The sequence below is a fragment of the Pholcus phalangioides genome, unplaced genomic scaffold (assembly GCF_987345545.1).
Source record: "Pholcus phalangioides strain wild (caught in Gottingen) unplaced genomic scaffold, Ppha-v1.0 ptg000015l_1, whole genome shotgun sequence".
In the NCBI taxonomy this organism is placed as follows: Eukaryota; Metazoa; Arthropoda; class Arachnida; order Araneae; family Pholcidae; genus Pholcus; species Pholcus phalangioides.
Genome location: NW_028301608.1, coordinates 15861471 through 15923088, shown reverse-complemented (window position 1 = coordinate 15923088; position 61618 = coordinate 15861471). Strand labels below are relative to the sequence as shown.

At 38.8% G+C, this 61618-nt stretch overlaps 1 protein-coding gene across 4 annotated transcripts; it reads right to left on the bottom strand.

Moving 5' to 3' along the window:
* Positions 1 to 1437: 1437 nt before the first annotated feature.
* Positions 1438 to 55829, bottom strand: LOC149075538 (solute carrier family 41 member 1-like). 4 transcript variants are annotated; one of them, XM_089242933.1, is made up of 11 exons: positions 55464 to 55829; positions 33712 to 33972; positions 32634 to 33007; positions 31296 to 31403; positions 30979 to 31195; positions 22953 to 23099; positions 13305 to 13449; positions 12139 to 12212; positions 9234 to 9368; positions 3608 to 3756; positions 1438 to 2791 (listed from the first exon to the last, which is right to left on the bottom strand). In XM_089242933.1, exons 2-11 carry the CDS (start codon positions 33935 to 33937, stop codon positions 2630 to 2632), a joined length of 1737 nt encoding a protein of 578 aa, XP_089099059.1. In that variant the 5' UTR covers positions 33938 to 33972; positions 55464 to 55829; the 3' UTR covers positions 1438 to 2629. The 4 variants fall into 4 exon arrangements, with proteins under 4 accessions (XP_089099059.1, XP_089099058.1, XP_089099057.1 ...); XM_089242932.1 differs by lacking the exon at positions 55464 to 55829 and adding an exon at positions 47250 to 47605; XM_089242931.1 differs by lacking the exon at positions 55464 to 55829 and adding an exon at positions 34508 to 34627.
* Between the last annotated feature and the right edge of the window lie 5789 nt (positions 55830 to 61618).

The window sequence follows — 61618 nt, the reverse complement described above, 5'->3', positions numbered from 1 at the left end:
GGCAAACCCGACGCCAACCAAATCTCTTGGTCGAATTCTATCAATAACTGAAGTGTTTTTTCGTCTGAATCAATAGAATGCTCTCATCCGTAAAAAATTGAAGAATTCCCAAACAATGGATGCCCGATGGCGAACAGGGTTTCGGCCTAAATAAATTTCAATGACGACGAACACGATAATGAGATTAAGAAACTGGTGGATTGCAAACGTACAATATACTACGAAAATATCACACTGCTTCCAAAACGAGTAAAACATCAATGTATGTCTATGAATGTCGTACGTCCCGTACATACAGGATTGAAGGTCGTACACATTAAAGGGGAGAGGGGAATTTCTTCACGGCATCAAACATTTTCACTGAAATATTTAATTGCACAAACAGAAAAGAGGATCGAGAAAAAGGATTTCTAATTTCAAGATATTTAATAAAGATATGACATTTGTCTTGAGATTTTTACTTTCATTGAAATGTTAGCGACCTCTATTGGTTCTACATAAACCAAAAATAAAGTAATTGAATGTACGCGTGCTTAGACACTTCAAGTCTGGTTTTTTTATATGTCTTAACTGGCAATATATTTGCCATAATTTTCAAATTTTTATCTAATAAAAATATTATATACGTAGTGGTTAATGTACATTTACAATTGTCGTGCGAATTGTAATATTAGATTAAGCGAGGACCATTAATGGGTGAAATTTTGGGGTTGCAGAGGATTTTATCAGTTTTCATATTAAGCGGGACGGCCTGTATTTGAAAATGGTTCTATTTCATTCGATCTTTGATTGTGCAAAGAAAAACCGGGAAAAAAAACGTCCCGAACGCCTTTTTCGGGACTGAATTTGATAGCGGGAAACCGGGACATCTGGCCACATTCACTAGGACTCTCGAGCCAATTCGCAAATTCGCCGGCCAAAACCAGAATCATTTTCGCAAATCGCACTTTTTGCTTTGACGTGAACGGTTAAGTAGTTAATTTTCCACAACTTTCACGATCAAGGGCGTAATATTGCGTCCAAACGCCAGCGGAATAAATTCAAACAAGTCTATTTTCGTTCCTCTCTCTCCTCAACGCCACGAAACTGTTGCAACCCTATGACAAAAAAAAAAAAGAAGTTATGTTCACCTCCTTGATGAAGGGCGAGGTAAAAGCTTTTACTCTAAGGTTAAATAGGTGCTACTAAATACATGTAAATATGAGGGAAAAGAGAAATATACTTCGTACCTACTATCTCTTATCTAAGTATTACAGATAAGAGTATAGTAATATACTGTTTTCTTTTCTCTTCCTTTTCCTAACATGCCATTACCTTAGAACTAAGTTATATTTATCACCGATTTGTACAACAGAGATCATACGAATTTCCTGCCAATCGATTGTACGCGAGGCGGTTAAATTCGCAAAGTATGTCATTAATGAATTCATTCAAAAATTAAAAATAAACAAAACATTTATTCAAAAAATAGTACATTAATTCAACTTTCAGTTGAATTTCTACACCGATTTGAGATCCCAACAATAAACGACCTGCTTCGTAGTTGTTGTTTTGCGATTTTTTCACTGAGAGAAAACTACATATAATATAAAACTTGTTTTCTCAGTGTATATTTTTTAAAACTTATTTCACGTTAAGAACAAAATATATATATGGGATGAAATGTCAACATGGGAAGTTATAGCCAGTTAGTGGTTAATACCGACAACGAGAGGTCAGCTATAAAACGAAAATATTAAGTTAAGCGCCGGGTAATGCGACTGACTAATCATTTTTCGTCGCTCATCCATGGACACACGCATTTTTGCATCTAAGCATCTACTATACAGGGTGCTCTGCGAGTAGTCCTATTACGGCCTTTATCTCCCCAACCTTTTGTAGTACAGGTGTGGTTCTGTGCTCAAAATGTGAACAAAAAGCACTTCTTACCAGCTTCGAGAGTGAAAATATAGTGTCATGAAATAAAAATCTAAATCTTTATACGGTCCCTCAGTCATCTTACTTCCAGTCAGATGTTGTTAGATTACAAAAGAAAAATTCCGTGTTTCCAAGTGCGATATTCGCTGAGATATTTCTATTCAAAAATCGGAGAAAAGTCGGGAAAGAAGCGTTGTTCGTTAGTTTATGCTTCCCAACTTTTCTCCTATTTTCGAATTCAAATATCCCAGCGAATATTGCACTTAGAAACAATGAATTCTATTGTTGGCCTCAGAATGGTCACGACAACTTTATAATTGGAAGGTAGAGGACGGGGGACCGCATAAAAATTTAGATTTTTTTTATTTTATGACACTGTGTTTCCACTCTAGAAACTGGTAGAGTAATTTTTGATCGCATTTTGAGGATTTTTAAATTCAAACCATACCTCTACGTCGACGAACGGTTGATGAGATAAAGGCCGCATTAGGAGTTACAGGACACCCTGTATACTATATGTTGCGTTTGTGGCTAACAAGACAGTAGACAAAAAAAAAACAACGGTAAACGCGAACTGGCCTCATCTCATCATCGCTTCAAATTCTTTCGCCATGATTGCGCCTCAACGCGAAGCTCACTTCATGCTAACCCTGAGATAGGTCCCGTCTCTCATTCATTTTTTTACGATTTGGTATATCGGCATCGCGAGTCATCACGTGATCGACTGATGAATAACGAAGGCCAACGTCAGGGCGGCTATACCGCTCAAGTCGCCCAGAGCCGTCAGTAGCGGTATGGCCCAGTTGTCCGGGTCGATTTTCCACCTCCACAGCACGTGTATTAGACACTGGGCGATGTACAGGAGCATCGCAACCTAAAGCACGAGAAAAATGAAATTATATCAACATATTCTAGCATTGACAACGGAATTGAGACAATATACAGGGTGACATGAATTAGTTCCAATTTCCAAATGGTTTGAAATAAGAATTAACTAAGATATGAGCATACTGTATTCCCGACATGGCTATCTAAACAGTAAAGTCGGAGCCTGGCTAGAATGCTTTGAAATTTCACGTCAACACTGATGAAATAATAGATTTCTTTGTTTGAAGAAAAAGTTAATTTTTTTGCCGCTAGGGGGACGGTTAGTGCTATATCACGACGGAAACAAAGAAAGTTGAGTAGGGAGGGCATAACTTTTTTCTGTCCGTGATCAAGATCAAAGACTACGATTATTTTTATACTTATAAATTATACTACGATAATAATGACTATAATTATCAATTATGAATATTCATCTCATGATTTCTCAACTAAATGCCTGTTCCGTGAATTAAATTTTAATCTACCGCAACTTGTAGCAGCGTTTCATTTTAATCTACTGGCTGTCTCTAATCTGTTGGCAGTTTTTCAATTATCATTGGCAACTTTGCTTACTTATTGGCAATGTTCCACAAGTTCCCGATTTCCTGTATATTTGTTGAAGAAATATATTCAACTCAGGTATATATATCGTGTTGGACGTGCCACTTTTTTTCCGAGAGGGTGAGCTGGATAAAATTGAAGGCACCAAGAAGAAAATATGGTCATGGGTGGAAAAACGGTCAATCCCTGTCTTAGACCAATTTGAAATCAAAATTATAGTTGCAAATCACTCCGCACGTGGAAATACAGAATTTATTCATACCTGAAGTAAAGCTGATGCCAGATATATCGGGAGGAATGTGGGTGTCAATACCGTATCACCACCTTTGATGAGCGTGATGCCGTATCCGAAGAGCAAGTGACCAGGTACAACCATCGTCAGCAATATGCGAGCTGCCCTTGAATGTGCTGCTACAATAAAAAGGAAAAAAAAAAAAACAACTGTTAATGACATCAGTTACAATTTCACCAATAAATAACTTTTTATAATAAGATTTTTTTACGCCTGAGCTTATGAAAGTTCAGAATTACTGTCATTTTTGGACGATCAGTGAACTCTCGTTACAGCGAACTTACAAAAGATGGCAATTTTTGTTTGCTCTAGACCAGCGGTTCTCAACCTTTTTTGACTCGCTTTTTAGTGAAAAAATTCTATGGCGAAGCCCCGTAGGCCAATTTTTTAATTATTCATCAAAATTACTGATTTATTTTTACTATTTAAAAATATTTATAATTATTGTTTTAAATTTTACTGTTTTTTTTTATTTTCCTCGAGTGGCTGCGAAGCCCCTGGAGAGTGCACAAATAGTCCCAAGGGCTCCGCAGAGCACCGGTTGAGAACCGCTGCTCTAGATCAGTTTCCCAACCTTTTTTCTCCCATCGCCCCCAACGCAATCTAACCCATAGGATACTGTTATACCCGTAGCTTCTACCGCCCCCCTGGAAGTTTCCATCGCCCACAAGGGGGCGTTAACACCCACGTTGGGAATCACTGCTCTAGACCATCGCCCCCAACGCAATCTAACCCATAGGATCCTATGTTATATTCATAGCTTCTATCGCCTCCCCACGTTAGGAATCACTGCTCTTGACCGAGAGGTGGGGGGGGCGTTCTTGTTTTTAGCAGCGACCTTAGAATCAAGAGCATAATCTACTTCGCGACCCATCTCGGTCTATATTTTTAATTTTAAAAATACTTAAAAAAATATTCCTGATTAATAAAATGTTTGGTTTCCGAAATTAGTGAAGCCAGTCTGTGGCGTCTTTATGGGAATCGGTCTTGAGCCGATTAATGTCGTAATATCGTCTTAACGGCCCGAATCGAACATGGGTCCGAAATTATTGAAAGCTTTCACAAATTCTGAAATTATTTCTCTAATTTTTAATTATTTCCATCCTCAATTCTGGAACCGTTTCTCTCATCGGTTCTGTAAACGTTTTTCATCGATTCGAGAATAATGCATTTCAAATTCTCATTAATCTCTGTTTGATGTGTTTATGCTATTGTACAGATATTTTTCAGCATTGCTGAGCATTCTGTAACAGGGTAAGGCAATTTAAATCGGCTTGATTTAAATCAAAATTGATTTTTTTTCTTTACATAACTTCAATGATATTGAAGTGAAAATGGCCTGGTATGGTATGCACGTCATTGATATTTTGTTAAGTTCGTGATTAAAAGTGTAGAAGATCTTTGGGGTAAATATAGACTTGAACTTAATCCCTAGGTACAGTGCAGAAAGAAAGCCGCTCTATTTCTGGATTTTGTGGGCGGAAAAATATAGGTAGCTAAACTTATAGATATAACTGCGCTAAGTATTTTCAATGCATTACAATGTGGCACTAGGATTTCACTGATCGAAAAACAGAGGAATTATTTTTTTGTATAAAGCCATATTTTGGTGATTCAAAATATGTATAAACTAGCAACGGCAACATTTTAAGCAATATCATATCGTATAACTCTTTTCTCGCAACATTATTGAATACCGGTTACTGATTTCAATCGGGGAGTTGAAACAGTTTTATTTGATACTAGCTATAATACCCGGCGCTGCCCGGATTTTCTTCAATGAGGCTTTTTTGGATCACGTGATATCTCCCTTTCTTTGAGGGACATGCAAACCGTGTCTAAGTTCACCAATATGGCGACTTCATGAAATAAACAAATCTAGATTTAAAGAAACGTAAAAATAAATATATATATATTTTTTTATTTTTTTAAAGGGTGCTAAGTATTTCGATTCCCCCCCCTTTGAACTTCAAGTTATCCATCTCTGCCTGTTTCTGCTTCAAAAATGCTTAATTAAAGCTGTGGAATTTTTTCGATGTATTTTATACGGGCCCATAATTAATTTTAAAACAACCTAAACTATATGAATTTGTGCAGTTGAATATTAAAAGACAATACGGAGACATTAATTTTCATGCTTCAGAAGATATAAATAAAAAGTTGAAATCAATGTTATTGCATGAATATCCAACACAAAAGGAGGGCCGGCTAATTACTTCATATTTAATCTTCCGGGCTTCGTATATCTATCTCTAAGTGAACTCAATGTTTCAAAAATCGAGTATTTAATACAATTTTTAAAACTATCGATGTGACAGAAAACCCCACCAAATTTCCACATTTCTACATTAAAATCGGCAATTTTAACACTGATTTCTCTATTCCTTTTCCTGACCCTCAAAGCGATGCTGATGATGATTATGACGTCATTCAAAAAACCTCATTACTGGGGGTATTGAAAATGTGGTGAACCATTATAAAAAGGCAGAAATATTATACACTAGCTATGATACCCGGCGTTGCCCGGGTTTTCTTCAATGAGGTTTTTTGGATCACGTGATATCTCCCTCTTTCTTTGAGGGACATGCAAACCGTGTCTAAGTTAACCAATATGGCGACTTCATGAAATAAACAAATCTAGATTTAAAGAAACGTAGAAATGATTATATATATATATTTTTCTTTTTCAAGGGGTGCCAAGTATTTCAATTTCCCCCCCCCCCTCCCCTGAAGTTATAGTTATTCATCTGCCGATTTCTGCTTCGAAAAATATTAAAACTGTGGAATTTCTTCGATGTACTTTATGAGCCCATAATTAATTTTAAAACAATCTAAACTATATGAATTTATGCAGTTAGACAATAAGGATACATTAATTTTTATACTTGAGAAGATATAAATAAAAAGTTGAAATCAATGTTATTGTATGAATCTCAACTCAAAAGTAGGTCCGGCTAATCACTTCATATTTAATCTCCTGGGCTTCGTATATCTCTAAGCGAACTCAATATTTCAAAAATCTAGAATTCAATACAATTTTTAAAATTATTGATGTGACAGAAAACCCCACCAAATTTCCACAATTCTACATTAAAATCGGCAATTTTAACACTGATTTCTATGAGGATCATCCTTTTCCTGACCCTCAAAGCGATGATGATTATGACGTCATTCAAAAAACCTCATTACTGGAAGTATTGAAAATGTGGCAAACCATTACAAAGGCATAAACTATTGTAAATATACTGACAGCGTTGAAGAAATGACAAACCATTGTAAAGGCATATGCACGTCTTAAACGCATTGCTAGGGAACCACGGTAACCAAAGTAAACGTTCGGAAAGTGATTGTTGAGGCCCAAAAACCATTGTTGCCCTGCGGTTTTTTGCCCATTTGGGGCATTTGCCCTGGTCTGACGAAATTTTAAAGTAGCCTATCGTTCAAGTCGGGTCCCATTTGGTATATATGCAAAATTTGGCGACGATCGATCTAAATTTGTAGATTTGTATAGAGAACACACACACACACTCAGACTGTTAGGTGCACACACACTTTGTTCCAGACTCTGCCACGAAGCTGAGCTGGAAGAGATCTCGGCAACGGGATAAGTCCGGTGGTAGAGACCCTGGTGTTCACTCATTCATGTATCAGTTTTGAGAGCAAAAATTCAGTATGTCACGAAATTAAAAATCTAAATTTTCATATGGTCCCCTTGTCGTCTAACTTCGAATTAGAAAGTTGTTGCCCTATATCTCCTGAGGCCAACAGAAAAAAAAAAACCCTTCCGTTTCCAAGTGTAATATTCACTGAGGTAGATGAATTCAAAAATCGGAGAAAAGTTATGAAAAATAACATTACAAACTTACGGGCGACGCTCATTTTCCTATCATTTATGCTGTCCTTTCAAAACGTTTCTCCGATTTTTGAATCCGAATATCTCAGTGAATATTGTGCTTCGAAACGTGGAATTTTTTTCGTTGGCCTCAGGAGAGACGGGGAAACAACTTTTAATTGAAAATTAGAGGACGGGGGAAACGTTAAATTTAGATTTTTTTTTTACTTTGTTATATTCTGTATTTCCACTTTCAAAACTGGTACAGGGTAATTTTTGAACGCTTTTTTGAGCATTGAAACCTTACCACCATCATCATTGGATTCATACCTCTACGACTGACGGTTGATGAGACAAAGACCGCATAAGCACTTACAGGACACGCTGTAAGAGCAGTGCACTTAAAAAAGGGCACAGGTAGGGTAAAGGATACCCGGTAATTGAATCAGTTTTATGAAGTAAATTTTCTGGAATAAAATGTCTTATGTATGTTATTTCTCTCTAATAAGTCATAATTATACAATCATCGTTCTGTTAGATACAGTCAAACCGCGATTTCACGCCACCATTTAATTCTCAAAAATTTTGGCGGTACAAGGAGTTTGGCGTTATATCGAATATCGTTGGACTTTCGACTTTACTTATACTATTAAAATGTATTAAAATTTTGAGTTTGCTCGTTTTTTTTTACCAAAACTCATTGAATCTGTGAAAGAATAAAAACGTGTAAACTACGTATTTAAGCAACATCATGCAAGTCGGAAACTTATCCACTAGTAGCTCAAGAAATAATCTTGTCAATAGAATTTGTTATTTGTTTTTTATTTAGATGCTGAACGGCCCTTTGGTTGTACATTGAGATATCTGTACCATACGTGTGATACTGAGTTGCCACCACGCATTCATTTTAATGGGGGGGGGGGACCCTCATGAATGAAAGCACTTTTCTCTACAAAAAAAATTATGTTAATCCATGAAGTTAATTTGGTCTCAACGACCTTTCATGTTACATAATCACGAATTTTCGTTCATATTTTTTGCTTGCAGTCCTTTTGTAGTTTATTCATTAATGCTGAATTATATAAATTTGAGAGATTAGGAGAAAAAAAAGCAGTTAAGTCATATGAAAATATGCGTTATTAATGATTAACAAGGTTTCAATTAATAAGCAGTCAGTTGATTAAAAAAATCTATTTAAATCAAAATAATCAATTAAACCAAATAGTTTTTTTTAAATTGTGCTTTTTTTCATATTCTGTTCTGTAATAATGCTATGACTTTTTGAATTCCCCCAAAAATACAGTAAAATTATGATCCAAGAGAGCTCCCAAAAATGTCTGGGTTCTAGGCCAGGCCACCGAAATCGTTAAGACACCCTTGAAATCAGTGTGGTGCAACAAATAAATCACAACTAGATTGTAAGTGGATACGTACGACACGTCCAGGAGCCCTTAGGTTAAGAACAATTGCTCTCTAGACGAAGCACATATTTTAATACTACTACTAAGAACTACGAAACCGTACACGCACTTAGAAATTGCGCAAAGGAATATTTACATGAAACATGCCGGAATGTGTCGTGCCTATGTATGTACATGCGTGAAGAAGCATCGCTCTAGGTAATAATGGGAAAATCATTCTTGCAAGAATTGCTTCTCGAGCAATTTCTTGTGTAGACACTCGGGCTTTTTTTGATCTGCGTTGACCCATGAGCGGTGCACCAAGGGTCTCGAAGCGAAAAAAAAAAAAACCATGCCAACTCACTTTTTCCGAAAAATGCGTCGATCGGAGAAATGCAAAGCCCTAAGCCATCTGGCGGAACCGAACCGGGTGTGCAGTGCTTGTGGAAATAAGTAGATATACGGCTGGCTTGCACGGCTACCAGGTTACCCGCAACACCTGCAAGAAAAAAATTTTCAATACCAATACGCATTTTTCGAAGTGTTCAATGAGGCCTCAGTACTCGTAAGTTTATTGCTGATTTTTATCGATTCATTACACATTTTAAACATGCGGTTTTATTTCACATATTTCGCATTGATTATATTTAGCCGAAACTCATTGGCGTTGTGCAACTTTGCATCTGCCCATGTACAAAAACTTGTATTTGCTGCCAGTGATGACCGGCGATGTAATTTTAACATTCGGTAAATCACCAGAGTTCCCTTGGGACAATGCGCTCAAATCACTTTGTGTGAAAGAGTCTGGGTGTGTAACTCTTGGTACTCGTTCGTAATTTATTCCCGAACTGCTGCGAGTACCGGAGGAACTTTTGTACATATGAGAAGTAATAGAAATACTATTTTCATTCCGGTTGCGTATATTTGTTTGAATCATTGTGGCCAACTTGGTGATTTTTTGAAGACCATTACTCAGATATTTTTAAAGTTTGAAAGATAATAATTTCGGTTTTACGCATGATTTCTGATTAGACTGTCACCAAAAGTTCATTCGATTCGGTCTTCAGATCATAGATGGAGATACGGGGGGGGGGAGATACGGGGGGGGGGGAGATGACAGAACAAGCATATGCATATATTTGAATTATCATCATCATGCCCTCCCGCCCGACTTTCATTTCTATCTCCATCTGTGTATCAGATAAAGGAAGAGAAATATCCTATACTTCTCCTGATCAATCATGGCTTACAATTCAGAATAATTTGAAAACATGCGGGCGACATTTGAAAAGTTTGTGTTTATCTCCGATAGCGGGTCTTGTATACATATCCAGTGGCCTGGTCGATAAATTCTAAAGATCGTGTGGTTGATCTTATTGTCTGTATCACAGCTGATGTTTCCCCCCTCATCATAACTCGTTTAAATTGTTATGGCTATACTGCATAACTTTAACCCATACGCATACATTTCTTTTTTTTTGGAATAGTGCCAAAAAAAGTCCACACTAATACTTTGTTAGAATTTTTTTGATGAGAGCATGCAATATCTCAACACGTATTCCTGGTCTATTTTGTTCTCATCATCGCATTAGCATCTTTGATAGATCAAAGAAATGAGTAACTAAAAAGATTTAGAGTGCTTTGTTTTTTCTCAGCTCAATACTGCAAGCGTAGGAGCATAAAGGGGAGGGCAAAGGGGGCACGACCGCCCCTCCGTTCCCAAAAAAATTTGTATTATTAGCATAGGTGGGAGAGGGTGGAAATTGAAAAATCCGCTCCCCTTGTTCGAAGAGCCTGTATCAGTTTAAAACCGAGACTTTTTTTCTGGATATTATCGAAGTGAACTCGAAAAGTCTTCTGATCGCTCTGCCGGGAATCGTAATCCGGGCCCTTCTTACAATCCAGGAAAATGCGCTGCCATCTACCACTCTAGAGACCTGACCTCACTCTCCTTATTTCACGCACTATTCCCGGCAAAGACCAGAAGACTTTTCTTTCCTATCACATTTCGGTGTAGTTGGTGGAAAAGTCTCTTTCCTGGATATATTGGGCTGATGACAAAAACCATCTCAATCTCTCTACTGTCGTCACCTGGCAGCCATTTGCTGAAGTTAAAGGAAGCTGCTAAGTCTCTACTTCAGCACACCACAGTGCGTGAAATAAGGGAAGCTGGATGGTGTAGATAATAGAGCACTTGCCCTGATTGTAGGAGGACCGGGGTTCGATTCCCGGCCGAGACCATTGAACATTGACGCACTAGACACACCCCGCTTCACATCTGAGATATATCTCGAAGGAGAACGTTCCCGAAAGATGGATGCATACGAAAAATTAAATTACAAAACAAAAAGTATAAGATACTGAAGAAAAAAATCGCTATCATCTTCAACTTTGCCATTGGGCTATAAATATTAATAGTAAAGCATAAATTGTCTGTAGGAGCTAGCAATCATGCGCGATTACAAGTTGTCTTGATTGATGTCACTTGTCATGGTCTATGGAATGGTCCATGTCTGGTCAGTTGTTAAGGCAGAAACCAGACGACTTTTCCCCCCAGTTGCTCATCTCGGCATAATACTGTATCTAGGAAAAAAGTCTCTTCCCCGACTCCCAAAATTCTCTAATAAGGTATATAACAGTGGATCTCAAAATTTGTCTTCCGCGGCGCCCTTGCCTTAGTGGATATGTATCCTCGGCTTCCCAGACCAGTCAAACAAAACCGTTTCATGGTATTGAATAGGTATACATTGATAAGGAAAGTTCACCGCGGCGCACACTTTGAGAATCAACTGGTCTACTGGCTCTCGGTTTGACTTGATTGGTGGACAATCGAGAGTCCAAATGGTGCCCAGCGATTATCGACCAACTTTTTTATAAAATACATTGAGATCAATGTGTTTTGAAACGGATACAAGATCTCGAACGGAGAGGGTGCGAGGGGGTCGAAAACGATTGTCAACTTTCACGAACTCTGGCCTATGTCAATAACACAATTTTTTTTTGGCGTTTTCTCTCATTACTCCCCCACATGTAACCACCTAGGGTCTCGATACTTTCTTTGCCTATACTGAATCTCAACTGCTGGACTAAATCTGGTCATGAAATATGCCTGAGAGTCTCAGCTGATGTTTTGTTGGCTCTAAGCACTGCCGAACTATAATTCAGCCCACAAGAAAAAAAAGTGTTCGAGACTAAGATAGACACATCTCAGATATGATATTCTCGAATATTCGGTAATGACGTAGAAAGTATTATTAGCAATAAATTACCGTTTATAACTGGTTGAAATATAGCGATGCCTTTGAACCTCTGCACAGAAAATTCCAAGATGTAGCCGCCAGCGCTTTGGGAGAAAAGACAGACGTTATTATGACAAGTTATAACTAGATGAAATAACGAAGCTTTAAATCATATCAATTAGCACCAACGTCACAACCGATTCGTGTTAGAACCAGCGAAAGTCGGCCAATAGATATTGTGTCATATTGGACCGCGCCATTGAGAGCTCTTCATAAACGTATGAAAACAATTCAGTTCTTTATTTTTAAGGTTAGGAGGGCAGATTTGGCAAGTTTTAGCGGAAAAAACCATTCCGGCAAAAATAAGTTTTTTGCATCCCAGTTTGTTACATATTGCTCATTTTCTCATGCTGCATATCGGTTTAAAACAAATCACCATTTTATTTTGAGAATTATATCGCACATATTATATGCACTTAAATATTATATTATAATATTTAATATAATAATAATAACGTGATCAGCACGTATTCCCAAGAGATCGTTACGATCTGTCCAGTGAATTTGTTAGTGTTAGTAGACATCCATGCCCGACCCGGGATTCGAACCCAGACCTGCACAGTCAGAAGTTAGCTCCCTAACCACTGGACTGCCAGGCGGCCGATTTTAGTGCAATATTACCTTCTATACAATTTTTTTTATTGGGTACGGGAAAGCGAATAGAATTCGAAATCATTCATCAATGTTCAAGGCAACATAGTTTATTCTAAAGAAAAATGCAAATGTTCAGCTATAATCTTAAAATTAAAGAGATAAAAGTCTTTAAATTTGTTGTTTTTTTTAATATACCTGCTTCGGTCATGTGGTAGGAAAAAATACGTGCTCGGTCAAAATTTTTACATGCCCTGGGCATGTCGGGCAATAGATTCGTTCAGCCCTGTTGTATACTAATATCTAAAATGGCCTACCTATTTTTCATAATGTGGTAGTGAAAGGGCTAAACGAAATTTAAAATGGGCGTTTCCACTCTTCAATTAAGGATAACGGTGTCAGCGCCAACAATTTAATATACAGAACCAGTGTACATATATGCACATATTTTTTTAATTAGCTACAAAGTTATAAGGAGAGAAAGTTCCGAAATGTGATCTTGAACTATATGGATCATTTAGTGTTATATATATATATATATTCACCTGGTAATGGCCACGGCGACAACGACCGGCGTCCATCCGAAGAAAAGAACCCTCTTGACGTAAGTGTTACGATAAGTGAAAATGACCCATATAGGTAGGAGAGCCAAGATGATGCCGAGGAATAATGACGATGGTAAAATGTTCCCTGTTATTAGATGCAGAAAACAAACGATGAGTATTACCACAGAAATAATTCGGCATCACAAAAATACGAAGAGCGAATTCCACAATATTTCCATGACAGTAAATCACACACGATTCATCCTTTTTTTATATCGATCTCTCAGGAGTTTTCCAGAATTCGATTCTTCTTTATAGAAAAACATCATTCACCTCATTCCTAAACATGAAACTCGATTTATATAAAGTACCCCTGACAAAATGAATGTGCGCGAACGCTGAATGCTTTCATTAATTTAATTTTTTGGAAATTGGGCTATTTTTAGTACAGATATAATATATATTATTGAGCCCTGTAGACAGATTCATTTTCTTTTGATAGAGTTATTTCTGTATTTCTAAAAGTAAATGTCCCTCCTTTTACAAAACTACTCCTGAAAATTTTTGAGCAATGAAATTACTCTTCACCATTGTTTTATCGGATAACACAGAGTATAATATCATGTTTCACGTGTATCTTCACGCCTTTGAACTGGAACTTCTGCTGCCACCTGTCATGTAAGAACACAACTATTATAATTCTTCAATTAAAATTACTAACTGATAATTATATTATATAATATTTATTATTTTTTTTTTTTTAAATATGTTTGTCAAATGTTTAGAAATCACATTGAATGGTTTTGGTGACGTTGGAGTTTTCATGAATATACACATATCATTTTTGTCTAAATGGAAATATATTGCAAACTATGCTGTAAACTTATGTTGTAAAACATTGGTAATTTTTGCAATTTGTGGCAAAGTGGGTCACTGTGAAACTGATTTGTTTAATATTGCACATATTGTGAGAATATTTGTAATCGACGAGATTTATTTTGAAAGTAAGTGTAATCTGATGGGGAAGATGATGTTTTAACCCCTGAAAATTGTTAACAGTATATTGATATTGTTTTGTATTAGTGGAAATATTTTATATATAAAGGATTATATATAATAAAAAAAAAACTACCGGTGGTTGTTGTTAAGCAACCATTTTGCCATTGACTGATCAATATCTCTACCTAAGTAGAGAAACGAAGACGACGAGAGCTCAGTGCTCGGTACTTCGCATCAACTAGCAACGGCAACATTTTAAGCAATATCATATCATATAACTCTTTTCTCGCAACATTATTGAATGCCGGTTACTGATTTCAATCGAGGAGTTGAAACAGTTTTATTTGATATTTGACAGCACAAGTTCCAGTTGAGTGATGTTTCTCGCAAGTGATATAGCAATGCATGACATTTTCAGTCTGCGGGCCAGATACGCGGTATTTCTGCCACTAGCGGAACCACAAACGTGCATATAAAAAGTGACCAGATGACTCGTATTTTATTCGGCCGTTCCACCCACTATTCGCCAATACGCATCTGGAAGCGTGATTCACGCATCCAAATTTAATTTTATTCCTCCAAATTTCATCGAGTTGAAATACTCCAAATTTACGTAATTTTTTAAGTTATTTCTTACTGATAAAAAAATACTCACTAAAATTTTGGTGGGGAGTGAAATTACTCTTCAATTTTTTTTTCGGATAACACTAGCCAGCAGTCACTGAAGTGACCTGTACATATGCAGCGGGTCACTCGAGTAATCTGGGAATGTGATACGGGCCACTCAATTCATGTGAAAATGTGCAGTATTCTTCGGTGTGCAGTGGGCTGCTGGTCACTTAAGTGATCTGGAAATGTGCTGCAGGGTACTTATGGGATCTAGGAATGTAACGTGGGCCACTTAAGTCATATGGAAACTGCACCACGGGACGCTAAAATGATCTAGCGATGCGACACCGGTCACTGAAGATCTGTAAATATATCGTGGGTCACTCAAGTGATGTGGAACTTCAGCGCAGGTCACTTAAGTGATTTCTAAATGTGCTGCGGATGGGCCACTCAAGTTTACTGGAACAGCACCGTGGATCCCTTTCGTGCATAGGCAGAGATAGACTTGGAAGTCTGGGGGGGGGGGGCACGATGATGTCAATTTATACATGCATGTATACATTAGACAGTCAACTTCACCTTTGACGCGCCCTCCCGTATCTCCGCCCCTGCTTTCGTTACCTGTGAATTTACCGTTTAGTTCATTTTAAGAAAAAAACGTTTAAAGTTACGGGCCACATTCGGACCGCGGGTCATGGTTTGAGCATGTATGACGTAGGTCAGTGTTTCTAAAAGTGTGAGTCGTAGCTTCTAGGGCCTTCCCTCGCGGCAAGCGGGAGATATTGATTTGTGTGCGTGCCTATTTGTACTTTGAAGCGGTTCTTTTATGAATGAAAATATCTATTAAACTATTCTAGGAAGCAACAGATGAATCATGAATCGGACAAGGGAACCGCGAGTGACCAAAGTTTGTGAAACACTGTCCTAGGTAGCCTATAACACGCATTTTGAGACAAGAATGCCAAAGAAAATTGGTAGACACAATACGCATCCCTCCACGCATGCAACAAGTGCGCATTAACAATTCGTTCTTGAATCAGCTTCTTCTTGCGCATGCATGCAGGACAACATACCAAACATGGACAAATGCCAGAGAGATATTCTTATTGAAGACAACTTAATCTCACGCAAGATGAAGAGAAACAATTGATCGCCCGTCGAGCGTGAAATTAAAGTTTCCATTTACCACGCGATCCTTTACCAATACCGTATTTTTGTTGTTCGACCAATTGTTTCGATTGGCATTGTCCTATTTGTTTGAATGTCCTATTGTTTCCCCATTCGAAAACCACCATCGTTCCAGCATACACGTTGGCACCATTCATAGTTCTCACTCATGAAAGAAAAAAAAATGAGCATCGGATCTCTTCATTTGATCGTTTTGAGAATCACGTAAATGATTCTCGACAATGAAACCTAGGACCACCTTACACTAACGGTGTCAGAAAAGTGGGCCTGTGGATTTAAGGCCGTAGGCTGTATATGTTCAACCCATGGCCCTCAGAGTCATCCGGTGTGGCCAGCGGGTTTTGTAGAAAATGGTCTAAGCAGCGCTCGAACGGATCCTAAGTGACCCGCGGTGCAAATGCTCGTTACTCAAGTGACCAGTAGCATATTTATATCACTTGAGTAACGAGCAAAACGGTTCCACAGCAGGTAAGAGACCCGTGGCGCATTTTCACTACCACCAGAACAGAGCATGGTCCCCGCTTTGTCCCCCGGCACATTTTCAGACCGCTTAAGTGATCCTCTGTGCAGTTCCACATCACTTAAGTCATCTGGAAAAGGTGCCACGGGCTGCTTAATTGACCCGCAACGCGGTTTCGGGTCCCTTAAGTGGCTCGTGGTACATTCTTATCATCCAAGCGACCCTTTACACACACAAAACTTAAGTAACCTGCGAAACTTTTTTCAAATTTCAATCACTTAATTGAATGGCCCGCGAAACGTTTTCAAAATCAATGAAGTGGCCCGCACTCTCCCAAAGGTTGAGCACCATTGCCGTTGGTAAAGAGAGGGAGTAATGTCTCCCGGAAGTGTGAGAAAATGGCTGATACAAATAACAAAGGCCACAACGAGGCGGCTGGAAAGAGAGCCCCGTGAAAAATATAGATGTCAAATACAACCAAAATGAGAGGAATTATCACTGAAAAACCAACACAAACAAATGATAAAATAAAAATACACTGCAGATAAAAATATTTTTTTCTCCAAAAAAGGCCTTTCGAATCTACTGAAAAAATTTAAACCACACTGCACTGGCCAAGATTGGGATCCCAAACTATATTCTCAAATTGTATGCAGATGAAATTTCTGTGTCTTTTTTAATTATCTTCAACGTCTCATTGAATATCTCCCGCCGACTGGAAAATTTATAAAATAATACCTATTCACAAATCAGGTCCTCCCTCTAATCCCCTGAATTTTAGACCAAATCACCATCCCCTGTACCTGTTGCAAGCTTTTCGTGCACATAGTTGCCAAGGAAATCCATTCACATCTTGACTCAACTTTTTTTCCTATCCAACACGGTTTTTGATAGTCATCCGTTTCCATCCAATTAGCCCTTTTCATTTATGACTTATTTAATAGTATTGAAAACCTACAAACTGATATTGTATACTTGGATTTTTCCAAAGCATTTGACAGGGTGCACTATAGTAAACTACTTAAACTCCAAAACCTTGGCTTATGTGTTCAATTACTGAAATGGGTGGTGACCTTCCTTGTTGATCACCAGTTTGATTCAAGGGCCAAAACTCCTCATACTTCCGGGTCAAGTCTGGCACGCCTCAGGGATCGGTCCTCCCCTTTATTATTTCTAATTTATATTTCTCCCCGTTAAAAAGTCTCTCCACAGAGAGCAACAGGCCCACAAACAGTACGAGTATTCAGTCACTACACATCACTCGCTTCAATTCCGAGATATAGATGACAGCACTGAAAAATCATACACAACACTAGATACGCACTCAGACTTATTTACACACACTTACACTTCCGGCAAAACTCGCTAGGTAGTAAATTGCCTATGGCGATAGACCTGAGTTGTGCTCGGTTTGAAAAAAAAAATTACATTAATGTCCTACCATTATCAATCAATTGCTACATCAGACTTTTCGCCGATGATTGCGTTATTTATCAAAGAATTTACACACCAGCACAACCTTAACACTATATTCGAATGGTGCTCGTCTTGTAACTACCCCCAAACATCTCCAAAACAGTCTTCATGAAACTTACCCGTAAAAGATCTCCCCTCAATTTTCCTTACTCAATAATTCTTTAATCACAGGTTCCGATTACAAATACCTGGGGGTGTGATAATTTCTGCCGACCTTCTATGGAACCTCCACACAGATTACATGTTCAAAAAAACATGCCTTCGAAAACTTTTTCCCTTCGTCGTAACCTCAAATGTTCCTACCACCACGTGCGACATCTTATGCTTCCAAACTTATATCCTTCCTGTCTTCTATTCTTGTGAAATTTGGAATCCTATACACAAAGCAATGTAGATAAGCTGGAATCTATCCAAAATAAATCTACCCGCTTAACAATGTACCAACCTATATAGTTTAAGTTTAAAAAAATTTGGCTCTCGAAAGATATTTCAATCGTTGTACTATTGATATTTGGGCTCTGTTGACTAATGAGTTTGCCGACCACTGCCCTAAAGGAATGTTTGCGACACACTTGTATCCGACTGCGTTGAGATCGTCATTTTGGAAGAATATATCAATTATATATAATACTAGGGGGGCTCTGCCCCCCTGCCGCCTTTGGCGGCCAACCCCACCCCCCCCCCCACTTCTCTCCCGGACATATCTTGTTTATTTCGTCCCACTTCATCAGCGTGCTATGGAAAAGGGGAAAGGGACGTGTGAAAGCACCAGCCTACTGAAGAAGCGAATTTTAATGAAAATAATAATAAAGCAACAAAAAACAAATGAGATTCATCAAGTATCCCCAGAAAACTTCCCCATGGGGGTCCCCAGATTCAATTCGCTGAATTTCAGTGGGGCCCCACACTGGATATATCTTGGGCTACCGATGTGTTGCAAATTTTACAATGTTAAACCACAAAAATCAATGAGATACATTCAGGGGCACCGAATTACAACCTGCCAACATTTCCATGAAGCCCTGACCTGCAAGCTTGTCGGACACCCCCCTGTGAGAATTTTTCATTTTTATCAATTTTACAACGAATAAAATCCAGGGCCCCACATCCAGTAGCGGACGCACAATACGCAGATTTTTAGTGGGGCCCCAGACTGGCTATATCTCGGGTTTCGGCTGTGGCAAATTCTACAACAGAAAAGAATGAGATTCATCCAGGGCCCCCAAAATCAAACCTGTAAACATGGGGCCCCCCGACTTGGAAGCTTGTCGGTCATCCCCCGGTGCGAGTGCCATGAAAAATTTTCATTTGTATTCGTTTTACCAACGAATAAAATCCAGGGCCCCAAAATGAAACCTGTAAACATGGAGCCCCCGACTTGGAAGCTTGTCGGTCATCCCCCGGTGCGAGTGCCATGAAAAATTTTCATTTGTATTCGTTTTACGAACGAATAAAATCCAGGGCCCCCAAAAAATTACCCGGGACACCAATTCGCATACTTTTGGTGGGGCCCCAGACTGGCTTTATCTCGGGCTTCCACTGTTGCAAATTCTACAACAGAAAAGAATGAGATTCATCCAGGGCCCCAAAATGAAACCTGTAAACATGGGCCCCGACTTGGAAGCTTGTCGGTCATCCCCCGGAGCGAGTGCCATGAAAAATTTTCATTTGTATTCGTTTTACCAACGAATAAAATCCAGGGCCCCCAACCAATTACCCGGGACACCAATTCGCATACTTTTGGTGGGGCCCCAGACTGGCTTTATCTCGGGCTTCGGCTGTTGCAAATTCTACAACAGAAAAGAATGAGATTCATCCAGGGCCCCCAAAATCAAACCTGTAAACATGGGGCCCCCCGACTTGGAAGCTTGTCGGTCATCCCCCGGTGCGAGTGCCATGAAAAATTTTCATTTGTATTCGTTTTACCAACGAATAAAATCCAGGGCCCCAAAATGAAACCTGTAAACATGGGGCCCCCGACTTGGAAGCTTGTCGGTCATCCCCCGGTGCGAGTGCCATGAAAAATTTTCATTTGTATTCGTTTTACGAACGAATAAAATCCAGGGCCCCCAAAAAATTACCCGGGACACTAATTCGCATACTTTTGGTGGGGCCCCAGACTGGCTTTATCTCGGGCTTCCACTGTTGCAAATTCTACAACAGAAAAGAATGAGATTCATCCAGGGCCCCCAAAATGAAACCTGTAAACATGGGCCCCGATTTGGAAGCTTGTCGGTCATCCCCCGGAGCGAGTGCCATGAAAAATTTTCATTTGTATTCGTTTTACCAACGAATAAAATCCAGGGCCCCCAACCAATTACCCGGGACACCAATTCGCATACTTTTGGTGGGGCCCCAGACTGGCTTTATCTCGGGCTTCGGCTGTTGCAAATTCTACAACAGAAAAGAATGAGATTCATCCAGGGCCCCCAAAATCAAACCTGTAAACATGGGGCCCCCCGACTTGGAAGCTTGTCGGTCATCCCCCGGTGCGAGTGCCATGAAAAATTTTCATTTGTATTCGTTTTACCAACGAATAAAATCCAGGGCCCCAAAATGAAACCTGTAAACATGGGGCCCCCGACTTGGAAGCTTGTCGGTCATCCCCCGGTGCGAGTGCCATGAAAAATTTTCATTTGTATTCGTTTTACGAACGAATAAAATCCAGGGCCCCCAAAAAATTACCCGGGACACCAATTCGCATACTTTTGGTGGGGCCCCAGACTGGCTTTATCTCGGGCTTCCGCTGTTGCAAATTCTACAACAGAAAAGAATGAGATTCATCCAGGGCCCCCAAAATGAAACCTGTAAACATGGGGCCCCCGACTTGGAAGCTTGTCGGTCATCCCCCGGTGCGAGTGCTATGAAAAATTTTCCTTTGTATTCGTTTTACCAACAAATAAAATCCAGGGCACCCAAAATGAAACCTGTAAACATGGGGGCCCCCGACTTGGAAGCTTGTCGGTCATCCCCCGGAGCGAGTGCCATGAAAAATTTTCATTTGTATTCGTTTTACCAACGAATAAAATCTAGGACCCCCCAACCAATTACCCGGGACACCAATTCGCTTACTTTTGGTGGGGCCCCAGACTGGATATATCTTTTGCTTCCGCTATCGAAATTTTTCAACGTTAAAGCAGCAAGAAAACAATGAGATCCATCAAGGGCCCCTGGAAATGAAAACTTTTTACTTATACGTGAAATCTTCCCCGGGTACCCCGACCCTGTGTTGGGAGCACTGCTGTTGTGTGTGTATATTATACATATATATACCTCTCGGCATGGACCTCCCCCCCCCCCTCCACAAAGGAAGGGCTGACAGGGGCCACAACGATTCTTATCACTTTTTGATTTTTCACACTATAAATTAATCACAGAGGGGCCCCTGAAAAGCTGGTTTGGGGGCTCGAAATCTAAATTCCAGCCTAAGGGCTCTGCTGTAGGATGTAGGAGCCTCTTGGTACATGCACATAACATGGTCCCGATGGGTCAAATGGGTCCCGATATGTGAATATCGACCCAATATCGATATATGATATCATATCGATATATGAATGTGAATATCGATATATGAATCGAACCCACTTCCGTAACAGACTTCCGTCACTCGGTTGCTTAGCAACAGGCCCTTTTCGAGTTTGTTTGTGATTTTATATTATAGAATAGATATAATTATATATATGTATTTTAAATCTTTTATCAAAGTTCCGTGTGTTGCGATTCCAAAACAGGCCTTGTTTTGTTCACATGACGCTTAGTTACGTCCACTTCAGTGTTGCATTTTTACATACAAGTGAATCCGTGTTTAAGAACTTTTAACGTGTTTCAGAATTGACATTTTACTTGAGTTTGAAACGTTATGCCTAAAAATCTAATCATTTTAGCATTACCAAATTTTAATATATTTTGCTGCATATTGATAAAGGTTATGGACCAAAATCTAAGATCTCACATATATTCGTCTAATTACAACTCATACGATACACAATCCTTTAAATTTCGGTTCCCAACCTTCGTCATCTAAATGTGCTGTGAAAATACCAAAACGTTCCATTCGTATAATTTTTTTTTTTTTGCAATCCCGTCTCGAATATTACACGATTTTTCCTTAAAAATTTGACACAAAAATGACATTAGGTAGTTCGAAATTGGTTTTCCACCATTTTGAGAAACTTTTTTAAACCAAAAAAATGTCATTAAAGTTCATTCCAGAACCAGTTTATAGAAAAGGGTTCTAGAACGTAGTCTTCACAACACCTTTATTAGCTGGCGTTGAATACTTCTACTTTACCGAAAATGCACCTAGTAAACATTCGTCTAAATTTCTCACGATTTGGTGTACTTCGGAGCGTGTTGCGTGTGTAAATGTGCTGCTCTAGCATATTTTTATCGTCAGAATTAGGCTTATTCCATGTTCTAGTGTTGCCACCTGTCTTCAATGTTAGAACTGAAATAGGCAGATGCTTGAATTTCCCTCTAGCGTGAGCTGTCCAACGACGTTTGAGGATTTCGAGCTGCAATTTAGTCATAATGGCTGAATGTGTTAAGGGAGACAAACAGACCATGACCGATTGGACTTTTTTCTATCAAACACATACACATACATGCACAACACAATTCTATACACAAACAATATACACACTTTCCTTTCTTCATAGGCCTTCTTGGCCAGTTTGTATGCTGACAGGCGGCCCATAGGGCTGGGAATCAGCCAAAATTCAATTCTGGTCTGGTCTGTTTAGTCATGTCTCTTTTTTTTTTTTAAATTAACCGTGCCGCCACTATCATGGGCCATATCAGAAACAATGATCCTTTGAGTGAATAAATCAGTGACGTAATTAGCACTAGAATGTATCTTGCTCCGTGTTCCAATGAGAGTCCAAGACTGGAATATATCGTACACCAACCAGACTTACCACGTACATTGTACAAGTAACTGGCTATGGCCGCCAAGAGTCCCAGCGTCGTGACGTCACCCAGGGAAGCTGCGATGGGCGTAGCGATGTTGTCTGGATTGATGTGGAATTTGTGCGACACCAACACGACAGCCAGAGTTATTGCTCCTGCAAAAAAAGAATCGAGAAAACACATTTTTTTAGGCACCGTAAAAGACACGAACATATCTATTCCCATTACAATTTGATCCTCTCCAGTTCAAAATACTACGACTTCATAAAGCCGCGACCTATCAATTCTCGTAGATTTTGAATAACAATATCAGTAATTACGATGTTTCTCGCAAGTGAATTACGACCTAAATGGATTCAGGATGTGATACTGACCGAATAATATTTAGCGCAGACGATTTCGCCCTTTTAGCCTTAATTATGTTTGAGAAGCGCTGTCAGGACCGATCTCGGGGAGAGGTTTCGTATTTTTCCTCTGACATAGCGCTCATCCTTGACCAACATCTCTCTCGGAGATAGATTTGTTTGGCCGGAACTAACCGCTACGTCCTCGTTAAATCAATATTCAAATGAAAGTCAAAAGCTTCATTTGCTAATGGAAGAATTAGTTGGAGTTAATCGATCAGATAAAGGCACAAAGAAAGATTTTTGACTCTCAACTAATGGGAACTTTTTCTGTGGTTTCGGGATACATAAAATTTCCGGAAAACATTTCTTAGTACAGGGAGATTGAGAGCGGATTATATGCACTAAATAAGGGGCAAAATATGCTCTAAAAATTTGTAAATACGCGCTAAAAATATGCAAATATGCACTTCAAAATGCAGAAACAGGCACTAAAAAAATCCTGAAAAAGTTAAAATTCCGAAATATGTACCGAAATCGAGAAAATATGCATTGAAAAATCACCACGCAAATAGAAAAGCTTCACTGACCTGGTCACTTGCAAATGCGTAACCAAAGAGTGACCAGGGACCACATTCGCGTGCTCTCTTACACACGCTCTAGGTCATTCACCGACGTGGCCCCCCTCTCTCTTTAGGTAACTATTTTGGTCGTTCTTATACAGACACATTTATGGTTTTGCCGCCCTTTTCCCATTCTAATTTCCTTGACTTCTCTTTCCTCGAATTCGTCACCCTGCGCTGTAACTCGCTTGCCCACCCCCCCCCCCCCAATTCCTGCAAGTACACCTGTGTCTTGAGTCATTCTTTTGCTCACCTACACTGTAGGTCGCTCTTTTGCTCACCCACACTGTAAGTCACTCTTTTGCTCACCCACACTGTAAGTCACTCTTTTGCTCACCCACACTGTAAGTCACTCTTTTGCTCACCCACACTGTAAGTCACTCTTTTGCTCACCCACACTGTAAGTCACTCTTTTGCTCACCCACACTGTAAGTCACTCTTTTAGTCATTTACATGTTTTCACACCGGTTTGGTCACTCACATGCTTGCACAGTGTTTTGGTCATTCAAATGCTTGCAACACTGTTTTGATCGCTCACATACATACACATGCTCCAGGACACTTTTTGTTGCTCATTGACTTAGTTCCTTGCTTTATGGATCACTCTTATTGTTTGCTCACTGACAAGGTTCCTTGCTTCATGGGTCACTTTTTATCGTTTACACATGCTCTATGTCAGAGGTTATCAACCTTTCTCGAGTCACGAGCAATGCGGATCATCAAACGAGAAGCACCCCCGTACGACAACTTTGACGTACTTATGCCCGAAAACTGCATAATTGTAATCCTTGAATGCAATTTTTACAGGATGTTTAATTGAAGGGTGTATCGTGAGCACGAAATCGGATACGAGCATTGAACACTCATGATTCTTCAAAGAGCACCATGGTGCTTGTGAGCGACAGGTTGAAGATGGCTGCTCTAGGACGTCTAGGTCATTCACATGCTTGCACACACACTCTAGGTCACTTTTGCTCAATCACGGGATTGTATTAAATCACTTACCGACCTAGCTGTCTGGACAGAGGCAGATTTATTGAGGGTTAAACAAATTTCGCTACTTTTTCCCCAATCTACTAATTTTCTTGGCCACTCATTCCTCAAATTAGCCACTCCTCTGAACTTGCCACCCTGGGCTATAGCCCGCTATATATAACCCCCCCCCCCCGTAAATATGCTACTATTCATATACTCACACACGCTCTAGGCAACTCTTAGTCATTCACATGCTTTAGGTGACTTTTGGTTACTTAAGTGCAACCACTCTTTTCTTGGTCATTTACATAATTACATACACTCTAGGTCACTCTTTTGATCCCTTCCATGCTTCCAAACTCTCTAGGTCACCCGTTTAGTCACCCACTGACCTAGTCCCTCGCTCTCTAGGCAGAAATGGATTTCAAATTTTACTGCTCTTCTCCCATCCTACTACTGTAATCTTCTCGACCACTCATTCCTCAAATTTGTCTCCCTATATAGCCCACCAAGCCCCCGTAAATACCCCGCTGATCGTGGGGGATGAAATAGGGAAGGGGGAATTTCCAAAACTTACCAAACGTGTTATTTAAATAATCATACGTAAAAATTATGTGCAATTTGTTTAGAAATTGGAAAAGCCGTGTGTTGATGCGTGAGCCATAGAAGGAATATTTTTACTAGCGTCCTCTGTTGTTGACTTAAAATACTAACTTCTGAATTGATGCGTATTATAAGAATGCTTGTTTTTCAAAAAAAAAAAAAAAAAAAAATGCTGCAAATTACCGTTTTGATAAAATTTATTTTAGTTCAGCTTAGTTATAGCAAACTTTGATGCAGTTAAATATCGGTTAATTTATTTTTATCTAATTTTGTTGTGGTGGACAAATATTATTACGTTTCGAAGCAGTTTTAGTTTCGATTTTGTGCGCGTCAAAATAAATGTTTAGTTTTTCATCGGCATTTATCTTTGACTTTAAATATAATTTTCTAATTTTACACAACAAATTTTGGCCGTAATTTTCTCCAATTTATATCGTTTCTCTTATCTGAGAAATCAATTTCGCAATAATTTATTATTTTGTCAAGTTTGACCCACTTATAAGGGACAGTGAAATATCGGTTATTACGATGTTTATTAAACTTTCATGAACCAGAACCATTGAAAAAAAAGATAAAAAATACTCAATGATCATCGTAATGTATTTCTATAGTTTATGTTTTGAATATAGGAAACAGGGCTAGACAAATCGGGCTCGGACATGTAAAAATATTTGACTGGGCATACATTTTTTTTTCATATATGCCTATATGTTCGACACAAATTTCATTTTTATACAACTACTAAACCATACATGCACCTCGTCCATATTCCTCTGCGGAACTTATTTTCATATTATACCGTATATTCCCAATATTTAATGCTGATATTTTCGGAATGACAAGAAACAGAGTTCTACTTGGATGATTTTCCAAAAAAACTTCTCACAGTTGTTTTTGTGTCATTGAATATAGTGGAGCCCACTCATAATTTTGCTACTGTACGTTTTCCCGCTTAGTACGACTTGTTTTCGTCGTCTCGACTTTCAATAAAGTCGAATCGCCTTTTTTTTGGTTTTTTGACGTGAAATAAAATAAGACGTGACTTAAATCATCTGGCGATACCGGGAACATTCGCAAAAAGTTAAGTAGGCGAAATTCTTTAAGGGGGTTGGTGCACGCATATTTTCCAAAAAAAAGCCATAATTTTCCAATTTTTCAATACTATAAAATTTTCTTCGTCTGTGTTAATATTCTTGTTCTACCTGTTCTAAATTTTTTTTTAATATAAAACAGCTGGCAGGCATTACACATGCCCACTAAAATGCTCTTTTCTCAAAACTACGTTTTTTGTTAGATAAGGAACATTTTTTCGAACACCACTCATTCAAACGTCTTGAACTTTGTATCTCTCTCTCAACACTATGGTGTTACATAATTTAACACGAGGATTTTCAATTAAAATTATTTATACAATTTTTATGGCACAAAATATGGGTAAATCTTGGTGACTTTTGAAAAAATAGCATGGTGGACTTGAAATTCGATAAAAAGATTAACCAACAATTAAAATTCTAAAAGCTCGTGTTAAAGTATGTAACACCATAGTGTTCAAAGACACACAAAGTTTTGAGACATTTGAATGAATGGTTTTCGAAAAAAATGTTCCTTATCTAACAAAAAACGTAGTTTTGAGAAAAGAGCATTTTAGTGAAAAACATTAGCGCGTGTAATTGTAATGCCTGCCAGCAGTTTATATTTAAAAAAATTTAAAAATATTTTTAGTACATGTAGAACAAAAACAAACACAGAAAATTTCATAGTATTTAAAAATTGGAGAAAATGTATTTTTTTGGAAAATTTGCGTGCACCAACCCCCTTAAAACGCTCATACCTCAAGCACCCAACACAAGTCAAAAGCAATGGTATCGTCAGATGCACATTGCGAAGGTGCATTCAATGATGTAACGCTCCGGTTTTAATATCTCTTCCCATCTGGCAACAGGCCCACTGCCCCGATTCGTGACAAATTGTTTTCCCGCTGTATCTCGATCAATTCACAACGAAAATAGATGACATTGGTATCGCTTGTCAGCTATTCCAAAGACAGAGCCGATGATATTGGCATAATTTCATTACGCCAGTACCTATCGCGCGATTCAAGCCACAAAAAACATGTTCACGTCAAAACTTGAACCATGTTGTGCACAGTATATGATTTTTTTCTATGTTTTTCGTCAAAGGTGGTCTTAAAAATGTCATCCTCAGATATAAAAACCAAAATTTCGTGGAATCTTCGATACCGTTATAATCGAGTCTGACTGTATATTACAGCGTTTCTCAATCTGTATGGTCCACAAGCAGATTCGATAATTTAATTCTCACTGAATAAGAAAAATTATTTAACCGTTGTAATTGATATTAGTGATATCCATATGGGTTCAATTAAACATACCGTAATACTCAGGTTTACTATACATCGAGAAAAATGCAGGAACTTGCGATCGTAAGTGCGGGATACCACTAAATTTTTCCAAAAAATGCAATCGATTGTCTTAAACGCAATTTTATAATTACTTTTAAAATCACCGAAGGGTGGGGAAAGAGTTACGGGCAGAGTAAACAAATGGATTTTACAAAAATAAATACGGTCAAATAAGGATCTTAAATAGGGTAAAATACGGGACATAACCAATTACCATAAAAATTGTTGCCGTAAAAAGGCACAATCACTAAGTTTTATCAAAATTGCTCAAAAACTGCGGAAAAAACGTTGAACCTGACAAATGTGAACTGAATACTATATGGCACAAAAATATAATTTATATATATAATTTGATATACTGTATTATATGAAAACGTTGCATATTCACGACTTTAGTAAATGTTACGAATTCAAATAAAAGCATCGTTGAAATAACGACACAAATGTATAAAAAATAAGAACTGGAACCACCAAAATTACAGGAATGTCCCGTAATACGGGACACAAGTGGTCTGTCAAATTGTTTCAGACATTTTACTGGCCCTTATTTTCAGAAAGGTTGAGAAATGGTGGTATATTATAATTAGAAGCAGATGTTTGCGAGCGTTTACTTCACCTGTTTTCTGATTGGTGACGAGGAATTGTTAATCAATGGAGGAATATTGCCATCAAGATGAAACTTTCCTCGTAATCATAAATCACAGATGGCACAAAAAACTGCCGCTAATTCGATAGTTCTATTGTATAATAAAAACATTTTCTATCGTATTTGTAATATTTAACGAACAAACACCTCATCCGTAATCGACTTCAATATGCAACAATAAAGATACGTGCCTTTCGTACGATCTCGCATATTTTGGTGCTCTCGATCATGCATGTTAACTGCTGCAGAGTAAACAGCAGCTTTCGCAAAGCGTATTATGCAGTTTGCTTAACCTTGCAGCAGCCTTATTTCCTGTTGCGAGTGCGTACGTAACATGCGAGAACATCATCTCCTATCTTCGTCAAAAATCATCGCCGTCGTCGATTTTTTAACATGATCTCAAATGCATTACGCGCACGATTATTAAGAGGCGACAGATTCTCGTGGCGAATTATGCTCGAGCAGGTGCGTCGATTTTACGCTCGCTGAATGCACATATTGATCAAATGTTATGGCATTTTGGTGCTTTTATGGTAAAAAACGTGTTTTCATTTGCCGTGAAATTTACCTCAATAATAAACAATGGTATTTATTCATCGCAGATAGTGCTTTGAGTTTTCTACGTGAATAAAAGGTCATTTATTCAACGTGCGTGAGTTGTCCGACTTAGTTGTGTCTAGGTCGAGCTATTTCTCTATTCCCCGAAAGAAAATGCCTTTAAAGCCAATAACAAGGGCCGAAACTTGTTACAACAAAAAATTTTACTTAAAATTTTACTTAAATTATCTAAATTTACCCGTGATACACATGCTACTAAAAAAAAAGCTTGCTTTATTTGCTACAAGGTGGAGTGCTCGATTATAGCATGCTCGCCGTGCGTATTCGTTTGCTAGCACCTAGCACAGCCAGAGACTTACTTGTTAAGAGTTAAATGAGCGCGAGTGACTGTACGGTGAGTGAGTGCATGAGTGACAATGTGACTGTGTGAGTGACAATGTGACTGTGTGAGTGACTATGAGAGCTGCCGAGTGCCTGTATGAGTGATCAAGTGAGTGACCATTTTTATGATCCCTTTTGTGATCAAGTTAGTGACCGTATGAGTGACCACACTTACTAGGTCTCTCAGTCGCTCACAAACTGTCATTCACTCACCCACTCGTTCACTCATACTGTCACTCACCTCTTCATACAGTCACTAACTTGATCACGAAAACAGTAACTAACCCGATTACTTGTTGACGCATACGTTCGGTTACTCATACGGTCATTCACCCACTCAGTCACTCGTACGCTCACACACTAGTTCAATCATTCATCCACTGACTTGGCCACTCATACAGTCACTTATTTGGTCACTCAAACGGTCAGGGCAGGTGAAATGTACCGGCGACAAAACGTTCCAGCGGCGAAATTCCCGTAAAGGTGTGAACATAGTACGTCCGTATTTCTGGTTCTGGAAACCCGCGTCGTCTCCGGTTGGAAGTTATTTTAGTTTGAAATTCTGGTTTTCAACCAGAGACGACGCGGGTTTCCAGAATCGAAATACGGACGCACTATGTTCACACCCTTAGCCTTTACGAACGGCTCGGTTTGAGAAAAATTCGGTTTACGAATATGCAAGCTGAACTAAATGCCAAAAGAAGCATTCCAGTTGCTACATGACATTTTTTTTTTGTAGGGGCTTTGGTCTACGAATTATATTTCAACAGAGTAAAGTACAGGGTGTCCCATAAATTCAGAAACAGTTTTAAAATTAATAAAAATTGACGGAATTGGTATATTTGAATGCAGTTTGCGAAAAACTCATTCTCACGAAAGGAGTTTATTTTGGTACAGAAAAAATTGGTTCAAATTTTTGTCGATAGAGGGCACAGCAAGAAAGCATACTACTGGAAATATGTAAATCAGAGTCATAAAAAATGCAGGGTGTACAATTAACAGATCATTTCTGAATTTTCCTGTTACTGGCGCTTAGATAAAGTTTTCATTGTGATGTTGACGTTATCAGAGAAAGAATTATTGGTGAAGTTACTTTAGTTATGAATCGCGGACTAAGGATTTATGAACGTTTCGGACATAGAAGAGATTGAAGAAAGGTCCAAGTCCAATTACTACTGCCCCTCTATCGACAAAAATTTGAACCAATTTTTTCTGTTCCAAAAAAAAAAAAATCCCTGTTCGTGCGAATAACTTTTTCGCAGTTTAATTATTTCCATTGGTTTTACGTTATGGACGGGCAGTTGTGTACAAGTCCATACTATAAATCTGAGGGGGTTCCAGGATTCAATTGGTTAATTTCACATTAATTCGTACGGGAGAAATTTTTTCGGTTTACGAACAGACTCCAGGAACGGATTAAATTCTTAACCCGGGAAGTCAACTGCATTTTCAAAAATTCTCAATATAAATGGTGCTAATTACCGAGAAGTAGACTCGCAGTAGTCGCGGTGAATAGGGCACTGGCTCCTAAAAGTACGGCCCTATCCAGGTCGAAGGCGTTCTCTCTGCTGCTTCTCATCGCTGTGGCGAAACAGGACGAGAGGAAAGACAGCACTGTCGCCTGACATTGCAACAGAGTCATGTTGCCCCAGCACATGTACCATCTTTCTCGCCACGAATCTAGTTTATCTAAATTTACCTGAAACGAATCGACGAAGTTAGTAATTATTAATCCGAAGAAGAGGACGTTCGCATGAGAATAATCGAAAGCTTATAGAACGAATAAAAATAGAACTCACCTGGGTTGAAACCCTGGACGCGAGGGTCATTTCCAAGTTCCCTTTCAGCCCTAACAGGGTGGGCACGAGAATGAAAATTTCCGTCACGCTCTTGAAAGCGTCCCATTTCTGCAAGGAACACAAACACGCGTTTAGAAAAAGATAAATTCACTATAAAATATTGAAATTATTTGTTTTCTCAAAGAAAAAGCTGTCGGGGGTTGAGAATATAAAATCAATCTCGATTCCGTTGAAATCCAACTGAAATATTACGTATCTATAAAAAAAGTATCAACTCGTTTGGGAAGCATTTCTAAGCGAGCGATTAAACATCGATCTTGTTTTGTTTTACGTAAATATGGATGCGCTGCTTGATCGCTCGCCAGCAAGAAAAATTAAGATTGAAACAGTGTAGACGTACACATCTTTTTCCAATTCAACCTATGCTGAGAAGGCTGTTTGATATATAATAAACGCAGCTAACAACTGTATAATAACTCTACTGTACATAACTCTTTCCAGTTATAACTACTGTACTTTCATTGATATACACCCTGTAGCATTACATCCCTATAAGAATTATTCGTTATAAACCAGACTTTCATTATAACGGACAATCTTCAGCCCCCTATTAGTCCGTTATAACGAGGTTCCGCTGGATTGATTTGAAAAACGATCTCTCAAATTCTGTAGATTTTTGCCTGTTCAAAATAACTTTCATTGGTTGTTTGCAGTGCCCTTACATATGGTATAATAAAATCAGAGAATAATAAGGGTTGCAGGGATAGAGCGGTGTCAGCTCCTCCACCTGTTGGAGTCATGGCGTCAACTGATGGGGTATTGGAACCTCAGAGAAACTATAAGGAGTTGATGCGTGATCAAATTCATTCATCACGCGTCGGCTTCCGATCCAATCACGTGCTTTGTTTTCAGCGAGTTGCCTGCACTATAACAGGCTATTCCGACTGACGAATAGGCTAGATTAGCTTCGAAACAACTGTCTGGTGTTCTATTTTTGTATTCTGAGCAAATATCGTTGGCCCATCTTTCTCACTGTGCTCAAAAGGTATTTCCATTATGTCTTGGATGTTGAGTTTGATTGTACTTCCGTTGGGCACAGCGAGAGATCAGATTTGAGTCACAGCTTCTGTGCTGTAACACCGGCATTACACTATAAAAGGTTTAGAAAGTTTTTTACAAAACTTGAAATAAACAAAAAAACAACCAATAAGCCCATTGTTAACCGATACGTTTGTTAGTTACATTTTTCAAGTTCTATAAAAGAACGTTTATAAAACTTTTATAGTATAATTCCCGGCTTAAGGAAAAAGCAATGATATAAAACTTGGTCGCACTCACCTCAACTTCATCCAGCAAAAGACCAGCTCCGCAAGTTCCAATGCCAGCCACGAGGAACGGGAAGAACACCTGAAGACAGATGGCCAGCAAACTCTCGTCGTCGTCATTCTTGCGTCCGGAACCTGCGTCTTTCTCCTTGGAGTAGCGGCTGGTCACACTGCTATTGCTCGTCCTCTTCGCCGGTGGTCCGTCTTGCGAAGACGGTGGCTGCGATGGCCTGCTGCCGAACGTAGGATACATATCATTTCCCGGAGTTTTCGTTGGGACCTCTGGAAATATGTGGACCACCGAGTCTCGCACTCTCGTGCCGTCGAGCCTTTTACGAGAGTTTTCTTTGATGTACCCATTACCGGTTGTCGATTGATGGTGCGATTCTGTTGGCGTAAATTAAAAATAGCATGAAAACAATATTAATTACAAGTCCCTATTCTGACGAAGATGTTTCGGGACAAGGTAAACAAAGGACCTGAGGCCTGCAAATAGGAGAAGGCTGGCAGATTCAGCATCCGGGCTCGCAAGACTAGCGATGAATGCCGAATCGGCTCTTCATCTTCTTTTGACAGCTCGTTCAGCATTAGGAGAATAGGGAAGCATTGATGCATGCTTACTCCTACCGAGTTACATTTTTGTCTGCAGTCCTGGGTAGCCTACACGACAAGGTAATGTTTGGTTGGTTAACAAAGTAAGGAACCCTGGGAAAATGAACTTCAAGCCTTTCAGGTCCAGATGATTCATTTCAAAACAATCAAATTGAATTCTCGAAATAGAAGCAGTTGCCATAATTGGTATATCCAGAGCAACTATATCCAAATAAGATTCATTGAGGCAGAGGCGTACACAGTAGCAGAGGGGCATGGAGATCCTATGCTTCCCAGAAGACCAAAAATTATAAATATTTGTTACTTTTTGTAAAAAAATATAAAATATCGAAAGATGCCAATTTTGGCATCCAAATGGGCCCCAAGCTATGCTTTGGGCAAGTGTCCCGTTTGTCCATGCAAGAAACAGGTACTGGGCACATCCACGTGGAATAAGCTTCTTGTATTATAATCATTAATCTCTTAGAACATTCACTCACCTGTCTCTGTATTCGATTCTAGGAATACTGGGTTGTTGTAGGCAGCTTCGGAGGACCTATCGTCGAACGATGATCCATCATCGTGAGTCGAAGATGAAGTCTCCCTGCCATTGGATACTAGGGTCGCCGATGAATCAGTCCTTTCTGGTGGCCCGCTGCTCACACTCGACGGACGGTGAGGTGACGTAAATGAGGCCAGGTGACGGACGTTTAGGAGTAAGGCCATCGCTATCACTGGGAATCCGTCATCCGCTCTGCAAGCTACAAAAAAGGGAAGACGAATCCGGCTCAGCTCATGTGCAACATTCAGGGACTAAAAAACTAAAACATGTTTTCATTTTGGATTTAATTTCTTGAAGAAAAAGAAATCGAGTATATTTTCAAGAAAACTTACATGGGATTGAACATTGAAAGACCGGACACAACCAGCTTCACATCTCGGAGAGATATCGAAGCGTTCCCCGAAGGCTGGGTGTATCCGGAAACTATATTAAAAACAAAAGGAACGCATCCGCCGCAGACAACAAAAATAATTTGATACAATCATGGGACATCAGCCATCTAATAACAGATAAATAAAACAATCTACGCCAACGGACGATCGAAATTATAAATGATTTCTAAGTGATGGCGTATATCCGTCCAGCTTCCACATATCAGTTCGATCGTCGTCATCGTATAGTCATAGGTATTTATTTATTAATATTTGTATTTATCTATTAATCCATATATATATATATTTATTCTTCATTATTATTATCTTATTATTCGTTATCTATCAATCACTATTACTCACATGACAACACTCGGATCATCTGATCCCGACTTGACGCCAGCGACACGTTTCAAAAATGAGTGGCGACACATTTAACGACAGAAGAGTGCGAGAGAAAGATCTTGTGTACATTTGTCGCGCACCTTAAGCACGAACAAATAAGATATTCCTGATTACTGTTCTCAGCAAATCCCAGCAAAAAAGGGTACGGAAAAAAAATATTTACTCGTTTGAACAGCGACCTCTTTGTTTTTACGATCTCAGAGACATACGTCGACTTTATTACCAAATAAAAACTAATTCGAATATTCACATGACAGTGAATTACTATTTATACCCATGGATTTTTTCCTTGCTTTTATAGACCCTCTACGGTTCATCCCCATAGAAACGTATTGAAATTTTTCTTTTTCTTAGAAAATTCTGATTTAAATGGATGCCGTTAGCATAGTTTTAATTTAAAAAATACCATCAGAATACCATTTTAATCACAGGTATCCCTCCGTTTATACAAATACAAATACAAATACAACGCCACAACAGGCAAAATGCCCAGCGAGGTGGCTGATAAAAAGATGCCCATAAAAATATGGTTGTCATATGTTTCAAAAATACAGCAACCCAATTAAAAATGCAATTAACACAAATTACAAACAATATATACACATGATAAAATATTATACAATGCCCATAAAGAATACTTATGGTTGTCTTATTCTAAGAATGGATAGCTTCTCGATTTACCCCAACATGTTTATCGTATTTCTTTTTAAACGTGTCAATTGTGTTACAATTTACTACCTCCGGGGGTAAGCTATTCCATTTATTAACAACCCTATTGGAGAAAAATTCCCTGCGACACCATAACCTTGCATTGTCCCTCACCAATCGATACTGGTGTCCCCTTGTAAAAGCAGTCGATTGGCGGTGTACTAAAAGTTCATGGTCCATCCTATCCATCCCATTGAAAATTTTGAACACTTCGATCATATCTCCTCGACACCTGCGTTCATCCAATGTAAACATATTCAAAAAATGAAGTCTTTCTTCATAACTCAAGCCCTGTGTGCCAATAAGGACACGCGTAGCTCTTCTCTGCACCCCTTCAACCAAGTCTATGTCCCTCTGTAGGTATGGTCTCCAAAACCTTACAGCATACTCCAGTCCAGGACGAACTAAGCCTCGAAAAAGCGGAAGAATGACTTTAGGAGAACGCGAAGAGACCTTTTTGAAAATGAGACCAAGCATTCTATTCGATTTTTTGACAACCGCTGAACAATGTTCAGAAAACTTAAGTCGCTCGTCAATGAGAATTCCCAAATCGGTGACTCTAGTTGCATCCGGGATAGTGACACCATTCAACTCGTAAGAGAACCGTGGGTTGTTCGAACCAAAATGAGCGACCATGCACTTATCTACGCTAAACGTCATGCTCCATTCATTTGCCCATGCTGCAATCTTGTTTAAGTTGGTCTGGAGCAACTCCCTATCGCTTTCATTCCCGATTACCCCCTTTTACGCGATTTCGCTATAATGAACTGTGAAAAGGACACCAATCAGCACCTCCTCTATCTCTAGGAGGTGCTGCACCAATCTAGTTCTAAACCTGAGAATGGGATCGTGAATTTGAGGTATGAAATAGTCAAAATGAAAAAATCCGTTTGATTTGTGGATGAGACAAACATAGAAGAAACACCGAAATCCATCTGACTAGATCTCGCCAATCTTTTGGTAGCACATCCACAACGACATCAAAATTTTGATAAAAAAACACGATCCCAACGAATGTAGGATACCCATGTTTACGAGGAATATTCAGAATTCTCTGGCTTTGGCAAGTTTTTATGAAGAGACGAAGAATGCTGCCAGTCAACTGAGTTTTGACTGTTTTCATTAGAAGAAAGTTATCAGTCTATCATAATTAGATTCTTTAGGAAAGAAAATATCCACACTCATTAGAATCAATCGGAAGTAATAGACACACAAAAATGTAAAGGAACAAAAAGCATTTTCCGTCAGTTTATGCTGTTCCCCCCCCCCTCCCAACTTCTTTAATTCAAATATCTCTGCGAATATTGCACTTAGAAACGCGCTAATTCTTAACAAAATTACTAATTAAAATTATTAAACACTTGATACTGATTGGCACCAAGTGAGACTTGCATAAATGTGAATTCAGTTTTGAAGGAATTGTGGCCATATTGATTTGCATGCAGAAATTTTGAAGGCTTTAACACTGAACTTATAGATAATATCGAAGAAACATAGCCCCCGCTCAGATATGGGATCGTATTGTTAGGGTTGTCATAGATAATTTGGTGCGATTCTATAAAAATCTCCGAGCACGTAAAAAATTTCAGCAGCTCTCAGGGCCCCTATTGTGGTCCTGGGAGATACTAAGTGGACACGGGTGAAAATCGAGAGAGCTGGGAAAAAAATTCAACTGTGAAGAAAGAGAAGTAAAATATGGTGGGGGGAAAAAACGTGATTACTTTTATTACTTAATCCAGGGGAGCTACCCTATATGAAGTTGGACCATCTTAACGTATGGGCCCATTCGAGCATGACCGGGGGCGGGGCAGTCCATAGACCTATATAAAAAGATCTAGTGTAATAATTTTCGAGACTAAAATGTGCATATACGTAAGCTGTTACTTCCAGCTAAGTACGGGGCCCTGAACGCATCACTTTGCCCTGGAATCGTCATGTAGTGTGGGCCCTGCATAAAACCAATACAAAAGGGAAAACTCGTGATAGGCGGGGATCTAGAACGAAATGTCAAGATTTTTGGATCCTGGATCCAAGCACGGCCAAGGGGTTCAGAGATCGATTTTATTTATAAGATTTTGATTCATTGTAAATTTAGTTTTCACGAAAAAATTCAGTTTTGAATAAGTTTAATTCGATTAGTAGAAACTGTCTTGCTACTGAATGAGTGCGTGGGGCCCCAGATAAGACAGAGGCCACGAAAATAAAATATGGTCCAAAAGGGGCCATGGGCAAACAAAGGTTAAGAAACACTGCTATAGAGTTAAAATATCGGGTGCACAATATATTTTACTTTACTAACGCTGTTATTTGCCGCATGCTACTTTTTTGCCCTCTATAACGATATATTACCTAGATTTCATCAAACTCCAGTAGAAAAATAGCGTCTTTAAAATGTGAGAGCATTTGCTGGAGCTCTCACTAGATTGTGGCCTACTCCGAAAACCGCAAGAGATGGTGCTTCAGCTGCTTAGGTCAAGTGGCTACCAACGACTTGAGGCCAGGCTGTAAGGATAAACACGTGGCTGCATTTAGCAGTTATTTAGTATTTTTCATCTGAAAATGGGAGGCGATAATGCCTCTTCAAAAAAAAAGTTAAGGGTAGAATGTGTTCATAAATACATCCGCGATTGCTTTGTGTGTCAATTTCGCACTTTTCACTATTCGAATGTTTTGAGAAGTTGTAGAAAATTTTTAATAATTTGATATGGATAATATGAATATGAGATTCCCCTTATCGAAGCCCAAGCATTCAAAGAAATTTGACTGACATGACTGGAGCGAGATCTACCTGTTCGAACCCCATTTTGTATACAAAAATTAGATTTATGAATAAACGCTAGATCCGTTCATCCCTTGGAAACGCCTTCAAATCTGTAAAAAGATATAAGGCGGGACGCATCTACTGATTCACCAATCACCAACTCTGGCCATATCGCTATATTGCAATTTACTGTCATTAATGAGATGGGTTGGAAATGAAGGCGCTATCTGTCGGTGGTCACTTCAAGTTTGTTAGCGAAAATATCTATATCCTCCCTCAGGTTCAAACCCGGGACTATGGCAGCCACCTTCACGATGGTAGACGAGCATCTTACCACCACGCCACTTGGGCGTTAAGGTTTACGGTGGGGGGACGCATCTGATTTTATCGGTTCGAACACTATTGGCGGCACGGTAATGGTCGGCTGAAGTCTGTTTCCTACGGTTTACCCACTTCAATGTGCGAACGCGAGTCGGTCTTCCCATTTCAAAAAGTCTCTCCGTAGAGTGTAAGCAGTCTGAACAATACGATGCTTACATAACATGGAAATTCAAGCGTTTACATTAACTGCTTCAAAATATGGAGGTCAGATGGCAGCACCAGCAAGAACACGAAACAAAACTCCGACAACATAAATACGTTTGAAGCCACACAAAATCGTTTTCCCCGTATTTTTTTTCTCCTCAATTTTTCTCCAATATTTTTGATTTCAAATACTTCAGTGAATATTGCACTTAGAAACGGGGAATTTTTTTTTGTTGGCATCAGGAAAGACAGGGTAACAACTTTCTAATTGGGTTTTTGAGGAAGGTGTGTCCGTATAAAAAGTTATTTCTATTTTGACAACTATACAACCAACCCCTTGCAACATGGATGATGCGTCTGAGTTCTACACTAATTAACCATGGAAAAATGGTGCTTTTACCTCTTGTCCATAACCGACAAACGGGTAAAAATAAAATTTTATCAATCGCAAAATATGACTTTCAGAAATCAAATACTTTGCGCGTGTTACTAATGCTATTTTACTATACGCAAACATCAACTGTTAAGTTTTGCAGAAAATTTGATAATTTAATTTATATTATTGCTCAAAAAGTATTTATTATCATAAAATTTTTCATCTGGCACGTTATATATTCTTTGCAATTCTACTTTAAAGTATTAACTGTTGTGTTTTTTGCTGTGAAATTGAATTTTCTGGATTTTAATGTCAAAACTGATATTTGAAAAGTGATTTGCCTCCTTCGGGAATCGAACCCAGCTCCCCCCCCTTTGCATACCGGGCAAGTGCGCTAACCAATACACCAGAGAGACACTTTTCAATTCCTCATAACACGCATTAGTAGCGTGAAGCGCTGAGTGGAGTCTTAACAGCCTCCCTTAACTACAGCGATTTTCGTCCCAGTTGGCGTTTTGTATGAAGAGATGGTATTTTTTCGGCCTGAAATATACTGAGGAATTGAATTTTCTGGATGTTAATGCCGAAACTGATATTTGGAAAGAAGTGATTCGCCTTCTCCGGGAATCGAACCCCTGTTGTGTTTTTTGTTTGATAGGCGGCAGAAGGGGTTCTAATTAAATGAAGTTTCTCAACATTATATACCCTGTACTATAATGTATACTTGATTATTTTCTAAAAGGGATATTTTGGCTGAAAAAAATTTCTTTATACCCATTTGTTGGCTATGGGCAAAAGTAACTAAGAAAAGCACCATTTTTTCATGGTTCCATCGTGTCTTTTTGGTTAATAAGTTCACAAAATATGGACGTTTAGTCTGAGAATGAAGAAAGCACGTCCGTGTACATAGTTTCTGCTGCGCAGAAAAAAAATTCCTTATATTGTATATTTTTTTTTATTTCGCACAGATATCGAAATTCTGTGCGCAAAGAAACAACAGGTCTCTGCAGATGAAATTAAAGAGAATGTGCCCACCATCTGGAAAATACGAAAAATCCTTGGTATTGCCGAATCCCCTATTCAGATCAGCAGGATTGTTTTTCTCATTTCTCCACAAAGCCTAGATAGGCACACAAATAAATATCTCTAGCTTGCCGCGACGCATACTTTGAGAAACACTGAACTGGACCGACGATTTTTACATATTTAAAAAAATAATTCTCCCCTTCTCGTTTTCATTTATAACTCATCTTATTTACACGTATTTTCCGTGCACTCATGCATAAGTGGGAAATCACTGTATCACGAATGAAATTTTGCTATATTGGCACCTATTCCAGAATCGGTTTCTCAAACTACGTCGATACCGACATTCCATTTGTGTAAAAAAAAAAAGAGTATACGTAACTTCCAGGAAGCAGCTTCCCATACCAAAGAGATGAGACGCGTACGCAGCTCGGCATCCTCACGAACTTCCTTTTACCGAAAATTACCGTAAAGAAAGCGCGTCCCTTTTCCTTCCTTGAGCCCGACAAGTTCTACTTTCCGCCAAATCAAGATATTGTAATATACGTACGTAACGGCTTATTGTGAAAGGGACTTTTAAAAAAATGGGGTTTTTCTTCCATTTAACCGTAATGAGGCTTGAAGAGAGATTTAATTCTAAACAAACTCTTTATACTTATTCCTTCTTACGGAGAGAATCGCTGTTAATTTCAAGAGAAAATTGCAGTTCCTTATTGCTTAATGCGTGGTAATAGCCGATACTTATTGTACAGGAAACCAATGCAATGACTAAAATATACAAGTTTCGGATTTTTTATTTTACCTCGTGACACACCAAGGATAATTGCTGAAATTCTACGGGACATTAACAATTGTACAGTTGCGTCCGAAAAATTCGCCGTCGGAAACCTCTCCGACAACAAGTCACCGCTAGAAAAATTCACCCACCATGAAGTCAGCGAACGGAAAATTGATCGCTTTAAAAATTCAATGACAACAGTTCAACGTGAGTGAATGAATGATCGAGTGAGTAAGTGAACGAGTGGATGAATGAGTGAGTAAGGGCGGTATTCACCAACATGGTTTAAACTAGTCACAATATTTTTGATAAGAGATCGATATTGGATAAATACAGGTGTTTAACCAATCTACGTTCATTTCTTTATCCAAAAATTGTGACTACAGTTTAAACCATGCCGGTGAACGAGTGGATGAATGAGCGATCGAGTCAGGTCAATCACACAGTCGATCACTCTGTGTCACTCAATCACTCACCAACACTAACCATTCTGTCACTCATGCACTTATGTATCATTTTACTGACTCACTCGGTCATTCCTCGCTCACATACTGGCTCACTGACTCGTGTCGAGCTGTTGTCGGTGAATTGTTAGTTGGTAATTATTCCGTCAATGAATGAATGGTCGTCAGTGAATTTTTTAGCGGTGAATTGCATGGTGGTAAATTTTTCGGCGAGGCATTCTCCGTTAACAGTTGTACAGCAATACCTCGGCACACCGGAATCGCGTGTTAGCCAAAATACTATTTTCCTTAGGTTTTCCATGAAAAATCGTTTAATTCGTTCCAGATATAGCCCGCAATTTAAGGATAAGTTTTTAAAACCTTAGGCGCACTATAGAAAAGAAAAATTGACCGAAGGCTAAAATGAGCAGACTTCAAAGTTGGATGAACGAGAATTTACAGGAAGATGAGATACTGAAGATCTTTGTATTTTACACTAATGTACACAACCAACACCAGCTTTTTTAGTCTATTAAAGGAGCTATACGCGGTAGTGCAGGTCGATAAGATACTCGCCTAAACTACGGAAGAATGTTTAGAGGTGTCTCGAGTTGGATATCCGATTCGTCGCTTTCAGAAACTCTTCTGACGCGGAGGTACAACGGAAACTGACATGACCACACATAAAAAGATTGCTACCGCAGGAAGTCCCACATCGAGGGGTTAGTGCACCAACCTCTCTTTGGGTATTAAAAAAGGGCACGATGTTGAACGTTGTCGTTCAGAATCGGCAATAAACTGCAGGTCCCGGTCCAATTAGTCCTAGGGTGCAAAAAGTAATCGTGATACAATGAAAATGATCTACTAAAGCTGGTGTTGTCCAGGGCTGTCTCTAGACCATCATGGCCAAATGATTTTTGCGAGGCCATACCTATTAAATTCTCGAAAAATTCAACCAAATCTCATTTTGTAAGGCCCTTCTTCGCTTGATGGCCCGGGTGGGCCCATGCGTTAAGACGACACTGTTGTTGTCACAACCCAGTCGAGTTCGTAGGTGTCCCCATTCATTTATGATTTGTTCAACTCATTTCTATATCCGATACATGCAGATGGAAAAGATAAGCTCCTAAATGTCGAGGCTGAATGACTGAACGTTTGATACCAAGAAAATTTCTTCCATTGAAAGAACTCGTGCTCTGAAAATATAGGCTCCTTTTTGTTTAAATTCATTTTCTATCTATCATTAATTTATCATTTTATATGAAATGATTCATAAACTTTCAGGAAAATGAAGCGCAGTTACATCCGGTAAAAGATTCCGAGGGAGACAGAAGTTAACCGGGCTATAGCGATTCTGATTTGATGATTGTAGCAAAAATTCAGTTCACAATATTGTGGCTTTGTTAACACAGGCCCCGACATTATCAGACGCAGTGCCCTCGATTTGATATATTTTGTGGGGGGAAGTATCGGAATTCGGCACCAAAGATTCACGCATTACCGCAGAATAAACAGGAATGCTGAAAAATGTCTACTCACCAGTGAAAATTCAGAATTAATCAAAGAAAAGAAATCTCAGAATGGATTGAAATTCAGAATTAATGAGAGAGAATCCCAGAATTGATGAAAATTGAGAACTAATGAGAGGAAAAAATTTCAGAATTGAGAGAGAGATGAATATAAAGAATTTGCGAACGAAATAATTCCAGAATTGATAAAAAATTGTGAAAATATGATGAAAATTCCGGAATCAAATCAATTTAAGCTCAGATACCTTATTTTCAACAAAAAAAATGTATTTAATGTATTCATACATTATTTCACTTTTATTACCGTAAGTGTGGGGTCATGTGCGACCGCACACCCCCCCCCCCCCCCCCCCAAGGGCAGGTTTAGGTTAGCCCGTACATCCATACCAAAGAAAATATCCTTTTGCCAAGACAGAAAAACCACGAAAAAAAAATCTTCGTTATCCGAAAAATTCGTATCACTGCAATCTTATCAAATTGCTATTGTCAGCGCTTTATTTCTGTTCTTCTGACGGCACACATACAAGATCAGAATTGAAGTTGGAGCAGATTCTCAGGCCTCGGGCCGACTGTCAGCATAAAGACTGGCCGTGAAAACCTGTGAAAGATTTAATAGACTGATAATGTAGGGTAAGTGTTGGTGTTTGTATGCGTACGTGTATGAGGAGGAAAAAAAATTTGTCCAACTCGGTCATGGTCAATCACACTTAAAACCTAAACCAGGCAAATTGCTGTCACCATTAGTTCTCTCAGTCAACAGTAACCAATTCAAGTCAGAGCAACCTCTCCAAAAATGGGAATGGGGGAAATACGTCACACGGGTGTCGTGACTCAAAAACCCTACAAGGTGATGTTACACAGCACCTTAGATAGATCTCTAGGAGGTGCTGTTACATCAGGAATTTTGCTATACTAGTAAAAAGTCAAGTTACGTTCAAACACTCAGTGCAATCCAGAAAGTGTATTTACTAAATCCAAGTCATATTACAAAATGAAACGCGTGTGTGTGTGTGTGCGCGCGCTACATTTACACTTCATTCCTTGTCAAGTTGAGGTTTATACAAAATTACATCTGTTTGTTTCAAAACAGTATATGATAGACACGATTAGTTCCTTGTTTCTTCTCTTTCTCTTTTTGATTATCATGATAAATGCGGCTAAATAAGGTGATAAATGTGGTTAAATAATCAGCAAATACGATTAATATGCGTTCAACTCCAATCAATTATGTACAAGACAAGCGTGTTAGTAAATGTGGCTACATAAAAGAAAAGTGGATAAATACGATTATTATGCATTCTACCTCAAGCAGATATGTACAATACAATTATCAGTGTATATTTTTTGTTTACAAGTCCTCCCAATGTGGAACATATTGGTTACCCACGGTTAGAACAGTAAATTGATATTTAGGAGTTCTGGTTGGTTGTTGTCACACGAACACGTGTAGGCGAGTGTTAACGGTGCATTATAAATGAAATAATAAAGAATAAATTTTGAAAAACCCCGCCATACACCTTTCAAGTCTTTGAAGAGTCCTTCGAGAATACACGAAGAGAGTCCATTCTTGGACCAGAGAGTCTTCAACCTTTTTCTTGTCGCGAGCACTGCCTGCACCCATTATCAAAAGAGGAGCACACTTACGGCAAGTTTGACGTACGAATGCATGAAATCAAGGTGATTTTAATCCTTGATTGCAATTTGCACAAACTGTTTAATTGGAAAGTTGACCAAGAACTCGCGAGCACGGAATCGGACACGAGCACTCAGGATGCTTTACGGAACACCGTAGTGCTCGCGAGCCACAGGTTGAAGATGGCTGCCTTAGCCCACTGATGAGAAAGAATTGGTCATTAAGCGGTGATATCGTATATTTGACTGATTTAAGAGGCAATGAGCAAATGCGGGCATTAACGATTAGGTTTAGCCACCGATTATTAGAGTGCTTATGTAATTATATTTTAATGCTACTCAGCGAACTTGTTAGAATTTGGGGTCTCTAGGCTTTACTCAGGTGGACCCGAGACCTACCGATACATACTGTACTTCAAATTACTTGCAATATGTGATTATCAAGCAACACACGGGCACATAGCTAACAGCTGGCACCGCAATTTACTGGTGAACCGTTGATCTTAGGGGCATACTTCCAGTTAGGAAGAGTATCCAAATACCGTGTAAAATTCAGATAACGCCGTTAATCTTGTGCAAAGGGTGCTATAGTTATCAATATAAAAAAAATTATTTTTACGGACAACCTGTGCTCAAAAACCTAAGCAGCGGGTTTAGTCTCTTTTAGGGCCAACAAAAGAAAGTCCACGTTTCTAAGTTCAATATCCGCTGAGGTATTTTAATTCAAAAATCTGAGAAAAATTCAAGAAAACAGCATAAATGGGGCAAAAGCATTTTCTGTTAGTTTATGACAATTTTCTCCATTATTTAAATATCTCAGCGAATATTGCACTTAGAAATGTTGAATTCCTTTTGGTGGCCCCAGGAGAGACAGGACAACAACCTTCTGATTGGATTTTTGAGCACTGGATGACACTACAAAAAGTTAATTTTTCTTCATTTCAATAACTATACAACCCTTTGCAACATAAATGCCGTATCTGAGTTTTACACATTATTTGGATTTAATTTAATTATTTAATTATTAACTTATTTAATTATTTTTATTATTTTATTTTCATTTTTCTAACTGGAAGTATGTTCCTAGGATCAACGGTTCGCCAGTAAAATGCGGCAAGGCGGAATTATGGAATCACCCTGTATATGCATGTACATTAGATCAGTCGGCTTAGTTATTGACGATACTACGATGGATATGAACATGGGGTGAGACGGACTTAGGCATGTGCAAATAGTCTCACCGGGCCTAAAAATATATCAGCCACTTACATAACTTATACCAAAAAAAAAGAAAAACGCTAGCTCAAAAATACCAATTTATTCATGTCAAACAAAAAAAACATGACTTATGCCATATTAAAACACACAGACCACCACTCCTGAGGTCAAGATTTTTGAATGATGTCTCCAATCAGTATTTTTAGCGAGAACCCACATTGATTTCTCATAGTATATTTATAGTAAAAAGGAATTAAAAAGAAAAATAGGTGCATCTCTGGCGTCTAAGCTAGATGCCTATTAGATCAACGGTATGGCTACAATGCATATAGACACTGTAAAGGGCCAATAAATATCCCAAACCCGACCGATATCCATAAATCCATGCAAAAAGACTAACACCGGAAAACAAACATGGCTGATCAACACGTTTCAAGCTAACGCACCTATCATCGATGGACATGTTTATGAATTTATATATTTAAGTTAGACCTCAGTATAACGTTACCCTTGGGGACGGAATAAAAATGACTTCAAAAGCGGAGAGACTTAATAATGAGTACGTTCAACTTGTTGGAAGGGAACCTTTAAAACTAACGTTATAGCCGAGGTTACATTCTAAACCATCAACGTTATGCAGAAGTCTTGCTGTATCTTCAAGCCTTTTAGGGCGGTATTCACCGACATGGTTTAAGCTATAGTCACAATTTTTTGATAAGAGATCGATACGAATTGGTTAAATTCAGGGTTTTAACCAATCTATGTTGATCTCTTATCCAAAAATTGTTACTACATAACAATTACTACATAACTACTACTACATAACATTACTACAAAATTACAGGTTTAAACCATGTCTGTGAATACGGCCCTTACTCACACATTAGTAACAATTGCACTGGTGTCTCACCGAGTTAAAGGGTCCTCGAGCCAACCAGAGGCTTTCCGAGTTATTAGAGGTTTTTTTTAATGTATAAACAAGACATTTGATATGTACTGTATATAAATACTAAAGATTCCACACATTGCTTGGGCCCCAGGACCAGCCCTGCGAACTCGTTTAGACGGCTCTGTAGACCATACATATTCAGCACATAGTCCGCGAGCAAATGTGGACCCCGAGCCATCTGATGTGTGGCCCGTAACCTAAAACCTAATTTTCCGAAATTAAACAAATCACATTTCCAGATCGCTTAAGTGAACCATGATGTAGTTCCACGTCATTTGAGTGATCCGCCGATCATTTCGAGACCATTCAGCGGCACACCTTCAGAGCACCGCAGAGCATTCCCAGATCACTCGATGAGTGACCCGCGGCATATATTCATTGGTCATTTGAGTGACCTGTAGTACATTTATAGATCACTTAAGTGACCCATGGTGCTGTTTCAGATCATTCAAGTGGCTCGCGACACGCTTTCAAGCCAATGAAGTAACTCGCACAGTTTTAAAGGTCGAGATCCATCATTGGACACTCAAACGACGTTACAACAAACTTCAAGCGACCGAAAATATTGATTCGCTATAACCAGAGGTTGAACGTACAGACCGAGATTGCAATAACGGGTAATCAATAATACAAATACGGAAATTTCTAAATTACGAACGTTTTTGCCCGCTATAATTCATATCAATCTTAGAATTAATTAATTTGTCATACCTCTTACAATTAATTAAACGATCGAATTTTGAATTTACACTCACCTCACACTTATGATATTGACACTCGACAGCCAGAGAAATTAGAGGAAAAAATAAACGTCACAAACGTCGACACGACATATCCTTGACTAATTCGGGACCACAAACATTGAAGAACTGTTTTTTTTTTTTAGAGAGATTAAGTAAAACGGGAGGATAAACCAATCAACGAAGCGATAAATGCGATGACTATTAATAATAACAGCAATAATAATGTTCACTCTTCCAAAGAAAACAGAATTAGTTTTGTCGGCTTCGACAAGAGAAAAAAAAGGAGAGCACGAGGAAGTGTAAGTCCCAGAAACACGCGCACAATAATGTACGCTTCTTTGCGCATCGATACGCTACCGCGAAATAAAGCCCACGGATAAGTTCATCCTTAGCGCGTTTGTGGGATACAAGATAAACGCGCGCGCGCAAATGCACGTGTGCACGCCTCTCTCTCTCTCTTTCTCTCTTTGTTTTGTTTTCAAAAAAGAGCTGGAATAAATCGTATTTTACGAAAAATCAATGTTTTTTCATGTGAAAATAATTTTATTTTTTTACTTCAGGGAAAATGTATATTTTCACGAAAGAGCGTGTGGTTTTTCGACATCATTTACACGAGGAATTAAATACGGTCAAACTCGGTTATAACGACATCAAAGATTCCACGAAATTTTTGTCGTTTCAGTTGAGGTTGGCGTTTGCGTGCCCTTTAAGGGGAGTCGATACCTTTGACATGGTGAAAACTATAGGCCGGGATTTCACTATAAAAGTTTGATTAAATCCCTTTTATAAAACTTGAAAAATCCAGCCAATAAATCTCATAGGTTACATTCGAGCAAATGCAACCGATAACCTTACCGGTTGAATTTTTCAAATTTTATAAAAACTTTTAGAAAACTTTTATAATGTAATACTGGCCTAACACTATAAATGTTTAATAAAAATTTTCTTATAAAACTTGAAAAATGTAACCAATAAGCACATCTGTTACATTCGACCGAACTTAAATGATTCGCTTATTGGTTGCATTTTTTGTAAAAGTACTTTTATAAAACTTGAAAATTCAACCAATAAGCGCAACCAATATGATCTTTATTGGTTGAATTTTTCCCGTTTTATCAGAGAGCTTTTACAAAACTTTTATTCTGTAATCCCAAAATTTACAAAAGTATTAGAGATGTGTAAAATTTTGTAACAGCATTGAATAGCACATACAATCAGAAACCATGTATAAAAACATTTAAAATAAATCAATAGTTTAAAAAAAATAGTATTTTTCAATAATATTTCTATTAGAGCAGTGTTTCCCAACGTGGGCAATATCGCTCCATGGTGTGGTCGACGAAAAAACTGTCCAGGGGGCGATAGAAGCTAGGAATTTAACATAGGAACCTACGGGTTCACTTGAGTTGGGGGGGGGGGAGGATGAGGCGAAATCATAGGATCCTATGTTATACCCGTAGCTTCTATCGCCCCCCCCCCCTCCCCTCCCCCGGACTATTCCATCGCACGCCAGGGGGCGATATTGTACACTTTGGGAAACACGGTATAAGAGCATAGTTTTTCCACCATGTGTGTGTTAAAGGTATATCAACTCCCCTTAATTCTTTCAGACGCTAGTGCCACAAATGCGTGGGTTATTTTTTTTCAATGTAAAAATTTTTTGTTTTAACCTCATTGAGTTAAGCCCAGAAAAGACTGCGTTTTGAGTTAGAAATATCACGAATATGAACTTTCAGGAAGTTTCTTTTAAGATGACTTCAAAGAAAGAGCACCTTCGAGACAAGTGTTATTTATTACATGAAATTCAGTAATAAAATTCTGGAATACAAATTGCCTGTGAAAGTACAAGCACGGTGCTCTTCTTTTGATGATGGCGGGTATGGCCCCCATAAGGGGAGAAGCTGACAGGGCCAGGGACGATTTTCATCATTTTTTTGTTTTTTCACGCTATAAATTCACTATAAAGGGGCCCATGCAAAGTCTGGTCTGCGGCCCGCCAAAAGTCCCATCCTAGGGGACCCTGCTCCAGGATGTGGGGGCCATGATGGCGGGTACAAGAAGTGCTCACGAATTGAAAAAGTTTGAGGACGTCAGCATATTAGATTATAGCAATTCCAAATACGATTTGAAAAAAAATATCGTTGTAGAAGGATTTGTCGTTACAGTGAGGTTTCACTGTATCAATATTGTACGTGATTATCATTAGAAATGCTAAGTAGTTTTGGAGGCCGTATTTGCCCACCCGTTATAAGACGCCACTGATTTTATAATCCGACATGGCCATTCCAAGAATTTCTTCATCACCATCATGATTACGAAATCCATATCGATCCATTAAAGTACTGTGAAATTACCGAAGATTTGTGACATTTTATCGGGGTATTTCCAACACGGAGCAAGCGCTCATGCGCTACGAATAATCCATCAAATCAACGCAATCGAAATTCGATAATTCATAATAATTATTTCTCATTTTACAATCACGGGCTTATGCAAGCTTGGCTTATATCAAGCTTACGAAAGCTTACAGAAACGGAGGTGTTGTGAGGCCACACATCGCAATCCATAATACGTTCATAATAAAGGCCTCGCTATGAACGTTTTTATACGTCATGTAATTATATCACGGTGGATATTCTTGATCCGGGCCTGGGTATTTTGCGGCTTTCTACACTATCTGCATGCGTAGCCCTCGCAAAGGAGAGGCTGACTGGGCTCTTTAGTGTTGTCTATACCGTACATCTCGTACTACTTAACCGTCCTCAACCCATGGCCCGCGGGCCAAATGCGGCCTTGGAGTCATCTGATGTGGCCAGCGACCCCAAACGTAATTTAAAAAAAAATGAACTAAGCAACACATTAAAACAGATAACGTATTGGACCCACTTCACAGCTCCGAAGTACAGTCGAATCCCGTTACAACGAACTCCAAGAGACCAGAAAAATCACTTCGTTATAACGAAGTTTCGTTAAAAAGGAATTCCAGATTTTTACATTGTTCCTATGTAAACTTATCCGGGGGATTATAAAAGTTTTCGTTAAAACGAGATTTTCGCTATAACGGTATTCGTTAAATCGGGATTCGACTGTACTTAAACACCCCTTGACACATTTATAGAGCACTTGAATAACTCGGGATACATTTAGAGAGAACTTAAGCGACCAGAGGTATGGTTCCCACACTGCTTGAGTGACCCATAATGCAGTTCCAGAGCACTTAAGCCACCAACGACACTTTTACAGATCACTCAAGTGGGTTGCGACACATTTATAAGACACTCAAAGGACCCGCGACATATTTGCAGATCATTTTGTTTTATGCATTTATAAAATTTAGAGCAACCCGGCTAAAAGTCTAGGCTTTGGTTGTTCCAATAGACAGAAGCTGATTTACGATTTTGCCGCCTGTGGATTACACGAATTTTGCCGCCCAACTCCATAGGCGGAGATAGACTTGGAAGTCTGGGGAGTGGCAAGGTCATTATTGCTGGGGGAGGGCACGATGATGATGATGTCAATTCATATACATACATATAAATTGGATCTGCCCACTTCACTTTTGATGCTGGGGGGGGGGCACCCCCCCCCCCGTATCTCCGCCCATGCCCTTCTCCCATTCTAACCTAAATTACTTGACACCCATTCGTCGAATTCGCCACCTTGTGGTATAACGCGACTCTTGTAAATATGCCCGCTTGTCCAAGTCACTCTTTTGATCATTCACATATTCACACACACTCCCCAGGTCACTCTTTTGGTCGCTCCCTGACATGGTCCCTCACTTTATAGGTCAATCTATATGATTATTCACATGATTTCATTCCTCTTTTTGTCGTTCCCAAGCTCACACACTCTCTAGGTCACTCTTTTGGCCGCTCACTGCCATGTTTCCTAGCTTTCTAGGTCAATATCTCTGATTATTCACATGCTTTCACATGATCTAGGTCAGTGGTTCTCAACCGGTGCTCCGCGGTCACTCGAGGAAAATGAAAAACAACAGTAGATTAAAAAAATAATTATAAATATTTTTTAAATAATAAAAATAAATCGGTAACTCTTTGATGAATAACTAACAAATAGGCCTACTGGGCTCCACCAAAGAAATATTTTTATCGAAAAGGGCTCCCCGAGTCAAGAGAGGTTGAGAACCGCTGCTCTAGGTCATGCTTTTGGTCACTCACTGGCCTGGTCCCTCGCTCTCTAGGTCACTCTTTTGGTCATTCACATGCTTGCACACGATCTAGGTCAGTGATTCTTAATCTTTCGAGAAGCCTTCGACCCGGTTGATTGCTTTTTTATGAGTGGAAGACCTAGTCGTATACACACGGTAAATGAGAAATAAATGCATAAAAATGAAACGGAGAATCACTCACGGCCCGGTTTAGCTGATGTCAAGAGCCGGCGGTTGAGAAGCGCCGCTCTGGTTCACTGTTTTGCTCACTCACATGCCTGCAAACTCTATAGGTCACTCGCTCTCTGGGTAGAGGTAAATGTGTGGTGGGCTATACAATTTTTCCGCCGCTTCTACTAATTTTCTTGTACACTCATTCCTCAAATCCGCCGCCCTGGGCTATAGCCCGCTGAGCCCCCGCCACTATGAATACGCCACTGCCAGTAGGCCCTGGTGAATTAAGACGGCCCTTAGGGGGAAGTCCTTGCCTGAATGTTACGTTCTTTTAACAAAGTGTATCACATTTTTTTTCACATGATATAGGGAAACCGCTGCACCTTTTCAATAGTAAAGCTTGAAAAACGCGTGAAATAGTTTTAATAATACTTCATTCTCTAGCTGATGTTTTAAAAGTGCAAAGAGATTAGAAATACATAAGCTCACAGCTGAATGTTGTTTCAGCTGTTCGTCTGCGACCTCGACAGAGATGTTGCGAGTAAACACATTTTAGAAACAAAATTTTTGCGCTTGTTTTTGCAGTGTTTTCTTCTCAAAATTGCAAGTTTATACAACTGTATTTAGCAATTATAATCGATGCAATCACCTGATGAACCATACCAAGTGCTCAATCATATACGAGGCACTGTGAATAAAGCAAAATAAGCACGTACTTAGGGCATCAGGAGAAAAGGGACACCACAAAAAATGATCAAATTATATAACTTTTTTAATGTACGTCTTTTTCCCCCAGCCATCAACCATCAGCAAGAAAACCCCAAAATTTTGGGAGCATTTGATTGTAAATTTGAAGATATCTTTATTAAAAGGTTGATCAGGGCTCCCGACCGAGGGAGAGTAATGGGCGTGGTGCTCGGCCGGGAACAAGCCGGAATTTCGGTGCCCCTTGCAGGTAGAGGAAGCAGGTTAAAGGGTGACTTCTTCTCCCCTTCTGGTTCAGCGCCCGGGGCATCAGACTTGCCTTCTCCCCCCTCCCCTCCCCTAGGGACACTGACCTGACTCTATTTCCGTTAAAAATTCGGGGAATTGCCACCGCCTTGCCAAAATATATACAGAACCCCCCTCCCCCCTCCGAAGCGACAAAGAAAATTTTAGTTTTTAGTTGCGGCACTGAAGGTGACACAAAAGCAGAGAAACTAAATTAATTGTGATCAAGAACTCACATTAATGCTCGCTTTTTGGATTGAGGTTTCACTCAATTTCCATAAACTAAGCCCAGAGCCATAGATCTCCTCAAGGGTGAGGCTGAGAGGACTCCAGCCCGGGGCACGGAACGATTCTCATAATTTTTTTCACGCATAAATTCATTATGGGGGGGGGGGGGGTGCGTGAAAGTCTGTTATGGGGTACCCGCAAAAGACCTTCGCCTAGGGGCTCTGCGCAGAGCCGTCTCAACGGCTTCGTAGGCCTCGTGCAAAACAAATTTTTCTGAGGCCCCACTCTCCTACATAGCTATAAATACCTGCTTACCAATCCAATGGTATAATAAAATCCTATAAATACCTGCGTACTACCTCTCTCTCTCCAAAATTTAACCAGATCAAATTTTCACAAGGCTCCTCTGGCATTCGAAACTACCGTTGCTCCGGAAAGAAAAACTTTCTGAACCCCCCTACAAATAAATACACTTTACATACCGACTTTCGAATATGTAAACAGACCTAATTGTCACGAGGTCCATGGCTATGCAGTAAAGGGGATGGGGGCGCCAAAATCGTTTCAGTGCATAGGGCCTTCATATAATATAATGGTTAATCCATCCCTGACTCCCCACGAAGCCAGCGTGCCACCAACTCATGGGCCCCTTCTATTATTAATTATTATTCCAGAGGTAAGAAGGGAACAACAAACATCACGAAGGCCCCGGCTGGACAAATCGCAAAAAAACTCTAGGCACCAGAATAATTTTTTAAATGCCAAACATTTTTTTACCCGAAGAAGAAGGTTCAAAATAAAGCTTTTTTTCCCCCTTTTTTACTTTTTCGGGGTATAGTGACCCGTTTTCATGTTGGCAGATGAGCTGCTATAAATTTGAAACCTTTTGTGCTGCTCTCAGTCTGCAGTTCAGTATAACTACGCAAAGAAAATTTTGAAATTTTCGCCGTGGCGACCTAGAGCCTGGAATTTGTCCAGATTTTTGAAATTGCCCAGCAGGAAGAGTATAGGAGTAACAGAAGAACATTTAAATACTATGATGAAGTGTGAAAAGTGTGAAATTTGCTTGAAATATAAATGAATTTCGGAAAAATGGAATGTTCCCTTTTGAAAAAATAACCTCCTCATATACTCTATTAATAATCATACTTGTGTCATTGTTTAGATATTTTTTTTTATTTCAATATATGATTTACAGTGAAACCTCGATATAACGATATTCTGCGGACCAAGAAAAAAATATCGTTGAAGGGGAGGGAGATTATTGTTATATTGAGAGGCGATTATAAATCCTCACATGCCGTCAAATTTATAGGTTGCTGTTGGCATTTTTTTCTAAATCGACGTTGTTAGTACCATCAGAAATGGCTTCTGAGCATTTATTCGCAGCAAAAAAATTTCAATTGATAAATTGATAAGCAAAATTAAGTTAGATGATATTAGATTATATTACGTTATCAAAATTAGCTCATTTTCAGCAATTACGAAAGACATTGTACACTAAAAACTACAGCATATATTCGAATGTTTTTTGTTACTGTACGTTTGCTACGACTGCAATGAACTGAAAGTTTCAAGGTACAGGAAATATTCTTTGAAATATGGCAGTTTTCGTGAAATTTTACATACATTCCCAAAGAAAAATTCAAATTTTTTTATTCAAACAGCTAAAATACTGTATTAAATTCTGAACATATAGCGAAGATTTTAGTTCATTGCACGGCTACTGTTATCTGGAACGCTGTTGAAAAATTTCACGAGAATATCTTGCATTGTTTTGAGAAATTTGATTTCATGTGAAATAAAGTAATGGAAGAAAATGTATCTTCAAAAAATGAGTGAAGATTTTTACTTTTGAAAATTGTTGTTCTCCAAATGATTTCAAATCAGCCATAACTTCGTTTTTACTTATTGCATGTATAAGAATAAAACAGTTTTGGATTCTGTGTTAAAAAACATTGTTTCAAATAAATGTATGAAACCATTTTCGACAATTTTTAAAAAATTCGTCATTTGAACGTAGTCAGTTGCTTTAAATGTAACCCGATATAAATACTAAAAAAGGAATTGAGTGAAATTTTACGGTAAAAACCCGACTTAAGAAAAAAAAATTTTTTTTTAATAATATTGCAAGGCATAACAACATGGCCCCACATCCTGGTATAGGACCCCTAGGCTGGGATCTTTTTCAGGGCCCCCGAAGACGGACTTTTCAAGGGCTTCTATAGTGAATTTATAGCGTGAAAAATCACAAAAAATAATATTTGTCCCGGGCCCCAGGGCTGGAGCCCGGTCAGCTCCACCCTTGTGGGAGGCAATGTATAGCAGTCTCTCCTCTATAGATAAATTGATGGAATTTTGAGACTGTTAAACAGTCAAGGTAAAAAAAATTAAATAAGCAATTAATGCATTTGCGTTCATTTTACGCCCAGGTGCGGCCTCACCTTTCGCAACTGCTGAAGTAATCAGGCAGCATCTCACAGGACATAAATTCGATTAAATAATCAAAACAAAATAAGAAATTTCGAAGAGATAATAATTATTATTTTTTTGCATTTTATCTTGAAATAATGATAGATATGATTTATCTTCTTTTCTTTTTTTGGGGATCGGACTTAAATAATCACGAAAATAATGACAAAGGAAAAGTGTCAAAACCTTACCTGTCGGAAGAAAATGATAATCATTTACGCATTCACCGATTAATCTTATCGCTATCGATCAGAATTCTCATCGACAAAAATACTGACGCATTTTCCAGAACGTTCCGGGAATGTTTATCTCAACTCATCGCCTTTCATTTCTGCCCTCGTTTTTCTTCTGAAAGAGGAAAATTATCTTCTAAGGAATTTCATTGTTGCGGACGTAGAAATAAGTGAACATGTTCCGACATGAATGACCCTCTCTCTCTCTCTCTCGTCGAACCGGTGCTTGCGTACGGGCTTTTTTTTTTATCCTTTACTTCAGGCAGAATGTAGGACCAATAGGTGTCCACGATGTAGTCATATAAGATGCTTTTCAAGAGCTACAGGCCCCACACTCTCTATAATATGTCATGATAATAATCATGAAAATGACTATTATTCCCAGGGCCGTCTTAAGAACATCATGGGCTCTCGGGCCAAATGATTTTTCTGAGGTCCTACCTGGCAAATTTCCGAAAATTTCAACCGGTTCTAATTTCTGTGAGGCCCCTCTTCCCTTGAGGCCCCAAAGCCGTGCCCGGGTTGGCCCATGCGTTAAGGTGACACTGATTATTCCCCTCAAACCAGAGCCGCCCTTAGGGGTGTGCGGCAAGTGCGGTCGCACCGGGATTATCGTCTTGGGTGGGGGAGGATTATTTCTTTCATTTATTCTGGAATTCTGAAATTATTTCTTTCATTTATTCTGGAATTTTGAAATTATTTCTTTCATTTATTCTGGAATTCTGAAATTATTTCTTTCATTTATTCTGGAATTTTTAAATTATTTCTTTCATTTATTCTGGAATTCTGAAATTATTTCTTTCATTTATTCTGGAATTCTGAAATTATTTCTTTCATTTATTCTGGAATTTTGAAATTATTTCTTTCATTTATTCTGGAATTCTGAAATTATTTCTTTCATTTATTCTGAAATTATTTCTTTTCTTTCATTTATTCTGAAATTATTTCTTTTCTTTCATTTATTCTGGAATTCTGAAATTATTTCTTTTCTTTCATTTATTCTGAAATTATTTCTTTTCTTTCATTTATTCTGGAATTCTGAAATTATTTCTTTCATTTATTCTGAAATTATTTATTTCATTTATTCTGAAATTATTTCTTTCATTTATTCTGAAATTATTTCTTTTATTTATTCTGAAATTATTTCTTTTATTTATTCTGAAATTATTTCTTTCATTTATTCTGAATTTTTATCAATTCTGGAATTCTGAACTTTCATTAATCCTGAAACTGTTTCTTACATATATTCTGAATTTTCATGAGTGTGTTCGAATTATTTTTTACATATACTGTATTCCATTATTTCAATTTCCTGAATTTTTGCGATCCCCCTCTGCCCCTCTCACAGTAAAGAAAAAGGCTGGGGGGGGGGGCTACGCTGTTATTTTCACACCGGGCCCCGCGTCTGGTTAGGGCGGTCCTGCTTCAATCTTTATTTTTGGGGTCACGGGATCGATATTTGTGAATTAGCCATTTACCACTGACTCACTTCGTGTCTGGAATATAGAAAATGACAAAAAAAAAACCCTTTTAGCGCTGATAATAATTTCAAAAACTGTGAATAAATTTTAGAATATAAGTCACTTATTTGGAAGTTCAACAGAAAAGAAAATTTGAATTGAAATAAAATTTTAAATTTAAAAAATAATGGAATTTTTTCCATATTCACGTTTTAGCTTTCAAAGGTAATTGCCCTGATATCTTCGATGTGCTCGCCCTTATATAGTATAGGTGCTTCAAGTTGAGAACTCTTTGGTGAATACGAAGTACGAAAGCCTAGATAACCAAGCGGAGATCGAGATGTAGTTCGGAAAGAAAATTCACATTCCTCTGTGGGGAATCGAACCACCAATATATATCTCACTGTTTCTCCCACCATTTTCTTTCCGAACTACATCTCGATCTCTGCTTGGTTATCCAGGCTTTCGTACTTCGTATGAACAGCGGAGAGTGACGTCGTTTCTCTCTGGTGAAGGTTCTCTTTTAGGTAAGCACCCATGCTTTCTTTGAATTTATCGAGATTAGCGTAGAGGACAGAGCCGTCTTAACAGCATCATGGGCCCCACGGCCAATAGGTTTTTCTGAGGCCCCTGCCAGGAAAATTCTCGAAAATTTCAATTAGTTCTCATTTTTGTGAGGCCCCTCTTCTCTTTAGGCCCCTGGGCCCATGCGTTAAGACGGCACTGGTAGAGGATGCGATGTGTCATTTGGGGAAACATTAGAAACTACATTTTCTTACAGATTTTTATGTTTTCCCGCAAGATTAAGGAGGCCATTCCTTTTAACATAGCGGAAAAACTACGCTATGGTATAGACATATCATTAAAAATACTACTTAACGATTGATTTATTTCAAATTGTCTACACATATTTTTGGTTGCATATGCTATACTATGCCCGTATAAAGTTTGGCATATCTCGAATACTTAATTTTTTACAAATTTTCAAAATAGTGCATTAAAAACAGCTTTCGTGCATGATGAAATAGCATGGCATCAGTGTAATAGAATAAAAAAAAAATCGCCCTGGACAATTTTATCGCCACACAATCCTTCAAGTCAGGGATTGTAGGATGATTTAAGGTAAAAGAATAATAATTATACAGTGAGGAAAAAGCAACCCCTCCCCCTTCCATTTGTGCATGCAGGGTCTGAAAGTGTAAAAGAATGGCCATTTACAGCTGGCGGGAGCCCAGGGCAGCGTGTTCAGAGGAGCGACAAATTTGAGGAATGATTGGCGAAGAAAATTGGTAAAGTGGGAGAAGAGTGGCAAAATCTGCATATCCCTCCGTAAATCCATTCCTACCCAGACATATAGGGACTAAGTCAGTGAGTGACTAATAAAGTGACCTAAAGAGTTTGCAAGCACTTAAGTGAGCAAAAGAGTGACTTAGAGCGTGAGCAAGCATGTGAATGTCCAAAAGGAATGACCTACAGAACGAGGGACCAGGTCAGTGAGTGACCTAGAGCATGTGCAAGCTTGTGAATGACCAAAAGAGTGACCTAGAAAGTGTGGAAGCATGTCAATGAACGGAAAAGTGATCTAGAGCGTGTGCAAGCTTGTGAATGGCCAAAACAGTGATCTAGAGTGCGTTCAAACATGTGAATGAGTGACCTATAGCATGTGTATAGGGCAAATGATCAAAGGAGTAGCCCAGCAAGGAACTATGTCAGTGAGCAATCAAACGAGGGACGTAGACCGTGTGCAAGCATGTGAGGGACCAAAACAATGTGCAAGAATGTGAATGACTTAAAGAGTGTGTGAGCAGGGGAGTGACCAAAAAAATGACTTGGAAACACAAATGTACTTGCAGGAGTGGAGGGAAGCCAAGCGGGTTATAGCACAGGGCAGCGAGTTCGAGGAAAGAGTAGTCAAGAAAATTAGGCTAGAACGGGAGCAGGGGGTGGCAAAATTCGTGTAGTCCACAGGCGGAAAAACCATAAATGCGCCTCTGGGAACGGCAAACATAGATTGTACTATCAAAATATTTTCCAAGATAGCTACTAAATAAAAGAAAGCCATTTGATTTCATTCTGTGAGCCGACGAAAAAAATCAAAGAAACCAAACAATTTATTTGACCAAAATGTAATTGAGGAAAACGACAAAAGCCTTAAATAATGCGACTGTTGCATAAAGGTATAGAATTCAACGCTGGTTTTTCCAAACCGGTTGAAGAATGGCGTACGCAATAACGCATCTGCCGTATCTTCGTTTATTTTCCCATGAAATTATGTGATTTATATTCATGTATACGCAAAGTGTTTTACATAACATAAAAGTTCAGCGCGAGAAGGACAGTGATGGAATTGATATTTGTCCATTGTCAAATGACATAACTTAACAAGTAGTCAAAACATCCGTGAAGGAAGTTTTTGAAGCCCTGTGAGAGAGAAACTAATCGACAGATAACATTGCTAAGTAAGCATGTACACACGCATGAGTGAAAATAGGCAAGTGCATTACAAATACAACAACATCACACTCATAATCGTTAGGGGAAAAAATGCTTAAGTAAATCATTATGTTTTTCATCTTCCTTATCATTAAAATAATTCAAAAACAGTCCCTCTCCTTCTGTGTATGATAAGAGTAATACAACCTCAGCGTATCAATTTCGATGAGAGATCGTCTCTGAGGATAATCGTATCATGTTTAAACAAAAGGAAAATTTGGACTATAATATTTCATTGCATACCGTACACCGCGAAGGCACTATCGAATATTGTCAATGTCAGCCATTGCCCCGGAAGAGGGGCTGGAAGGTGTCTGGTGCTTTATTATGCGTGCATGAATTACATATGCGCACACACGACAATGAAACACAAAAATAGTAATAATATAAATAGAAGGAAAAAATTAAAATAAATTTACAAAATATTTACAATACGGCTCAAATATTGCCGCCACGTGAACAGAGGCCTCATTCGGTGCAGTTATATGCTTTTCAACTGTATCTCAACGTTGCCGACCGGTTAAAAGGGACTTGTGGGCTCCCAGTTGAGAGCCCCTCAACGCTCGGTTGAGCTTTTCAGCTGTGTCTCGACGTTGTCTACCGGCCCTGGTGTGGGCCAAAGGAACTTTATATTGTGGGGCTCCCGATTGAGTACCCAGAGATCGGTTGAGCTTTTGCTGCCATATTTTGTTCATATTGCTGAGTTGCCGGCCAATGGGACTTTGTGTTGCGGGCTTCCAGTTTTGCCCCCAGCATTCGGTTGAGCTTTTGCGGACTATAATATTGCAAAATTTTAATTCCCAAAACAAAAAGTATATCCTTGAAAGCAAGGCTGACCACATTTTCCTGGATAAACATTTGGGTCCTAAATACAGGAGAAAATATAAAATATCGCCAACTGACGTCGAAAAAGTCTCACCAATAGCAAGAAATGAAGCAGCAATACGCAAATCGCAGCGAATTAACCACTTCACGTACAAACACTTATTAGCAACAAATTTGAATGATTTCTATTTGACGAATCGGCGATAAATCTGGTAACCTCGTCCTAGCCTAACCTCAAATTAGACAAAGTAACGGGACAAGGAAAAAGTTATATAAAAGCAAAAGTACAATAGATAAGGTAAATAAGTAAGAGTTTCTTTTCACCCTCACCGTACGTGTTCGCTTTCGCTCTTACGTGCATGTAGTAGAGAAGATTCATTATATGTGAGGGGAGGGAGAATCCTTAACAGGAGTGTGGAAAGAAAGGAAAAGAAAAAACAACTTCAGTTGATAGGTTTACTATAAAGCTTCACGATGGTGAAGAGAGAGGAAACAAAACACCGAAAACTTGTTTGAATTTATTCACCTGGCGTTTGGACGCAATATTACGTCCGTGATCGTAAAAGGGTTAAAATGTATTTCAATATAAATAAGTAACTAAAGTTTACCATGACAAATATAACCACCCTACTCAGACGTATGATGAAACTTGGTATATAGAATACATGGACCATGGGAGGTAAAAGAGAAAGATTCAGTAAAAAAAAACTAGTTGAATTTTTGACCACCAGGTGAAAAAGTGAGATACCCCTACATGATGACCAGATTTTCGGTAAATTTCATAAAAATTGGTTGAAAATTCCGTATATTAAAAGCAAAAAACATGCAACGAAAATTGGAATTTAGATAGAAAACATTTATATCTCCTTGAATATACGTACTATTCTCACGAAAATGCGCACAAGTACTGAACAAAGTTAGTACAATATTTTGCTGTTGCAAATCAAAATTGCAAATCATTTGTCATTTTTTATCATACACAGGGTTGATAAAAAAAGCCTTTTTTTTCTTATTAATTTTTCTGTTGGTCCCTTAAATACACTAGTGACTAAACTTTCACTGGAAATTGTTAGTACAGTACAGGCATAGGGTTCACGTGACAAAAATTTCGGAACGATTCACACCCATTATTTTTCTAGAAATTCGAGAAAAAATGTCTAAACTCCAAAACAGGATACAGACTTTTGGCAATATAAAATACAAATTTTAGAATTAAAATTTACGAAATTCAGTAACGATTTTAATTCGTTTTAATGAGAGCTATAAATAACGGAATATGTACACACCAAAAATCTATACACATACAGCGAACAGCAAAAGTGACACGTGACTCAT

Bases quoted from the DNA above. Each gene is read 5' to 3' on its own strand.
- LOC149075538 (XM_089242931.1), bottom strand. The intron at 23,100-30,978 runs GTAATTAGCACC...CTTTTTTTGCAG, and splicing joins TACTGCGAGTCTACTTCTCG to GAGCAATAACTCTGGCTGTC. The intron at 2,792-3,607 runs GTATGAATAAAT...CTCGTGCTTTAG, and splicing joins TGGCATCAGCTTTACTTCAG to GTTGCGATGCTCCTGTACAT.